The sequence below is a fragment of the Panthera pardus genome, unplaced genomic scaffold (genome assembly GCF_024362965.1).
Source record: "Panthera pardus isolate Hobbes unplaced genomic scaffold, ASM2436296v1 HiC_scaffold_13, whole genome shotgun sequence".
NCBI lineage: Eukaryota > Metazoa > Chordata > Mammalia > Carnivora > Felidae > Panthera > Panthera pardus.
Window position 1 is genome coordinate 189,841,065 of NW_026526688.1, and position 72,089 is coordinate 189,913,153.

Below are 72,089 nucleotides of genomic sequence, written 5' to 3' on the forward strand. Positions count from 1 at the left end.
ATTAACCAACACAAACCAATGGCTTGAGATCTTTAGTAATGCATGAATTATATCTCTGGCTATCACAAAGAAGATAATTGAATGGACAAATAAATCCTTCTGCAATATCGGTAAGTCTCTCTCTCCCTCCCTCCCATTCTCTCTTCTTTCTCTCTCTTTTCAGCTGAGCACTTAGAAAAGGAAGTGGAGGAAGAAACTGAAGAATGGGATGATATGTATACTTCAGAAAATCACTTGACAACATGGATAGCATTTGAGATGACTTACTTTTCCCTTAATAAATGAACTTCAGAGATAATCTAATGATGACAGTAAGGTTAAATGCAGTGATACTAAAAGTTTCTACTTGTCACTATTCCTACAATATTATTAGAAAATGTTTCTTCAAGAAAAAAAGAAACACCAGGCATAATTTCCTAACCCTTATTATGGATCATACACCGACAAAAATATGCTCATTTGCCCAACAGATAACAACCATTCAAACCAAATTAATTTAACTATTCAACGATTAAACATATGAAAATGTAGATTATTTAAGTGATTTAAGGGAATGTGGGTTATTTAAGAGAAAACGTTAAGTAATGAAGACTGAGAATAGCAGCACAACAAAATGGCATTGATGTTAAAACGTTCTTGCATAGGGACACTTGTACCCCAATGTTTATAGCAGCACTTTCAACAATAGACAAATTATGGAAAGAGCCTAAACATCCATCAACTGACAAATGGATAAAGAAGATGTGGTTTATATATACAATGAAATACTACTTGGCAATGAGAAAGAATGAAATCTTGCCATTTGCAGCAATGTGGATGGAACTGGAGGGTATTATGCTAAGTGACATAAGTCAGGCAAAGACAGATACCATATGTTTTCACTCATATGTGGATCCTAAGAAACTTAACAGAAGACCATGGGGGAGGGGGAGGGGGGAAAAGTTACAGAGAGGGAAGGAGGCAAACCATAAAATACTCTTAAATACTGAGAACAAACTGAAGGTTGATGGGGGGGGGGGTGGGGGAGAGGGGAAAGTAGGTGATGGGCATTGAGGAGGGCACCTGTTGGGATGAGCACTGGGTGTTGTATGGAAACCAATTTGACAATAAATTATATTTAATATAGAAAAAACGTTCTTAGCCAAATGTAGGCCCTGAAAACATTGTTTTAATAACTTGAAAGATATTGAGAGAAACCAAATTATGTCTCACTTAAGCAGGAATTGATCTATTCAAGTCAGAGCTAATAGCTTTAATATTTTGAATAGTGTTGTCACCTGCTCATATAGATTTAATTGTCATCTCTGTGTGCACAAGACACAGATTTAATAATCTGACCCTTGAGATGGCAAAAAGCAGTTCACTTCCATTCCATGGTGTATCTCCTTTTCTTTTTCCTTGAGAAAACAGTCTTCAGTCTTAAAGGATCTTTTGAACATTTCAATTTAAATCAAATCAAATCAAACCTCTACAGAGTTTTGCCTTCTACATCAAGTATTCCAGAATCAGCTAGGAGATTTTACCCAAATCCCAAGGTGATACAAGACCATGATTGTGGAAATTTTCAGTTACTTCAGCTTTCATATTTCATCTTAGAAGGAAATAAAAGTTCCTTGTTACATGGTTTTAAAAAAATCACTCCCAATTATCCACTGTTCAAAATAAAAGTAAAAGACTCCTTTCCTTTTTTAGAGATACGCATACACTTTTTTACTAAGAAGAGATTCCATGAGCAACCTGTGATAAACATATATGTACGTACATGATATACATATATTTACACATTATATTGATATTACACATGCATATATACACATATATATATTTAAAGAGTAAGGATAGAAGGAGTTTGATTTCACTACTTGTATGAGTGTGCCTATATCTCTATTATATATAAAACACACAGTAGCCAATTTTAGAAAGCCACAAATGTCCATTGCCAGGCCAGATGTGTGCATTCCTATTTTTTTAAAGTTCTAGCTTTCTGCTACCCAAATGGAAAATACTGATCAAATCTGCAAATATATATTTATTTATTTATCTCCACACCAAGTAATAACCATGCCATTAGAAATGGATACATAGACAGTGCATTACACTAGGCAGTAATTTTTGATAGAGACAAATCAACTCAAAAAATTCGAAAGTACATGAATTAAAAAGAGAAGGGGATTTGGAGAAAGCATCAAGACTAGATAAGTACTAAAAATACCAAGGTTAACTGAATAAACATTATGAAAACAAAATTTAGCCAAGGGAATAGAAGGGAAGTAGCAAAAATACTTCAAAGCACTCCTTATTTTCATGAAAAACAATGATGTGATTAGCATCAGTTTTCTACCCTAGAGATTTTTTTTTCAGAATTCTTTTGTACATTATTCATATTCTAAACAAAAAGAGCTAAACTGGCTTCAAGCTGATTGGTAATTGTGCGGCAACCACGTTGTTTTGACTCTGCTTTCATGTTCATTTCAATAAAGTTGCCTAAAAGGAACATGAATAGCCAATGCACAAAAGAAATACAAATAAAAAATGCAGACATGAACAACTGTTCATTCTTACTAGAAATCAGATGTGGGAATTAAAACAATGGAATACTATTTTTTTACACACCAAATTGACTAAGATTTTAAGAACAAAAAATGCTAAAAATTGCTGAGTGTGTACTAGGACAGGCAGTTTAGTAAGCTCTCAGTAGAAATAAAAATAGTGCATTTTTTGGAAAGTGATTTGGCATATATACATCAACAATCTTAAAACAAAGACTATAACAAAAGATAAAGAAGGAGAGTATATAGTAATAAAATATTCACACCCTGTGACTCAGTATCCTCATCTTTAAGAATCTACCTGAATGAAATAATCATAAAATTACCTAAAATGTATGTATAAGGTTGTTACTGCTATTATTTATTACAAAATATAATAGAAAGAAACCCAAGTATTCATCAATACGGGAATGTTTAAATAAGTTTTGTTACATGAATGCAATAGCACGTTATGTAGTTTTTCAATGAATATCTATAGCCAAGGGTACATGAATACAAAATAATGCTGTTATAACAAGATGAAAAACCTTAAGTTTTATATTCAATATTATTTCAATTTTGAGACACATGGGTGTGCACGTATATATCTGTTTGTGTTTATGTGCCTATGCATCTGTGTTTTTTCACATTCATAGTTAATGCATCAGGAAAACATTGGAAAAAATGTACTAAATATGAGTAATGCTATCTGTGGATTGGAAGCAGCATGTGGATTTTAATAACATTTCGTTTTCCATATTTTTCAAAATTTTCTATGTTGAGTATGTAACAATTCATGATTTTTAAATGGGTTTGACTAACAGATTGATGTTATAATTTCATGTGAAGTAAATCTATTTTAATCTGCCAAATTAATCTGCCAACACTTTGATATATGTAAATGATAAATCAGCTGGGAAATGGAAAATGTTTAATTACAAAGCTGAATGGCATTGCTTTCTTCCCTATCTTCTCCTACAAAAAAGAAATGTGTACGATTAGCAATTTTTTCATAATTTTATGAGGATTTAAGTTTAGTATTAGTTTCCCTGATTTAAAAACTATTAACATGATTACATAAAAGTATGTAATTGAGTTACGACATTGCCTCATGTTAAAATGAAAGTATCACCTTTTTGGAGTTAAGGCTCAAAACAACGCATTTTGTAAAGTTTAGATGTTATAATTTATAACATGAGTCTTAAACACTGGAAATATTAAAGCTATACATTTTTCTATAATTTACATAGAATCTAAATCATGCATTATAAACTATTTTTCTACATTAAAAAGAATAAATTGATTTTTTCCTTTCTCCTTTTTCATGAATCTCATCAATTTTTGATCTTTTGGAATAATAAAAAATGAAATCTGTTTCCTCTGTAGTATGTTTCATTTACACAAATAACTAATTGAGTCAATCCAAAACAGTAATTAAGACAACTGTAAAACAAAATGATTAATTTTAATTGACTTTCCTAATATAACAAAGTAGAAAGAGTCAAATATTTTCTCTGAATATTGAGAGCCCAACATTTTCAAATTTTGTTTGTTGAGTAATTTGGTTACCATCTGTAGGTCAAACCATATCTAAGTCACTTTCAATCTTGCTTGATGCTATCACTGTCTCGAAATTGTGTATTTTATAGGAATCAAGAAGTTAAAATCTGTTATTTAAATGCATGTACAACAAAATGGCTAAAATCTCAGTCAATATTCAGGATGATACAGATTTGAACTTTGAAACTCAACTCTCTCACTGATTAAGTGTAACTTTTCCAAAGTTCTCAAAAGTTTTAACTCTCCATTTCCTCACCTACAGAATTGGACCAAAAATCTACCTACCTCATTAGGCTATAAAAAGATATAATGAGGTGATACCTGAAAAGTTTGTAACCCCCTTACTTGGGGCTTCCCTAAACCCTCAGTTAATTCTATCCATTAATATGTACTTATAAAAAAAATAGCACAACCACTTCTGGAATCATTAGTACCTAAATGCCAGGAATTGCATTTAGAATGAGTTTTCTTCAGAATTATTTTTTCTCACTGCGACACCTGTACATTGGCCCTTTTGTACTACATGTCAATCTTTAATCACTCTGCTAGTAATAGATCAACAACTCACTCATCTAGCACTCAAGAGTGGGGTGTTTACAGAATCCTGTGTGTAAAACAAGAGAGAGACATTTAGTATCTTCCTGCTTATCTTTTTCCTCGTGACTTTTTAAACTTTATCTCTGAAGTGGTAAAAACAAACAAACAAGCATAAAATGAACAAACAACCAAATGAAAAAACCAAGTCATTGTTGTGAAAAAGAGGCCTGTGGTATGTTAAGGTGGCACAGGAGTTTATTCCAATTTAATTTTTCATAAATGCCGCCATCTAGTGTTCACTAACCCAACTTTTATTACTGACCTTAAAAATGCACTGTCAATGTGGAAAATGTTCCCCAGTTTCACGGAGGCAAAGAGCATCAAGTCAATGTATTTCATGTGTCCAAGTCTTTTAAAAAGACTTCTGGTTTCTGAAATAAACAAAACAATCATGGCAGCTGAAGTCCAACATTGTAGATATGGTATGTAACTCTGAGAAATACAAGTGCACTAAAATTATAGTTGTTTCCCTCTCTCTCTCTCCATCTCTCTCCCCCTTCAAGCATCCTTTAGAAATGTTTTGCTCTCCACTGTATCTCTGGATCCTGACATAGTTCTTGGTACATAGGTGGTGTTCAGTGAAATGTGTCATGCGTATTATAAAATACCTAATGTCTGTAACCAAGGGACTGTCTTGAGCAGTTCTTACATATTATCTCATTTAATTCCTACAACCTTTGAAGAAGGTTCTAAAATTGTTTTCTTTTACAGATGAGGAAACAGAAGCCTGGGGCAATTGAGTGACTCTCCAGGAACATGTAGCTGGCAAGTGGCAGATCAGGATTTGATTTCAACCATTAGTGGCCAGTGAATCATCAAACTTAAAAACATTGGTTGGATATCAGAATGCCTACAGCCATGTGCACATTAATTGATAAATGACAACTGAGAGAAAAACATTTGGTTCATCTATCAATTCTTAGAAGATATCACAGGATTTAACACATATGAAACAGAACTGAAACTATGAGGGTAACTGAAACACAAAATGGCAACACTTATCTTGTTCTATCTCAAATAATAAATGCACATTAATAGGTTAGATGTTTGATATCATGCTTTTTTGTGTGAGTTGATGCCTCTCCAATAAAAATTTCATGAAAAAATGTGCCAGCTTAACTACAGAAGTATCTAGCTTATTTAAGTTAGTGATTTATTAGTGTGATTTTAATTATATTATGCAGTTTGTTCTATTAGATTTGCATGTGATGTGGCAAACATTCCTTATTTTTTGTTTTAATCAGTATCTCTTTCTATTTTTTTGCTCTACACAGACAAACTGACTTCTTCTAAGCTTAGGTGACTTTTTCAGTTCAGAAATCTGACATGAGATTATTGATGCCTGCTAAGAGGTCACCCTCTCAGTGGGCAATAAATACAAAAATCTATACTTTTTTTGTCCTCGAATTCAAACAAATATACATTGTTAGTTAGCTTAACTAATTTCCAGAGTAAAAGAATACTCAAAAAAAGATAAAATGATGCCAATGCCTTCTCATCAGGATGTTGTGAACAACTGCCTCAGTTCCCCACGGAAATAGGAGTATCCATGATGTGACTACCTAATATAAATTTAAGAGACTGGTATGATTGAGGATAGATCAAGGTTAAGTCTATTTTTCTTTTAAAGGAGAGTAACTTCTCTTGAAATTCACTTGTGAAAATATTTGTAAAATCTATAATAAAAATGAATGTAAATAATAGGACTAAAAATTACATTAATCATTAAGAATACTCGAAAGCATCCTAAAGGTAATCTTGTATGTTGTTGAATTTATCGAAGCACCAAGTGCTAAAGTCTTACAGAGAATATCCATACAAACCTTATTTGTCAAATAAGAAAACTGGAGCTGTAAAATGTTAAGAGCTTTATCCAAGTGCAAGTGCTATTTATAATCCAAGACTAAAACCTGGAAATCTGTTTCTCAATACAATGCATTCAATACATGCACTGCATGGAAAAGGAAAATTTTTCTAATTCCTCAAAACAAAATCTTGCTGAAAAGGAGTATTAAAGGGACAGTAGTGATGGAGTTATAGACCCAATAATCATAAGACAAGTACATAAGTAATCATAACTCATCTAAGCATTCTTTTATACAATTAATCATTCAACAACCACCTACTAAACAAGACTCACAATCTTACAAAAATAGACCAAACTTCAAATAGTGATCCCATTTTTACCTTTTCAAACATGATGGGAGACTTTCTGTAGCTAAACATATCAGATATTAAAGCAGTATCTATATGGCAAAGTTTTGAGATGTCAGAGCTCTTGTCTTTCTCTTTTTTTCTTTCATTTTTAAAAAATATTTTTCCTGCATTTATTTCTAGATCCTTTATAGCAATTTGTTACTCTATTATTGGTTCCGTGTATACTTGGCTCACTTAATGGAGCACAGTTTGGCCAGGGAAGGCCCTTCATGGGTGTTTATTTAAAACGAATACCTAATTCTCTGGGGTAAGCCCAATTTTCTTTGCTTCCATGTCCTCCCTCCCCTTCCATTCCAATAGGAAGACATTTACTGCCTCCAATTTTTTCTATATTGCTTACAAGGAAGAAAATACATACAAATATTAAAATTGCATAAAAAAAATCAATGTAAATGTTTTTCTATTAAAGAAACAATGCACTTTTCAGCATGGAGTTACTCATGGCTTAAGCCAAGCCTACGTAGTTGCTACTACCTTGTTACTGTGCTTTGGAGGAGCTTGTTTTTACTTCACTCTCGCCAGCATAAGGATGGAGTTACCCCAGTCCATCATCTACCTCCCCAAATTGCCCATACAATTTTGTGTTTTTGTTGTTGACCAGATCTAAAACAATAAGATGAGAACTCACCACATTATATGCTGTGTATAATTTGTAGTGGAATGGATTGAGAGATTTTATTTTGTAGTGTTACAAATCAAATATTGAAAATTAAATGGAAATTCATAATTTAACTTTTTCTCCCAGGCAAACCCCAAGACCAAAGCAAAGATTATGTATAGTAGTATTCTCAGGTCAATCTGCCAATTAAAACCTACTAAGATAGCTAACATTTTTTTCTATGTCTATAATTCTAGTCTTTCATTTTATAATTTGAGGGGCATAATACTAATAAGAGTTGCTGAGCAGATTTTAACCTTATCTTTAGATGTGAAGAGATAAAAAGATACATGAAATTACACTTATATCTCTTGTTCCATCCACATTCTGAGAGCAAGGTATTTTCAGTATCTAAGTTGGATTCAATGTCAGTGCGATTTATAGGCATATGAAGTGAATTGCTGAGGCATAGCTGGACTAAGGTAATCTAGCTAGGGAGAGAACCAAATACAATAGAAGTAGGACCCCCTATGGAATTTCAGGTATGGCACTATTTAGGTTCGGTTTTACCAGCCAAAAGACATTCAACTTTATTTTTTTTTATACTTTATTTTTTTAATTTACGTCCAAGTTAGTTAGCATACAGTGCAACAGTGATTTTAGGAGTAGATTCCTTAACGTCTTTTATCCATTTAGCCTATCACCCCTCCCACAACCCCTCCAGTACCCCTCTGTTTGTTCTCCATATTTAAGTCTCTTATGTTTTGTCCCTCTTCCCATTTTTATAATATTTTTGCTTCCCTTCCCTTGGGTTCATCTGTTCTGTGTCTTAAAGTCCTCATATGAGTGAAGTCATATGATATTTGTCTTTCTCTGACTAATTTCGCTTAGTGTAATATCCTCTAGTTCCATCCACATAGTTGCAAATGGCAAGATTTCATTATTTTTGATTGCCGAGTAATACTCCATTGTGTGTGTGTGTGTGTGTGTGTGTGTGTGTGTGACATTTTCTTTATCCAATCATCCATCGATGGGCATTTGGGCTTTTTCTATACTTTAGCTATTGTCAATAGCGCTGCTATAAACACTGGAGGGCATGTGCCCCTTTGAAACAGCACACCTGTATCACTTGGATGAATACCTAGCAGTGCAATTGCTGGGTTGTAGGGTAGTTCTCTTTTCAATTTTTTGAGGACCCTCCATACTGTTTTCCAGAGTGGCTGCACCAGCTTGCATTCCCACCAACAATGCAAAAGAGATCCTCTCTCTCCGCATCCTCGCCAACATCTTTTATTGCCTGAGTTGTTGATTTTAGCCATTCTGACAGGTGTGAGGTGGTATCTCATTGTGGTTTTGATTTGTATTTCCCAGACGATGAGTGAAGTTGAGCATTTTTTCATGTGTCAGTTGGCCATCTGGATGTCTTCTTTGGAGAAGTGTCTATTCGTGTCTTTTGCCCACTTCTTCAGTGGATTCTTTGTTTTTTGGGTGTTGAATTTGATAAGGACATTCAACTTTACATTATGACAGAACAAATATACCCATACTTAATATCTCGCATTTCATGTGAGTTTTAGAAAATAATATGCTTGTATTACTTCCATAAAATTATATATATGCACACACATCTACACATATAGATACATCCATGCATACATGTGTGTGCATACTTACATTAGTTTCTGATTCCATTGTATCATGTCATGGCATATTACAGTTTCTACAATAACTCCCTACTCCCACACCTATAATATTCAGATAATATCAAATAGACACACTGAGATTCTAGAGGGAGTAACTTCTATGCCAGTTCCCTCTGGGATTGAGGAATAAAGGGTAATGCTGCAGCGGGTGGGAGATGGCCCCTCCTAACCATGCTACATTCACACTTTACTTGGGCACTCATTAAGTTAATTAGTGACTTATATTTTCTCTAGTACAAGTTGTAGATTACAAATTCATGGTAAAACTGTTTTGGCTTTCACCCTCAGTGACAAGAGATGCCTTTGGAGGATTTTGAACAAAAGATTGACATAATTTGATTTGTATTTTGAAAGGGTCACTGACTGTGTGCAGAAAACAGAATGTAAACTCACAAGGGTGGATTTAAGGACACTGGTTAGGAGGCTACTAAAATAATACAAGCAAAATGTGATAGTGGCTTGGAATAAGATGGTAAGAAGTATAACTGGTTGCTTTCTTTCAAAGAAAGACTAATTTTAACTAACCCACAGATTATTAACTTAATTGAAAGAGAAGAGAGAGTCTAAAGATTTCCTAATCATAAGGCTGATCCAATCAACCGCGAAGTCACAACATGACAAAGAAGTCTCAATAAATCAAGTGAACAAATATTTATGACTATAGATACAAATATTTGTCCTTCATTTCCTTGAAAGCGTAAGAAAGTCATAAAAATGTAGAAAATTATTTCGATATGCCAAGTGTTTCAATATTAGTGAATCAATTCATGTCACTTTTTAAAAAATTACATCTAGTTGAATGTACAAAACATTTGATGGAATGCATCATCTATGCCAAAATAAAAAAGTTTTGTGAATTAAGAATCGAATTATATTTCTTGGGATGCCTGGGTGGCTCATTCGGTTAAGCGTCCAACTTCAGCTCAGGTCGTGATCTCATGGTTTGTGGATTGGAGTCCCGCATTGGGCTCTGTGCTGACAGCTCAGAGCCTGGACCCTCCTTCAGATTCTGTGTCTCCCTCTCTCTCTGCCCCTCCTCGGCTCGTGCTGTCTCTCTCAAAAAACGAATGAACATTAAAAACAATTTTTTTAAAGAATCAAATGATATTTCCTTATAAGAAAGAAGACAATCCATCTCAGATCTAGAAAGCTAATATAAATTGTGAATAACACTGTAAAGACATTCGCCTTAGAGTCAAATTCCAGGAAACAAACTCAAAGATATCTAATGTCATTCCTAAAACAGGTTTCCCCCACTATCTGAAGATAGAACATTCCTGTGAAACCTCTTGCATAACCCTAAATGGCTTAAAGCAAAGAAGCAATTACCATTAATTTATATGGAAAAATTTTTAAGCGGTCCCAGACCTCAAAAAAAAAAAAACTCTCTTAGGCTTTTCTGATATCTTATAACACATCTTGCTAATGGATGCACAAAATAAACAGAGATAAAGCCCAGATGCTCACACAGTTCAAAGCTCTAGCAGCTTGATGCTGAGATAGCTTAGTGTAGTTCCCAGGGAAGGAGCTTGGCGAAGCTACTCTGGCTGCTTGGGATGCTCTACCCCTGAAAGGCTTTCTGCAAACCCACCGCTGAACACTATTTTCCCTTTGCCTTTTTCTGGTAAAACTGAAAATCCTCTTCAGGTTTCTTTCAGTTAGTGAAACAGGTATTAATGTAGGTCTTTAGTGAAAGCAAAGTGGTGTAAGGCAAACTTTCAAGAGGTAGGGATACCTGTCTTCAGCTGTGGTTCCTGACCTGTGGCCATTCCACCAGCATTAAAATGCATACAGAGAAAATCTATGCAAAACGTTTCAAAGGTATTTAAGAAAGAGAAATCCACAACAAACAATTGACAGCAATTCAACTGACAGTATTGTAAATCTGCAAATTAATATTTGTGTGATTATAACATACAATTGTATGGAATAAGACTACTATGAAAATACCCAAATACCCAAACTTCTGTCATTAGAAAAATGCAAATTTAACTATGATATGTCTACTTCACCAAATTGATCATTTTTAATGAAAAGAATATAAAGTTGTTTAAAAAGTTCATGTTTACAGGAGTATAAATTACTTAACATTTTCAGTTGGCAATTTAAAACACATAGGAAAATCTGCTCTGGCACTCCTTCTAACCTAAAGATGTCATTTCTACATAAACTTCATAAAAATTCAGTCATAGGTGAAATCCAAAAATCTTCTTCACAACGTTAATTATTATAATGAGAAGTTCTTTAAAAGCAAAATGAAACATTGATGTCCTAAAAAAGGAAAATGGCTCATCAATGATAACAAATCCATGTGATGGAATACCATGCAGTGATTAAAAGTTGAGTGAGAAAGGATTTTAATAAACTAGACATGTTTCATGATATATTAAGTTTAATTAAACTGGTTTCCAAGTACTATGTGCAGTACAAAACAAAACAAAATCAATTTTTTCCATAATGAAACTTTAAAAGTTATATACACATATTCCAAAATGTGACTGTTGATTTTCTCTAAGTGGTAGGATTCTGGTATGTTTTTTTCTGCCCTTTGCTCTTTAGAATTTCTTAAACTTTTAAAAATATACATGCATTATTTAATAACCATATGAAAACAGGGAGCACAAGTTATTTAAAATAATCCAATTGAAGACTTTTTGATGCCAACGGAGAAGAAGGTAAAAGAGTATTGATTAGGGGACCAATTTTGCTTTAGAAAGTCTTACAGTTCATTCTTTCAATAAGCATTGATTGACTCTCTGTTCCATTTTATTCCATCGCTAGACACAAGACATTCGAAGATGAGTTAGTTACAATTACTTTCTCATAAATCTCATAGATCAGTGGAGGAACCTGACAGATGCAATGTCAGTACAATTGCAATGAATTAGGTATTAATGTGGCATTAAAGGTCAAAAAGGAGGGGTGTAACTGCTGAGGGTAGGAAATAAGAAAAGTCTTCCTAGAATAGTAATCTTAGAATCAGTTTTAAAAGATGAATAAGAATTTTCCACATAGAAATAGTGGGCAAAATCATTCTAGGAAAAAGGCACAGCATGAGAAAAATGTGGAGAAGCATGATTCAAGTCCTATCATTGTTAATTATTATCACCATATCACAATTGTTTATGAAAAGTCTGATAATGACCAAAATCCTAAATACGGAGCTGATTTAAATACCTTCCTACTTATTATTAGTCCTTTACAAAGATTTTGTTTTTTTAAAACAAGATAACAAGTTTTATTTCTATAATCAGAATATTCTATTGAAAACATTGTTATAGTATTAGTTACCTTTATTTTCTGGACATTGACTCTGTACCAGGAAGTGACACAAAGCACTTACCAGTGTCAGTCAACCTCCTAAGACATCTCACTTATCTGAGGTAGGTCGGAAGGAATACCTCTAACTGCCCGCAACCTTCCCCTTGCCCTCCCCAAATCCCTTCCACCTGTCTCCTCTGCTTGGCTGTCCCCCATCTCTCTCCCTCCTCCTGCAAGACGGAGGCCTCTTCCTAACACTCTTCCCTATCATGATTTCGACATTCCCAGTCCTGATGTGTCATGGTAGCTCATTTTTAATACCTCCTGTTACCTTTCCTCTTCAAACAACAGTTCCAGAATACCATAGTATCAGGGACACTAGAGTGCCCAACTTTGGCTCAGGTCATGATCTCTTGGTTTGTGAGCTCAAGGCAGCCCCACATCCAGCTTGCTGCCATCAGCTCAGAGCCCACTTTGGATCCTCTGTCCCCCTCTCCTTCTTCCCTTCCCCCACTCACACTCTCTCTCAGAAATGAATAAACATTTAAAGAAATTGAATACCCATATTTTATGCTTTCTTGGCATCATATGCATACCCATTCAAAATATCTTATCCTGTGTCATCTTGAGCGATCGCCTCTTTTTCAACTAGCCTGGCATCTAACCCAGAATCTGATACAATATGGATGTACAATGCTTATCAGATGAATGAATAATGAATCTTATCCAAAAACATGCTACTACACAATTCAGTAGAAAATTTCTCAGTCTTTAGTATTATTTCTTAATACAAATCAGGATAAAGTGACCACCATGTTTTATCTAAGAAGTGAATAACTGGAAATCAGATTGAAACACAATATCTTAAGACCCCCAAATATCTTAAGTCTTACCAAATTGAACCAAGCTTCAAAAGCAAAACAAACAAAAAATAAAAAACCTGTTCAAATTGAACTCAGGTATATTAATTTCAAAAATGATTTCACTGAACAGACACAAAACAGCTTAGCAGCCTGAACAAATTAGTTTATTTCAACCAGAATACTAGTGAATAAATCATGAAGGTTTTATTTGTAAGTAGAAAAGTCAGTGTTTTGTTTGATACTCTATCTGGCCTTAAAAATAAAAAAACTATATTTTATTGAACAGTGGACTCCATAGGCCCAACAAATAGCCGCAGAGAATGAGGATACATCTCTTCTCTCAAAGGATAGGTATTTGCTGCTGAGTGGTCCAAGAACTTCTCCAACTCCCAAATTCTCTTATGCAAACACCCATGATGTAATCCAAGTCCTCAAATAAAAGGCATGTGAAAGAAGGAATTCACTCTTGCGACATTTCTTATTTGCATGGTTGCAAAATATCCTTGAAAGAGCACAAGAAGCATATGGGCCACACAGCAGAAGTTGACAATTTTTTGGTATTTTGCCTTGGTCCATGAGAACTTCTATCCTATTCTGGAGAGTTATAAGTCTTGTCAGCAAATGAGTTACATAGACTGTATAGGCACTACCGGGAGGCTTTGGATAAAAGATAAAACTGGCTTGTAAGCCTAGAAACTGCTTTATAAGCTAACTATTTGAGACGTGGGAGTGTGCACTTTGCATATGTAGATTTCCAGCAATGCTGACCACAGAGGTCTGGATAGAGCAGTGAGTCAATAAATGTTTAATGAATAAGTAAATTAATTAATGGATACAGTATCTTTAATGAAACACAGTTTGATATGAGGCTGGAACCGAGGTATGATTTCTAACCAGTAGCCATGTAAGAACCCTTTTGCTAAAACTTGCTGTGCTAGGCAAAAGTCACATATGAGCATCTGTCTATATCATAAGCTATGAGTATATGAATATATGTGTGCAAGTTTGTACATATACTTATGCATACAAGTATTCTCCTTCAATATATGGGCCTAAAGATATGCAAAAAACCAAAATGTGTGACTTTAAACAACTAAGTAATTTAAGAATATTTTCTGGTGAAAATGTAGATATTTTTAATTTCTTAACTTTGCTGTCTATATTTTCTAAATGTTCCAGAAAGATATATGCTATTTCCATAGTCATTAACAGATATATGTTATGTCCATATTCATAATAGTAGTTTATTGACAGAAGATATTCATAGAATTATAGAAAGGAGAGAGACTGGAGTCTCTTTACTGTGAAGAGATTAAATACTATTCGCTAGATTGAATATATGAAAATAGAAATCCAGTTCAATAGTTTTTGTTTTGTTTTGTTTTGTTTTGAGGACCCATTCCGGGTGAAACTTTCTAGGTGCTGTTTCTGAGAAGTCAGTTACAGACATGACTAGAAATTATTCTCTGCCCATGATTTTATTTCTTTTCATTTTTTAAGTTTATTTATTTATTTTGAGAGAGACAGTAAGAGTGTGAGGTGGGGAGGGGTAGAGAGAGGGAGAGAGAGAGAATCCCAAGCAGGCTCTGCATTGTCAGTGCAGAGACTGATGTGGGGCTCAATCTCATGAACTGTGAGATCATAACCCGAGCTGAAACCAAGAGTCAGACACTTTAACGACTGGGCCACCCAGGAGCCCCTCTGTCCCATGATTTTAAACATGGGTTGAATCAAAAGGAGTATATATGATCAACCCTTCATTAATGAGAAAATTCAGTTACCTAGAAGCCTCTACTATAGCAGCATTCTGATTAACTGAGGCTTTAGTGTATTTGTGGCGATTTAATATGTATCCTCTTGAGTTGTCCACCTCACTCTCCCTCAGATTTTCTCAGGGAACAGGGCAAACAACTAGAAAAGGGTCCATGTCCCTTCAAGAGGAGAAAGGATTTGCAATGAGCCCAGTGGAACCTTTGGCAGGAACAGTAAGACCTTGGTCTTTCTGACTGCCAGATTAAACAAAGTAAGTCAGCTTAGTTGATTCATCATACTAATACTGAAAGTATCTTAGAGGAACAGGTCAGGGATCACTAATCCTTTCTTAGTGGCTTTATTATCTTATTAGATTTAAGCTAAAGGAAAAACAATCCGATAGGCAGCCAAAATGCTTACAGAGAATTAAAATGCTTTCTGAGATTATTTGGGACTGAATACAGTTTCAATCCTAGCTTAAAATAACAGGCAACTTTCCTTCCATTCAGTTGAATAAAAGAACAGTATATATGTATTAAAAATGTGAAATATTTGGAATGTAAAACCACTTTCCCATCTACTGAAGTAATTTCCTAATTGGTCTTCCAGGTTCTTAGCCCTCATTTGCCAGTATATGTGACTCCTGCTCACCAATCTCTCCTGCCTGTGCGTTGCTTTCTGCCATAGTTCTCAGTGGTTGACATCTGGAAGCCTAGCCTTAGAATTTTCTGGGGTGTAAGGTCATTAACTCTAGGGACAAGTCTCAAGTCCTCCACGTGTTTCCCTTGCACAACAAATGATTAGAACCACTGGCCTAAAAACTACTATATAAAACCCGTAATGAGGCATTCCATGTCCTCTGAAATCTGTCCCTGAGCTGGTTTACTGAAGTCATGTCACACCATCTCTCTCTGTGCATATTAATGAGCCAGACTCTTCCTTGCTTCCTGATCTCATCATGCTTTCCCAGGCCTTTGGTGCTCTTCATTCCATCCTTTCTGCTTGTATTATTGAATTCTTTGCTAACCCTCAGAGCTTTTTTGATTCATCTTTTTTATTATTTTTTTAATGTTTATTTATTTTTGAGACAGAGAGACACATCGTGAGCAGGAGAGAGGCAGAGGAAGAGGGAGACACAGAATCTGAAGCAGGCTCCAGGCTCCGAGCTGTCAGCACAGAGCCCGATGAGAGGTTCGAACTCACGAACCATGAAATCATGATTTGCGCCAAAGTCAGACGCTTAACCGACTGAGCCACCCAGGCACCCCTTGATTCATCTTCTAATGTTCTGGCAACTAAACTTCACCAGAGGCTCCTCTTGCCCAGCATTCACCCTTCTGGGACCAGAGAATAAAGACTTTTGAACCACTGGACTGCACAATTTAGAAATGCTTGGAGGTACAGTGGTTCATGGGCATGAGTATTAAGATCCTACCCTAAAGCTTACACTTGAAACTAACCCCTTTGTAGATATCTCTTCTTTGTCCTTAACAATAGTTCATTACTACAGAATCTTATGTATCCTATAGAGTCAGAATAGTAGAGCAAAAATAAAAAATAAAATAAAGAATTATGGGCTTTGAAGTTCAATTGTTCTGGGATTCATAATCAGGACTCCTACCTACCATCTATATGATTTTAGACAAGTAACATTTACCTCAGTTTACTGTTTTCTAAAATAGACATAATGTCTCAGGGTGTTTATGAAGATAATTAAAAGTTTCAGAATTCTGGTTTTTATTTTACATGTTTTTCCACATTGTGATTTCTCAGAGGATAATGTAGATTCTTGTTCTAAATCAATATCTAGTCAATGTTTGCTAAACTTTAGTTCTTTAAATAACTGATTGAGATGTTTTAAAATACTTCATCAAATTCCCTTAGACGTGTTTGCTTCAGTTGAAGTTTGGGGCTGTTGTGTCCTCCAAAAATTAACTCCCCAACCTCAGAATATGAACTGCACTTGGGTCTTTTAGGAACTCATGACTTAAAATCAGGATATTAGGATGGGCCTTAATCTAATGTGACTGGTATCCTTATAAGAAAAGGAGGTTAGGACACAAACACACAGAGGGAAAACCATGAGGCAACACAAGAAAAGATGTGTCTCTTGCCTAGGAGACAGGACTGGGAGTAAAACAACTCTCTGACACCTTCAGCTTAGACTTCTAGTCTCCAGGACTATGAGACAACCCATCTCTGTTGTTGAAGTCACCCACTCTGAGGCACTTTGTTATGGCAGTCCCAGCAAACTAATAAACCAAATCTTGACTTTAGTGCTATAATTGGTACACTTGAAATAAAGATGACCTTATTAAGGTGTATGTGCTAATTTGGTATGAACGTAAGATAGCATTATAAAATTAGAATTTTCACCTAGAAACAGGAGAGCAACAAATTTTTCTTGCTAAAAAAAAAAAATCAGAGCCTGAAATATCATATGTGTCCCTAATGGATGATTCTGTGTCATGTAGAAGATATGCAATAAGCTTGGTAAATAAGCTGTGAATGGGTTGGGCTGTATTTCGGGGATTTGTTAGCAGTGAAGCTTGAGCAGAGTGAATCATGAATGAACCTCACAATACTTGGAGACAGATTAATAGTTCCTGTTTTAATTTGAGTGTGCCAAATAAATGCCCAGCCACATTCCCTGGCAGTGTGTTGGATTCCAAATGAATGGAGGTCCCCTAATTGTGTCCCTGAGCAAATATAACCCAATCAATTACATTTGTATAACATGTTATGGATTTTAATGTATTTTCTCTTACATTTTCTCATTTAGTCTTTATTAGGATTAAACATAATAAATATTGTAAATTTAGCATAGCTACCCAATGGCTTAGAAATATGGTCCTTTTCTCAAGTACTAATGCATGAACATGTGCAGGAACTAGGATTTTGACTCAAGATCTGTATGCTTCTTTCAGTGATGTGGCTGCTACACCATACTGCTAGTTTCTACTGTTCGAAAGCCATTACCCTGGGACCAAAGAGAGCAGATGTTAAACCCACTAGACCATGCAATTTTAGGTTGTTTTGGGAGAGCAGTAGTTGGTAAGGAAGAGTATGAAAATCAAAGAAGAGATACCAAATCCTCTGGCAGAAATTACAACTTTGCCAAGATTCTGCATGTTATAATCTTGAAAAGCAGTGCTAAAAAATCCCATTTTATTGGGGTGCCTGGATGGCTCAGTTAGTTGAGTGTCAGACTCTTGATTTCAGCTCAGGTCATGATCCCAGGTTCAGGATATCAAGCCCCGCATCAGGCTTCACGCTAAGCGTGGAGCCTGCTTAAGATTCTCTTTCTTCCTCTGCCCCTCTCCCCCACTTGTGTGTGCTCTCTCTCTTTCTCTAAAAAAAAAATCCCATTTCACAGTTGAAGAAACAAAAGTTCAAAACATTACCTATCTAAGATCACACTTATAACCAGAATTTGAAAGTAAGTCTGTTGTACTGCAGTATTTATATTTTTCCCTCTCCGACACCTGATTCCCACTTTTCTTTGATTTCAAGAGAATTATCTAAATCTGCTTAATTATAAAAAGCAACAACTACTAAGGAAACATGGCTGCCCTCTTGGAAAACTCCCGTTGCCAGAAAGTCTTGATTAAAGGACTACAGATTAGCCCTTACATAGCATCATCTGTATCAGCCCCACCCTCTCAGTGTGGCCGGAGATCAGGGTGCAGAACAAAAAGCCTGGTCTTTAATCAAAAACAAAGATAAGATCTATCATTTATGTACTTTTTCCTAGATACTGTTCTCAATTTTTGAAATCCCCATAAGACTGCTATGAGGTAGATAATATTAAAGTAGGAAACTGTGCACCAGAAATTAAATAACTTGCCCAAGGTCCTATAACTAGCACACACCAAAATTAGGTTTGGAACGCTATTTTATATTGCACTTTAAAATAGGTTAAAATTATGTTTTAAGATAATGTGATATTTTACATTAGTTGTCATCTATTAGAGCAGTTGTGAGTAAATCTAAATATATTCATTCACTAATTTATGCAAAAACATACTCACTGAACACCTACTATGTGCTTGGGACTGAAGAGACACCATAAGCTTTGTTCTTCCTGGAAAAAAAAAGTTTTATTCCTGGAAACAAACAACAAGCAGATAAATGCATGCTTATTTAATGTATAAATATAATCAGTGCTTTGTTGGAAAGATACGACATACTGTGAAATAACAGGAGAAGTAAACATTTACTTAGTGAAAAAATTCCCCTTCTTAGTCAGTTACTATACTTAATCTGATAAAAATTAATATTCTTTCCTACATACGTATAATTCATCATTTTTGTTCTCCCATTTTACACTCATCAGGTACTTAAGTTACATCATGAACTCTATTTAAATTACTGTATAAAGAATCTATATTTTTGTTAACTTGGTAATAATGCCCTTATTCATCTTTATAATAGAGCTTTGGGTAGAACTTTGCTAAATGCCATAAATTACATCAAAGACTATTTCAGGCAGGTTTCTCAAATGTTCATTTGGTTAATAAGAGGAAGACTGAAATGTTTTCTGCCTTCCCAGCTCATTTATATCAAAAGAACATCAGGAGAAAATTACCCCCTGGCCTTTTAGGATATGTCTGGTATACTATAATTGCATATCAAGACCTTGCCAAGTTTGGGGAATGGGGGCCAAAGTCAGTGTGTGTGTGTGTGTGTGTGTGTATGTGTGTGTGCGCACATGTATGTATGTGTATGCCTGTGTGTGTGTGTGTGTGTGTGTGTGTGTGTATGGCTACAACTGTTTTGGTTATGAAATACTTTATCACATACTTTAACTGAATAACTAAGTTCCTCTTTTTAAGTGCGAAATAGAAAGTGCCATGTGGTAAAAGATTAAGGGATCTGAAATCTTTCAGAACTGAATTCAATGCAGGTTTTGATGCTTATTAAATATGTGTCTGTAGGCAAATTAATTTACCTGAGGCTTCATGTCTACTTATCTATCTACCTGTCCATCCTTCCATCTATGTGGAAGATAAAGAAAGACATTTCTTAGTATCAACTTAGAATTCAATGAGTAATTTGTCTGAAGTCCACACAATGCCTGGCACATGGTAAGTTCCCAATCTGAGATGATTGCTATTTTTATTTTATTTTATTTTATTTTATTTTATTTTATTTTAATAATGTATTATCAAGGTAGCCAACATACAGTGTACTCAGTGTAGTCTTGGCTTCAAGAGTAGATTCCTGTGATTCATCACTTATATACCACACCCCGTGCACGTCCCAACAAGTGCTCTCCTCAATGCCCATCACCCATTTTCCCTGTCCTCCCACCCCACCACCCCACCAACCCTCAGTTTGTTCTCTGTATTTAAGATTATCTTATTGTTTGCCCCCCTCTCTTTTTGTAACTTATTTTTCCTTCCCTTCCTCTATGGTCTTCTGTTTAAGTTTCTCAAATCCCACATACAAGTGAAAACATAGCATATCTGTCTTTTTATGACTTTTCTCACTTAGGATAATACCCTCCAGTTCCATCCACATTGTTGCTAATGACATGATTTCATTCTTTTTCATTGCCGAGTAGTATTCCATTATGCATATATATATATATATATATATATATATATATATATATATATATATTATATACCACATCTTCTTTATCCATTTATCAGTTGATGGACACTTAGCCTCTTTCCATACTTTGGCCATTGTTGATAGTGTTGCTATAAACATTGGGGTATATGTGCCCCTATGAATCAGCACTCCTGTATCCTTTGGATAAATTCCTAATAGTGCTATTGCTGGTTTGTATGGTAGTTCTATTTTTAATTTTTGAGGAACCTCCACACTGTTTTCCAGAGTGGCTGCACCAGTTTGCATTCCCACCAATAGTGCAATAGGGCTCCCCTTTCTCCACATCCCCACCATCTGTTGTTTATTGAGTTGTTAATTTTAGCCATTCTGACTAGTGTGAAGTGGTATGAGATGATTATTAACAAAACTCTACACATACATTTAAACTGCAGACATGGGTGATCTCAAGGATAATGTGGAGAGACACCTGATGCTGGAGGGTTTTCTGACTTTCTTCTGGAGTTGAATTTCTTATCTAGTGAAGATGGAAAGAATAGCAGATGTTCATTTCTAAGTTTTGTAAGCTTTAAACCATTGACAAAAATGCCTCATTGAACACTAAAAATCAAGATGTTGGAGGTGGTCTATCATAGTTAAATTAGTATTAAAATTATTTGAGACTTTGTAAAGACGTCCAACTGTGTGCCCCAAATGTGGACAGGGACTATCCAATTTAGAGAGTAGAACAAGAACAGCAAAATTCACAGAAATTCTTAAAATGCTGAATATTTACCTGAGATGTCAAATATGACAGATTGATAGAGCCATTTTGAATAAAATGACAAGATATAACATATTAAGACTATGTAACTGTGAGTAACATTAACTTTTATTCATTTTGGCTGGAAATGCAAATGTGTAAGGAGTCTGCCCAGGCTAACACTGTTTCACAAAAAGTGAAAATTGTTCTCATTCACTTTGCATGCATGCATTCATTTGTTAATTTAATAAATATATATTGAGCATGTCATAGGCATTAGTGTTATGAGGACAAATAAAAATGATCCTAAACATTCCTGCTACTGATTGATGGATATTTCCCCTACAGACATAATTACAGTGCAAAAAATTGTAGGAAAAATGAAGAGGAAATGACTAATGCATTATAGATGAATCACAGAGGGCTTCATGGAGGAGGTGAGGTAACAATGAGGAGAATCTTAAAGAAGTTTGGTTGCTCAAAAAAAAAGAAAACAACAGGGGCACCTGGGTGACTCAGTCAATTAAACATCTGACTTTGGCTCAGGTCATGATCTAGCATTTTGTGAGTTTGAGCCCCACATCAGGCTCTGTGCTGACAGCTCAGAGCCTGAAGCCTGCTTTATGCCCTTCTCTATGCCCTTCCCCCACTCTGTCTCTCTCTCAAAAATAAATAAATATTTTTAAAATTGTTTTTAAAAAGAAAAGAACAAAGATCTATATTTTTATAGACAGAATAAAAAGCATATATTAAAGTGAGGGGGAATGTCATGAATGACGTTTAGTGTATAGGATCGTATGATGTATCTGGTAGTGTAGATATCAAGGCAGGTTTGGGCCAAATTACGATGGTCCTTGTCTGCTAAACCTGAGTGTAGGTAGTCTCTTGCCTTACCATCCTTCTTTTCCAGTCTCCCACACTGCCCACTGAGCACTTATTATGTGCCAACCACTATGCTAAAAAATGTATTGACTTACAGAACACTTGCAACAACTGTAAAAGCAAGTACTAATATTAACTTATAAAAGAACAGGCATTTAAAGTTTCATAAGATTAAGTAACTGTGATTTAATTCAAACAATCCAATTACAGAGCCCATGTTCACATGCTATATGTTATATATGTTTCCAAGATGATTTTTAGGATAAAAGGGAGGAGTTAATATAAACAGAATAAAATACAAAAGCAATTCTATCAGTAAAATTTTACTCAATTGGACACTTGGAATTGACTTAGAGAATATGAACTGTTTAAGGAATAAAGACACAGATTAAAAGATAAAGGGACTGAGAGTCTACCACATGGGTGCTGACTGAAATTTACAGGACTAAAATAACAAAGAGTTTCATGAATAACTAATACGCCAAATCAAATATAAACACACTGTCAAGTTCTGAATCAGTGTCTCCGAGAGTGATGATATTGGTATGAACTGGAGTTCCCGGTCTAATTTGGCAGGGGGTAATAGCAAATAGCATTCTCAATGTGTGGCTACCTATTTTTCTAGAAGGGACATATTCTGGGTGTTAATATTTTTAAAAATATATGCTTTTCAGGGGCGCCTGGGTGGCTCAGTCGGTTAAGCGTCCGACTTCAGCTCAGGTCACGATCTCGCGGTCCGTGAGTTCGAGCCCTGCATCGGGCTCTGGGCTGATGGCTCAGAGCCTGGAGCCTGCTTCCGATTCTGTGTCTCCCTCTCACTCTGCCCCTCCCCCGTTCATGCTCTGTCTCTCTCTGTCTCAAAAATAAATAAAAACGTTAAAAAAAAATATATATATATGCTTTTCAGCATGCCACTTACTACCACTTGATATCTGTATTAACTTCGTTGCTTAACTTTTCACATATGTGTGAAGTCTGTGGGTCAGACTTAGGATCAACTAGTCTTGGCTCTGAACTGTAGGTTGGGTTGAACTCTGTTGCATGTGTTTTTGAATCATAATTGTTTAATCATAAATTATCCATGCCATGTTCTTATAACAGGTCATAGGAATTCATAAGGTCAAGGCAAAATATACCCACACGTTTAAGCCCATATCATGTTTACTAGCATTATACTAAGCCAAGAGAGTCACAGAGCTAAGTCCAACATCATGGCTCTGGAAAATACAGTCCACCCATAGTGAAAGCCAGGCAGAGTTACATGGAAAAGGGTATAGGTGTAATTAATCTCCACAATGCACAAAAAGATAAGCAATGAAGTACCTGTGCTTTTTAGATTAAATAAATTACTTAAGTTATCTTGAAGGTTGATAATTCTCAAATTCTTCACCATGAGAAGACATTTTTAAGTTTCTAAATATTATTTTATAGCCATTTCCTATGTCATGACAAACTAGATTATTAAAAAATAAAAGTATTTCAAATAACACACTCTGTAAATTGATTTAACTATCGGTAATTTAACTACAATGTATCTTAATGTGCTGAGAACAAATGCCAAAGCTGGTGATCCAACTACTGCACTGTGAGGTGAAATCTCCATTTCCTTGCTGAAGTCTGAATATGTCTGTTTTCTTAAAATTCAGGCACTGAAATCCTAACCTCCAAAGATGGTTGTATCAGGAGGCGGGGCTTTGGGGAAGTAGGGAGGCTTAGGTCAGGAGGGTAAAGCTCTCATGAATGGGATTAGTGCTGTTATAAAAGAGGTTCTAGAGAGACCCTTTGCCCTTCAACAGTGTGAGGACAGAGAGACAAGGTGCCAGCTGTGACCTAAGAGGGCCTTCACCAGAATGTGGTCAGGCTGGCCACTTGATCTTAGACCTCCAGCGTCCAGAACTGTTGCTTGCAAGTTACCCAGTCTGTGGGAAATTAGTATAGTAGACAGAGAAGACTAAGACGCCATCTTTACCTCAGAAGTCATCTACACCACATGCACAATTTTGGTTTCTGATATACAAACCTGATACAAGAGCTAAAGTCAATTCAAAAATAGGTATTTCAAGAAATCAAAGATGGTGGTAATTTCCCCATGAATCAGTTTTGAATACCGTCTTGGGAACCTCTTTATAGAGCAATAGTTCAAAGTACACACTCTGTAAGTCAGTTATTTGATATTCTTGAGTTTCGTTTTCTTCTATAAAATAGAGACAATAATACCTAGCTCTTCAGACTATTTTATGGATTAAGTGAGATCATTTTGCAGCAGACATATCCCAGAGCCCTAAAGATGGACACAGGTAAATTATTATAATTATTTTTATTACCATTATTTCTTCGTACCTCAATGTCCTCATCTGTGTAAGTACAGTAATACTTAATCATGAGCATTCCAAGAGCTGTGTACACATGTTCTGAGTGTGTCCAGGAGCCCATGACTTGGACTCTTTGATTCTTTTTAACCAAGGAATTTCAAAGAGAAACAAGTATCATGTCACCAAAACACAAGAGAAGAAACCATTGTAAACCCAGAAGATAGAATTAAAATAAAAAATAAGACTTGGGACATTCAGGTAGGAAATTGTAGAACTGAAGGAAGTTTTAGAAGAGGCAATGAAATGAGAAGGAGTTTCAGAAAGAGAAGAAAGCTGTATATACACCTGAAGATGGAAATCAGTTTCATTCCTTTGCAAAGACAAGCAGGATGTTGGCAGCATTTTTTTGAATAGTTGGGATAAAAGATAAAAGTATGGCTTTTGAAGAAAACTATAAATATATTACCAAAACTTCCACTCTTCAGTATTATCTCCCAAAGGAAAATAGATATAAAACTACAACTCTTTTCTCATGAATCTACAGCCTTTGAAAACCTTTCTAATGTTAGAGTTGAAACTTGTTAGGATTCAATTAAAAAATATATCAAATCTGCTATCATTTCTTCCACAGATAAACTCTCTCAAATAGAATATGTACCTTCTAATGACTCTTCTAAAATTAAGCAGCAAATTGGATTTCCCAAGTCCCGAGTTTGCTTTAGCACTGGTCACTTTTGAATTGCGAACAAGATACTAACTTTCCAAGTTAAAATTCCATTTAACAATAGCAAAACGCAATTTTCTGTTATCTAAGAAAAATACTTTATCTGTGCATTTATTTTTATCCTTTCTTTTTAATAAAAGGCTTGCAGTATATTGGGACATCAAAAACTCATAAAGGTCATTTCATAAATAAATCAAAATCACAGCATCTAGTGTTGCTTTGAAAATGACAGAGAACAAACAAGTAGGGGGAAACATTTCCTGAGAAAAAAACCAAACCCTCTTGAAATATTTCAGCCCATACTTACAAATTTATAAAAATAATGATATTAGTATGTGACCATGGGCACAAGATAATTTTTTTAATAGCAGTGAAATAGTTTAGGCTTTTTAAAAGTATCAGATCATTATATGTCTGTAATATATGTGTATACTTATGAAAAATATAGATATTGGTGAATTATACTGACACATCTCTTGGAGCACCTGGGTGGCTCAGTCAGTTAAGCATCCCACTCCTGATTTTGGCTTGGGTCATGATCTCACGGTTCATGAGATCAAGCCCTGTATTGATGTGTGTGCATTCTCTCTCTTTTTCTCTTAAAATAATTTAAAATGTAAAAAAGAGGGGCGCCTGGGTGACTCAGTTAAGCCTCTGATTTCAGCTCAGGTCATGATCTCACAGTTTGTGAATTCAAGCCCCATGCTGGGTTCTGTGCTGACAGCTCAGAGCCTGGAGCCTGCTCCAGATTCTGTGTCTCCCTCTCTCTCTGCTCCTCTCCTCTCATGCTCTGTCTCACTCTCCTTCAAAAATAAACATTATATTTTTTAATTGTTTGAAATAACATAAGCATTTCCTGAATAAATGCTTTTATTTCAAGTGTTGCCTTCTCTGTAGAATATTCTCAGAGTTATACATTTAGATTTAACCCTCTGTTCATCATTTGGGTTGCTAACAGAGATTTCAGTTCTCCAAATCTAAACACATTTTGCTTCCCTACTTCCTCTGACAGTTAAGTGTAGTCATGTGACTTGTTTGGACCAATGAAACATAGGAGGAAGTGAAATGTGTCACTTCCAGCTAGAAGCTCTAAGACACAGAGTGTGATCTGTCATGTATGCCCTGTTATGGTGATTATTAAAGCATGCATCAAGGTCAAACCTTTGTTAGCTTGATCTCTGGGTGTCTATAGTAGCTAGAACAACCTACTTGTCTGCATTCAACATACAGAATGAGAGACAGAAATAAAATGTAGTTATGTTAAATCACATAGATTATGGAGATTGTTACTACAGCATCCCTTAACCTATCCTAATATAATTGCTCTTAATTTCATGATCTAATTTAGATGTATTTTTTCCCCGCTGACAGCTCTTCTTACTATATTATCTAGCTATGTCTGTTTCTTCATTAAACTGCAAATATTTTTAGAATCTGGTTCCTGTATTTCCTTTTAGGCATTACAGGCATGTAGTAAGAACTAAAATCTATGTTCTAAATAAATACTAACAAAAAATAGTTATGTAATAATTTACTTCATCGACTTTTATGTTCTGAAAAATTATAGAATTTGCATATTTTCTGAACATTTAATGGCAGGCAAATAAACAAATGTATCATTTCTACCTGAAATAGTAAGTAATTGGGAAATACAATAATGTAAATTGATCAATTACCACTTAATGTTGATATTTATAGCCTGAAAATGCAATCACTCCAAATCCCATATATACATTCAATAGAATACAATTTTAGATTTTACATTCTCAAAATCGGGGCACATGAAATATATGAAACTTAGAAATAGAAATAGTATCAATAACAATAAACTTAGCTTAGGTAACTTGATGAAGGTCAAGTTCCTCTGACGTAAAAGTGAACTCACAGTCCATTTCATTACCAATGAAGTGTTTCCTCTATTTCTTTAAAAAATAACAACTAAATATGTCTTAAAGGCAGATAATATGTATTCCCATATAATGTATAATTTCCTTTCCTATTATTTAAAATTTTCACTCACACTTAAAAAAAATCCTCCACCCATTTCTTCGTTTTTAATTTTATTTATTTATTTTGAGAAAGAGCAAACCAGTGAGCAGAAGGGGCAGAGAGAAAGGGAGAGAGAGAGAGAATCTCAATCAGGCACTGTATTGTTGGTACAGAGCCCAGTGCGGGGCTCGAACTCACAAACCACAAGATCATGACCTGAGCCAAAATCAAGAGTTGGATGCTTAACTGACTGAGCCACCCAGGAGCCCATCTCCACCCATTTTAACCAAACAACAACAACAACAACAACAAAAACACCAAAAAACAAAAAACAAAAAACAAAACCCACTTGCTTTTCTAATGAAAAGTTCCACAAGTTTATAAAGCAGTTCTCAATTGGACTCTTCAATTTATAATCATAATACACTGGTAAGTATCCAGAAAAGATATCTGAGGAAAAGAAAGAAAGAAAGAAAGAAAGAAAGAAAGAAAGAAAGAAAGAAAGAAAGAAAGAACACCTAAAAATGCCTCAGTCTTTGTTTACCCTGAGTTCATTGTGGAATTGGACATTGGGAAGAAAAAGTCTCTTAAAAATGTAAAGCTGGTTTTATGAATGTATGGTGTTGGTAACAGCGGTGTTAATTTCTACCACCCTTTACTTTATCCATTTCCTATTATTGATATTTTTGGTTATAATCATATAACCACACCTCATTTTTTGCCCAATGTAGTGAAAAATCAAATCATGTCAGTGCAGAACAAGGACAAAAAAAAGGAAGTTATTATTTGGGGTCATGTAGAAAAAGTCGTAAGTTACAGACCTGAATTTTTCAAATCAGCTTTCACTTATTTAAAAAAGCCTTTGTTTTTTTATATTTTCATGTTACTCTGCCAAACGGGGGCACTCTGCAAATAATTGTCAAGGGTTACATGTGATATATTCAATATCTTCTTTGTCAGCAAGAAACATCATTCCTGAGAGAGATAATTGAGAGGTTTAATAAGGGAACTATATTCAAGGTTGAGGATGGGTTTATCAAATAGAACATGGATTGGTACAATACTCTTGGGGCTAGTGACAGCAGATTTTCCTACCTTTGGGTCTGAAGAATTAAGTGGAGGGCGTGGTTATGGAACCCAGCTAAGGAAAGGTATGGAGAGGGTCAGAGGCTGATGAGAATTAGGGGAAAGGGACACATCCAATGGTGGGACCCAGGAGGAAGGAAGCCAGGGTAATAGATTCCCTGTCCCTGACCTCATTCCCCTCCCTCTTTCCAATGTCTGCCTGCACTTCACATTGACCACACCCCACACTCAGTTGAAAGCCAGAGAGCAGGAAGGGAACTCCAAGATGCAGTTCATAAATATAGACCCCTGGTGTGTAGACTGGATTCAGAGGCCAAGTAGAATATATCGAACACCTCCTGCCCCTTCCCTTCTGTAAACTATAGTACTTTCAACAAGGTACCCACCAAGTCACTCAGTACTTTTCCAACAGAAAATGTGCCTTACCCAATTAAGTAATTATCAATAGTGCATTGATAACGTATTTTGGACAGAGCTAAAAACTTAAAAATGCTAGAGTCCCTTCCTTTAGAAATTCATAACAGCATAGGGAACAAAGACATGTTAAAAATCTAAGATTATACATATTGGTAATTACTATTGGTATGGATATGGATGAACAGAGAAAAGATAAATGAATCTTCCTGTAAATAACTCCTTTAAAATACTGGATTGGATTTGCCCACTAAAGCATAAAACAAGGAAAGATGTTCAACGTCACTAATCATAGGGCAATGCAAATCAAAACCACAATGAGCCAGCACCCCACACCAGTCAGAGTGGCTAGTGTCAAAAGACAAGAGATAAAGCAAGTGTTGGCAAGGATGTGGAGAAAGGGAACCCTCATGCATTGTTGGTAGGAATGTAAACTGGTATAGCCACTGTGGAAAACAGTATGGAAATTCCTCAAAAATACTAAAAATAGAAGTACCACATGATCCAGCAATTCCATTCCTGGGTATTTACCTGAAGAAAATGAAAGCACTAATTTGAAAAGATATATGCAACGCTATGTTCACTGTGGCATTATTTGCAATAGTGAAGATATAGAAGCACCTGAATGTCCATTGGTAGATGAGCAGTAAAGAAGATGGAGTATATTACAAGGTGTAGTATCATTCAGTCATAAAAAAGAATGAAATCTAGCCATCTGCGGCAACATGGATGGACCTAAAAAGTATTACGCTAACTGAGGTAAGTCAGACAGAGAAAGACAAATACCATATGATGTCACTTACATGTGGAATCTAAAACTCAAAACAACAAATAATAATCAAACAAACAACAGCAACGAAGAGAGACAGATTCATAAATACAAAGGATAACTGGTGGTTGTGAAAGGAGAGGGGGTGGGGAGATGGGCAAAATAAGCAAAGGGGATTAAGAGGTATGGAGTTCCCGTTATAAAATAAGTAAGTCACAGGAGTGAAGAACACAGCATAGGGAATAAAATCAATAACATTGCAATAACATTGTATGGTGACAAATGGTGACGACACTTATTGTGGTGAGCATTTCATAATATATAGAATTGTCAAATCTATAGGTGTTGTACACCTGACACTAATATAATATTATGCCAACGATACTTCAATTAAAAATTTTTTTAAGTTAAAAAATTTAAAAAGCCAAATTTAACTAATTTGGATTGATAAAATAAGTAAAATAAAATAAAATAAAATAAAATAAAATAAAATAAAATAGAAATACTATCAGGATGGTGAAGGCAGTGTCCAATTCCAGTCATATACAAGTCAACTGTATGATAGGAAATAAGAATTCAAAAGGGGTACAATAAAACAAAACAGGCCTTATTAACCATATATCAAATGCCCTAATAACATGCTATGTTAACCTGAGAACCTGGCTTTTAGCAGATTTTCCTGATTACTCAGTAGGTGCCCTAAATCCCCCTTCTCCCCTTCAGTCTCTCACTGGCGTTGTTCCAGGCAGTGTTATTTCCTTTCCGTAGTTATATGCTGAGGTCTCTCATATTGGTGATCAGAAAGCCAGTATCAGAGTAACGATTTAAAATACAAGGATCTGGTCCTATTAAATATCTTTGCCCACTTGACCCCTTAAGTCTAAACTTCTTTAGATGACCAGTAAAATGAAGAATTCTTTTATTCTTATTTCCTTAATGAAATAGGCTGTTATTTGTCAGATTTTCCATTCATTTTTTGGTTGCATATGTGCCTATATCTGTGCTAAGGGCTCAAATAACTAAGGGCCCTCTAGAAATATGACCACCTCAGGTTAGACAGAACTCTTACAAATCGATAAAATCCAGAAAAACTTTCACCCAGAATATTCTATGAGAATGAGGCTGTTTGGTTCTCTTCTATCTAGGCTACTTTGGGAGCCAATAGGCTGTGTGGGAAGGTGAGAGTGTTTCGGAGCTAGACATATTTGTACTTGAACCCTTTCCATCATCTTACTGGCTCTCTACATTGGTAGCAACTCTAAATTTTGAAGATCCAATTTTATTGCTTGCAGTTTTTCTGAAGGATACCACAGTTCCTTTGAAGGGAGAATATATGCACATATACGCATATAAGAATAAACAGTAAACTTTCCAAACCTCAGAGTCTTCACCTAAAAGTAGGGCACAGTGCCTATTTTTGGTTTACCACGAAGTTGAATAAACTTGCGGATATGGGTAGGAGAGGTCCACAGATGTAAGGAGTATAATCTAAGCCCCTGTCATTGCTAACTAGGTGACTTACCTTTGCACAGTTTACTCTTTGGTAAAATAAGAAAATACTAGTCAACCCATCAAACTAATGGGTTGCCCACTTCTAATGAGTTGGTGCAGTTTAAATATTTGCTACAATATCAAGGTAATAGTAAGCATTCAGTAGGATTCCCTCTTTATATAAAGTCTTGGTAAGTGCAAGTTTCCTTCTTCCTACAACCCTGTGAGCACCCTGTAGTAGTTTTATAGAAGCTTGCTAAATCAGGGCACTTGAAGAGAGGGGAAGTTGTTGTTCACTCTTCTTCCTGTTCCTCCCCTGGATTCCTTTGTGATTCCCCACACCCTGCCCCCCTTTACTGTCTTTTTTTTTTCTCTCTTAAGGATTTGTTTTGTCTAGCAAGGAGCCATAAAGGATGTGTAGCAAAAGGAAGACTTAAAAGTGCCTTTTGGTGACAGCGCATACATGCCAGAGGGAGGCAAGCTGCCACAGAGATCTCAGCCAGCTGCCATGGGAAACTCATACCTGCATAATCAGGCTAGATGAAAGTGGAGAGCTTCCCTCCATGATGCAATGGGGGGCTGGGGCTGTGGGGAAGCCCGCATTCAGACGCAGCTGGAGAAAAGGAACACACACACAGGGAGGCCAAAGCCTTATTAACCCTAATTGTGATTGAAAGCCATGGAAGAGTTCAGTGGTGTTGAGGGGCACGTGAAATGACCAGACCTGGAGCCTACAAAGGATGGTCCAGAGAAATCCTGTGTGATACAGCGTTTCTTTATCAAGGATGTAGTTTAAAAACAAACAAACTGGTAATAAGGCTGATGGCCATGATCTCCCCCATGCTAAAGATTGTGTGACTGACGTGCAGATCACAGAAAGCTTGCTCAGCAGATTTTCTTGTTGGGTACCTTGTGGGTCAGGATGTGTGTGTTTGCACACCATGCTCGCCCTCTAGCACACTTGCTCTGTGCTTATTTTTAAATCTCTATGTATTACATAAACTTGTACCTGTTTAAGATTCTCTTTCTCAAGAAAATACATAAAAGAAATGGAAGAAAAGCCCATGAGAGTATTCAAAAAAGGAAAAGGGGAAGGAACAACAAAAAGTGTGAGTTAAAATGAAAACATAGCAAAGCAACATAAACAAGGAAATTTGTGTGTGTGTGTGTGTGTGTGTGTGTGTGTGTATCTTTTGGACAAAAGGTAAAGACAGAGTTTTCATTTCTTTTTAATGAGTAATAGCATGAATGCATGAAAGCATAACATGAAGGCTAAAATATAAATACAGTTTTGATAACTCTTGCCCTCCCAGGAATAAATGAATTTATCATACTTTTTTTCCTTCTGAGAAAGATCTTTGATGACAGTTTGTTCACAGGATTTTAAGTTGACCTAGGAAAAAGATATGAACACAATAGGCAGTTATACCCAACAAGTTTATGGGCAACCTTTGGGACAGGGTTGCATGACAGGGGAAGTCCCCCAGGGGACCACCATCTAGAGAGAGCAAGGTCAAGGGAGCTCCAGGGATGAGGGAAATCCAGAAGGAACTCGCTCACCTAGAGTTCTAGCCCAGCAGCAGGCTGGGAGTCTCTGGGTCAATAAACTGAGAAGCATAGCTTGGGACTTTTATAACCACAAGGATCTCTCTACCAATGGCCAACAGATGTGAGGTGAGGGTTCAGAAGGTATGCAAAAGAGGCAGGCTCTAAATGTCTGAAAATCCACTTGTTGGGTTACTTTTAAAATAAATGAACGTGTATAAATTTGAGTTTGTTGACAGCAGGCTTTCGAGCTAATGAGTCTCATCCTGCAGTGAAGAAATAAACACCTAGGTCCCAATACATGAAGGCCATCTTTGGCTCATTTATGTGACATAGTCCCACCATCTGGTTTACCTGTTACAGTTACCATAGTTACTGAGGGTGTGGCCTGGAATATGCCCTAACTGGTATTGTCAGTCTATACTCTGCCTTGGACCCAGAAATTGAGCATATGGAGGCATTGAGGAGTGAGGGGTGATTGAGGAGCTGAACTACAAAGTCAAGATCCGATGTGTCACTCTAGCCCCTTCTTTCCAACTGTGGCCACCAAAAGCTGAGATAAAGCCACAATGAGGATGAGAGAGCGTTTCGATAAAATGAATACATATATGTAAACATCCTAGGAATACAGAGCTTCCCCTATAAGTCTGAGTATAGGCCCTAAGGGGAAGCTGAGCGTTCCATCTCAATTCCATATAGCTGAATGTTTGCATGCAATATATGGATGTCATTTGTGTTCAAGGCACCCTACTGGGAAGCAAAGACAGGAAAGGAGCCCTGGTTCTCAAGTTTCTTGTAAGCTCATAAGGGGAATAAGACCTACACACACGACGGTACTGAAGTGGGTAGAGTCAGGTGTGTCAAATAGGAGTGCTGTCCACAGAGTGTCACTGGGTTCAAAGAAGGTACAAACACATTTCATAAACACAAGCTTCTCAGAGAAGGCAGAAACTGCTTCCTAGAATTAGAGTCTAATTTTGCTCTAAGTCAACTTCATAAAGTGTCCAAGGCATGCTATTTTCTCTACAGAGAATATGTGATACTTTGTCTTTCCCCCAATATGTTAAAGTGATATCTCAGCTTAATTACATGCATTGGATACATTGCATTAAAAGAGTATGCTGAATACTGTTTTTAAAATTCTATTTAGCTCAGGATTTTAATACAGTAATGAACAAGTCAGACTTCCCTCTGTGCTATGGTTACTTTAGGTTTAAATGAGAACGATTTATTCAAGCATTATGCATGCATTTGCCCTGCAAATATATATATATATTCCTAGAAGATTCACAATATGGTGGTTCAGAGTTAAGCATGATGGAGACAGGAAGATATATATATTGGACAAAGACTTTCTCAAGGACTTCAGAGTAATGTTATGAAATAAGCATAGAATCACTTATTCATTCATTTATTCATTCAGTGAGTATATTCTGAGAATACTCTGTGCTAGGTGCTGTTCTAGTTTCTGGGCCACCAAGTCATGGTGCATTCTGTAAAGAAAATTAAGGCAGGAGAAAGAGACGATCAGAGATTTTAACAACGGACATGGGAGCAGACAGAGTTAGAGAAGACAACAATACAGGGGCACCCAAATTAATAAGACAGCATATCCTAGGTCTTAAACAGATTACTGACTAAACTGGGATAAGAATCTGTGTCTTCCGAATCTTATTCAATGCTTACTTAATATTCATAGGACAGTGAGGAGAGGAGAGGATACAGAGTAAAGTGGGAGTTATGGCAAATCCAAGCCAGGTTAGGGTAGACTCTAGTTTGGATGGTTCATAAGGTTGCTATGTGCAGTCAGTGGTATAGGGCTGAAAATGTGGATTAAGAAGAGATTGTGGAACTATGGAGTGCTGGGCTAAGCAGTTTGTCTGCAATTTCCTAGGCAACGGGGAACATTCGCTTGAATATGTATTCAACTCTCACTGCAAAATGAAACAATTGAAAATCTCCATATTCTTCTCATTCATTATGTAACTCATTCAACCTTTATGGAACACCTGCCATGTCTGCCCTGTGACAGGCACATTGATAAGAGCCCTCCACAAGGAACCCACAGCCTAGTGGGGCAACATATACAAATAGAGATTATGCCAATTGAACTTGACAAGTTCTGTGGTAGCAGCTTCTCCTCCTTTCTCTCTTCCCCCTCCGCCCTTTCTCCTGTGACTGAAGTGATCACACAATGCTTACCAGAACTCAGAGAAATAGTACCTAGCCAGTTTGGTGGGCAGGACCAGGGACCCTATCCAACTGAAGGTAATATAAACTAATTCTTAAATGATAGGAGCTTTCCAAAGAAAAAATATAATGGTAAATAGAAAACAAGCTGATATTAGGCATTCATCATCACCACACTAATTTTGGTATATGGTATAGGGTCAGTGCAAGTTTTTTCTGCAATTCCCATGATCCTGAATGCTAGTAATGGTAGTCCTAAAATATTTCAGTAAGTTTCTCTTTGCCTGAAGTAAAATCTCCCCACTCCCAAATAAAATCTGATTAACTCTATTCCTCAAAACCAGATTCAAACATCCTCTCTCCTTTAAAGCTAATCTCAAAAGAATTACTTACTCTTCCTGGGCCCACATAGCCCACTGGACTTCCTTCCATCACAGAGCAACCCTCACACTGTTCTGTAAATTTTGTACCTGTTTCTGTCAGTTCGAAACTTTGGACCACCTGAAGCACAAGACCGTTTTGGTTAACACTGTGTTCCCTCTGAATAGCATCTCAAACAGGGTAGATAAATGGATGGAAGCATTCTGAAATGCCTCCAGAGAAACTGTTCAATCATTTCCGGACGTTTTTGTCAGTTATGCTTGATTGTACATGGATTCTTTGACAACCCACAAGACCTGGGCCATATTATACTACAGGTCTCCATTACTAATGGAGTAATAAACAATTTTGGACACCTGGAACAGAAAAATGAACCACAAATATTTTTATTAATGAATATCGATTCAGTAAACCAGATGTTTTATTTGGCCAATTATTTTAAGATAAAATGAATTTGTAAACTACCTAACGACTCTCTATGAAATGTGTATGTTCAGAAGTGAATATTTACAAAATCCTGTCACTTGAGTTAAAAATACTTCTACTTCATGTATTTCTTTTTTCCCCACTGAGGTTGCCTTTATTTCTTCCTGTTTTCTTTTGTAACTTCATTGATTTGACTCAGGCTACTCTGATGCTTTCACACTGTCCATTCTCTTGTTGGGCTTCTTTGCTTGCTCGTGATCCCAAACTAATCACAAATCCAGTGAGCAGGGGTGCCAACTGACATTGCTGTCAGGGTATTTTAGACATGGGATAAATGTAATTGATGATGAGTTCAAGAAATTATGAGTAGGGGCACCTGGGTGGCTCAGTCAGTTGAGTGTCCGACTTCGGCTCAGGTCATGATCTCATGGTTCATGGGTTTGAGCCCTGAGTTGGGCTCTGTGCTGACAGCTCAGAGCCTGCAGCCCGCTTAAGATTCTGTATCTCCCCCTCTCTCTGCCCCTCCCCTGCTCGTGCTCACTCTCTCTCTCTCTGTCTCAAAAATAAATAGTTAAAAAACTTTTTAAAAGAAATTATGGGTAAAAAGAACCACTGAAGATCTATAGTTGCAAATATAGCAACCGAGGCTGAACTCCAGATATAACAATTATTTACAAGTATAGTTACTTCACTAGACTCTTGCTGATGAACCATTCTGAAGAAATTTCAGTACAGATTCTTTATCTAAACCAGTTCAGGAAAAAGGATGTATAGCTAAGGAGAATCTGAAACTACCATGTGCTAGGCTTTAAAACTTAGTATCGTTCTCTCCATTCTAGACATACAAATACTAGGGCTAATAGAAGTTAAGCAATTTCCCCAAGACTACTGGTGGGCAAGGCAAAATAGGACCCTGTACTTACACTCATATCATCTTACCTATACTGTACTCTTTCTAATGCTCTGTGTTGGGAGCAGATACCACTGGGAACATTTCAATTTTTATCTGAACTAGAATGTAAAAAAAAAAAAAAAACAAAATAAATTAACAAAACTACTTGAATGAGTTTTTCACATTTTTGTTTTTGTTCCAAGTCTGATGAACATCTGCAAGGACTCAACTAAAGTCTAAAGATACAAGATCTTATTTCGGACTAGTATTAATACTTTTATGATTTGGACAAACTACCTTATCCCTCTGAACATTGACCTTTTCATTTTAAGATAATGTTGATAATATCTCCCAAGACTGCTTGCCAGGATCATGGTCATTAAATGAAAATAATGGTTCACAAACTATAAATCAAAATCTCATGTTTCTTTGTTAAATCTCCACTACGCACAGTAAACTACACGTAGTTCTTACGGAATACAAAGATTGGGTTTCCCACTCGTATAGCCTGGATGTTAACAGGTAGACTATAATAAAAAGGGATTAGGGATTATCAGCAGATGTACGGTCCACATTTCAGGTTTTGCACTTACTGGCTACATAACCTTAGTATATCTGAAATGTTATGGTCCCTTTGTTTTCTGAGTAGCTGTATAGACATATTTCCCTTATTCTGAAATTCTAGACACAGAGATGTTGCTCAAGAAAATTTACTTTGACTCGGCAGCTTGACTTTACTTTGACTTACAGTTTACTTTGACTCAGTATTTGATGGACCATTCATAGTCCATCACTGATGGACCATTTGGGGGTAAGTTTGCCAGATTTTTCCACTGTACTGAGAATATTCTCATTTTCTCTATTTTCATACTCAAATCACTGCTGGTTCAAAAACCAAAATTTTATCTTGTTATTTAAGATGGAGTAATGAGTCTCTCCTCGGAACTAAAATATCCTTTATACTGTCATAGAAATAAAAAGATTCTTTTTTTTTAAGTATTTTATTTATTTTTGAGAGAGAGACAGAGACAGAGACAGAGACAGAGACAGAGACAGAGCATGAGTGGGGAAGGGGCAGAGAGTCAGAGGGAGACACAGAATCCGAAGCAGGCTCTGGGGTGCAAGCTGTCAGTACAGAGCCCAAAACGGGGCCCGAAACCACAAACCGAGAGATTATGACCTAAACTGAAGTCGGACGTTTAACCAATTGAGCCACCCAAGAGCCCCAGAAATAAAAAGATTCTTAAATACAGCTAAGGGCAGCTTAGTTTTTCTTTTTTTTTGTGGGTCTTATTTCAAAATGTGAAAATATATTCAAAGTTATACTATCATACCACTATTAACTAAAAGGAGGTTGTACAAGTATGCATTTTTCTATCCGTGTTATATTGAATATATATTGAGTTGCAATCAAATGAGACTTAGGCTATTTTTGTTTGAATTGCCATTGAGCAATTTTCCCCATATCCTACATTTTAAGAATTAATTTATTTAACCTAACTGCTTTTATATCAATTAATCTCTGCCTCTCAAATTAGCAAGTACCTATTATTTCAATTTGGCGAGATATTTTCATATTTTATTATCCAGCTACTTTAGCATTTTATCCTAGCTATATTATCCACAGTATTGTTCATCCTATAACTACATATTTTAGTAAGTGGTTGATACATTTTTAATGGGACAAAAAAAAAATCCTATAAACTTTTTCCAGGAACTAACAAGAAACAGAAAATTAAAATTAATCACTGAAGTCTTTCCTATTGGTGTTGGAAAAACAATTAAATTAAAGTTGCAAACTGTTGGGGCGCCTGGGTGGCTCAGTCGGTTAAGTGTCCGACTTCGGCTCAGGTCATGATCTCGCGGTCCGTGAGTTCGAGCCCCGCATCGGGCTCTGTGCTGACAGCTCAGAGCCTGGAGCCTGTTTCGGATTCTGTGTCTCCCTCTCTCTCTGACCCTCCCCCGTTCATGCTCTGTCTCTGTCTCAAAAATAAATAAACGTTAAAAAAAAATAAATAAATAAAGTTGCAAACTGTAGATTCAATAGCCAAGAAGAAGGTGTGGAACTCAGAATCTATGGTGAGCTGGTCAATTGAATATTACAATAGGAAGCGCAAATGGTTTCACACTCAATATTTGACATGTGGTTGGTTTGAATCATATAACTGGTGAGAGTTCAGATAGCCAGTTGATGAGGCAGTTCTGGCTGGAGTTATCAAATCCCATTTAGGCAATTTGCCATATATTCCACTTTATGTCTTCTAAAGAGACAAGAACACCACCACATGTCCTTGTGAGAGGCACGTGGACCTCTGGACCTCAGTTCACCTTTCTCTTAATTAAGTTGAAAAAATTTTAAAGCGAGAAGTTCTTATTCTAAAATGCTAATGCTCTGCAATGATAATCATATTTATTTATCACCTACTTAGTGTGAAATTATATAATCTTATTTGAAGCTAGAACTGGAAAATTGATGTGTGTGGAAATTATATCTAGATAAACCATATTTCATTATTTTTATAAATCAAATTTTATTTGTTTTAAACTCCAATCTCTGGCTAGCAAGTTGTCCAGTTGAATCCTTGGGGGTTGGAGCAACTTCCTCCTTTTTCCCATGATATTTTACCTTGTGATATCTGGAACTTACAAAGTCTGAAGATATTGAGAAAGAGTCTCTGGTTTTCACTACATTTTATTCCTGAAGCCCTTGTAGATTATTCAGTAGTGAGGAGAAGAGCCTCAGATATATCAACCCGTTGCAGACCAAGCTAGAGCCACTGCACACTGGACCTGTGGTCTGGCCTCAAAGCAACCACGCCATCACCCCCAGATAATTTCCTGTCACTTTTGAGTGTTTATACCTGTGGGTAGTGCATGACTCCCACATGAGAATCCCAACCCTCCTCACTCTTCCTAGTCTCAAGGAATGTAAATCTTTCCCACTGGGATTAAGATATTAAGATATTTTCTTTTCTCCCAGCTCTTCAGCCTCCAGGCTTATCCATCCCCCATTATGTCTGACTAGTGCATCTGAGTGTCTTATTTTCTATAATCTAAGATTCCTATCACACTCATAAAACCATCCACTTTATTTTTTTTCTCTTTAAAGTCATTTTTATTATTGCTTCGTCGGCAGAGCCCTCTCTGTGCCCAGTAGCCCTTCCAGCAATGACCTACTGGGCTATTTCCATTCTTCCACTTGTATATCTACCCCGGCAAGGAAGTTGCTCTTTACAATCCCTACATTCTTCTTGCCCCACTTTTTCTCAGTGATAAACTCTTCACATCCGTAAACACAACCACTGCACTGTGTAGCTGAGGATGTCTCAGAGGAGTTTGGGGAGAGACAGATTTTTGCCGTAAGTCGAACCTCAGGTCATATTTGAATTGAGAGTTTCCAGCAGCTGTGCTTTAAACAGAACAGCTAACCCTAGTAGGAGGTGGTAGGTTTGAATTGTGCTTTTAGTTTCTCTTGTTTACTTATGGATTAAGTAAAAATAAAACAAAATAAAGCAACAAACATTCAGATTCTCTGTCAACTGGTCTTATAACTCCAGCCTGAGTGCTCAGAATTTCAACATTAAGCCTGATTAAACATTAATCATGAAAACCATCCACTTTAAACAAAAGCAAGAAAAAAAAAAAAAGTGAAGAATCCAGAGTATGGTACATCATGAAAGCCTGGATAATTGCTATTGCTATTTAAAAAAACAAAGGGGGGTGCCTGGGTGGCTCCATCAGTAAAACATCTGACTCTTGTCTTCAGCTCAGGTCATGATCTCATGGTTCATGGGTTCAAGTCCCACATCAGGGCTCTGTGGAGCCTCCTTGGGATTCTCTCTCTCCTCTCTCTGTTCTCTCGCTCTCTCTCTCAAAATAAGTAAATAAATAAACTTAAAAAAAAAAAAGAAAAATGAGAAAGATGCATTTTAATACTTCTGTTATTTAATCTATAGCAGTAGAAAGAAGAGAAAGAAATTTGTGTCTTAACACTCCATACACTTTTGTAAAATAATTCAATTTAGATTTCTGGAAAGATACCCATTTAAACCATATTTTGGGTGCAATTGCTCCTGTTCTAAGTTTTCATCAAGGTTAGACAACTTTGTTTCTATTAGCTATTTATGCAAGTTGACTCAAAAACATTTAATAAATAATTGCAGAAATAACAATAACTATTTGACACAGCTTTTGCACCAGAAATATTACTGACTAGCTTATAAAATAATCTAATTAATGTAACTTTAACATAATAATATGAAACCTAATACACTTCTTGAAATACATATCTATGAATATAAACAGAAAATCATAGTACATATATTGTTTTTTCCCATTTTTTCCCTATGAAACAGTATCTCAGAAGCCTCTTTCCATGTCATTGTACACCCATCGACTTTGTTTTCGACTGCATAGTATACTTGTCCCTTCAACCACTCATGGGATATTTAAGATGGTCCAATTGTTTTACTATTGCAAATAGTGCAACAATAGATATCCTTTTATATAAATGGCTATAGACCTGATAGTATCTCAGCAGAGTTGATTCCTAATCATGAAATAAATATATGAAAGAGTAGATGCATCTTAAAATGTCTCAGGTGCTTCCTAAATACTGTCCCCAAACGTTCCAATTGTACATCCAGCAACAGTGCACAAGAATTATCCTTCCCTTCTGCTCTCTCACCACTAGAGTATTCTAAATCTTTTGCAATTTTTTTTTACAATTTAGCCTGTGAAATATGGCAAATGTGTTTTTATGTAGTCACCAGTGAAGTTGAGTGTTTTTAACATGGCTATAATGTATATTCCTTTTCCTCCGAATTGCTTTTTCACATCCTTCACTCAAAATTTATTGATGTGTCTTTGCATTATTTTATGTACCTAGTATATTAGGCAAAATGAATAACATTTACTCAATTTATTGATGAATAAATTGAGAGTTAAAAAAATTAGGTAATGTGTCCAAGTGGCATATATATAATTTTAATCTAATCTCTTTGCTTGACTTTGTAGCTATGCTATTAACGACTACACTAAATTATTTCCATAGCATCTTTTCCAGTATTTACACTCTTCACCTAAAAATATATTTCCCTAAATCTTATTTAAACAGATATCATATCAAAATAGCAGAAATTTGCAGACATATAAATAGACATTGTTTTTCTTATGAATATTTATATAGAAAAATGAATTAACAGTCAGGTCTTCTCTTCATTACCATTAACTGCTCTATTGATAATCATAACTTAGTGAATATTTATTTATTTATTTATTTTGAGAGAGCACGGGGGAAGGGCAGAGAGAGAGGGAGAGAGAGAATCCCAAGCAGGCTCCATGCTGTCAGCACAGAGCCTGATGTGGGGCTCAAACCCATGAACAGTGATATCATGACCTGAGCTAAAACCAAAAGAGTAGGGTCCTTAAGCAACTGAGCCACCCAGGCACCCATAGGTGAATAATTTTCTTTTTTTTTTTTTAATTTTTTTTTAATTTTTTTTAACCCTTATTTATTTTTGAGACAGAGAGAGACAGAGCATGAACAGGGAGGGGCAGAGAGAGAGGGAGACACAGAATCTGAAACAGGCTCCAGGCTCTGAGCTGTCAGCACAGAGCCCGACGCGGGGCTCGAACTCACGGACCGTGAGATCATGACCTGAGCCGAAGTCAGACGCTTAACCGACCAAGCCACCCAGGCGCCCCATTGGTGAATAATTTTCAAAGTAAGTGTACTTAGCCATAAATATTCTATTTCTCTCCTTTGACCTATGATGTAGTTGCCATGGAAATGAGATTCTGTTTCTTTGGTATACATATACATATATATACGTACATACACATATACATATATACATATATATATGTTGAAAAAATAGGTTTTTTTTCCTTAGATGTTCATCAGTTATGTATTAAAAATGCACACTTTATTTGTGGAAATCTGAAAATACATTAAACTGAGAAAAGGATGTGTGGGTTACTGATTTCCTGTATTCAACTGACTACAAAATATATTGACCAAGGAGTAAAAGAGATAATTATTTTTTTTTATACTTTCAAAGAAGTAAATTGATAGGAATTGATGATTATCTTCATGTTTAGAGTGTATTTGCTTTCATCCTTTGGGTTCTGTGAAGCAATACCTAATTTAAAGTTTAATATCTTTCTTCTGTACCCATATGCAGCAGATGGCCCAGGCAACTACCTCCTACTATCTAATTCCTTAGTGACATTCATTATTCATCAGAAAGGAAGTTAGGAAACATTATCTTTCCAATTTCTGGCTTGCTTAATCAAACAGATTAAAGAAAATATCCTGTAGTTAGCAAAGGAATTATATTTAAAACCACAAAATCATTAAAAAGTAAAACCTAGTGGCCACCCATTGGGGACACTTGACTATTACTCCTCCACATAGATAATTTAGTTGGAAAGTGTAACTAATAAGAAACAAATGATAACTGCCTTTGCAACCGGACTCAGTTTCCAGAGATATTTTATTTTGAACCACAAAAGTCTGCCCTAGATTGGCTAAATTCACCTCCTGCCCATCTCATTGGCAGCCAGTCCCTCCATGCATCTAACTAGAAGCTTGCAGACCACTTGTAGGTCAGGGAAAGTAAACTGAATACTGATTCCATTGGCATTTTGAATCCATTATTATCCTATGTGTTTTTCAAAGTCGACACCAGGGAATAAGGCTATTTCTATATTGGTTGGTAGGGAAAGACACACAGAAGTGGTTTGATGCATATAGTACTTCAGACTTCAGATGCGAAGGTAAAAAACCCAATTAATTCTGACTTAAACAATAGGGAATTTTGTTGACTCCTGTAACTGCAAAACTCAAACTAGTTCTGGGTTCAGATTATGCTGAATTTAGTTAGTAACTCAAGCGATATCATCAGTACTAACTCATTTTCTGTTTCTTGGCCTTCATTTCCTGAGGGTCTCTATTTTCAAAGTAGCTTTCTTCTCAAGATAACATGAGGGCAACAGCAATGTGAACCCTGGGTCCTATTTTCTTTGCAACTGCAAAAGCGAGGAACCACCTTTCTGCTTATTACTCATACCAGTAAAGTAGCCATGATTGTCTCAGGTAAAGTTCTCTCATGTAGTCTCTGAATCAGTGACTGAGGCCAGGAGGACTGTGTGATCAGATTAGTTTAGGGTCAAGTTGAGTGCTCATCTTTGAAACTAGGGAGAGATTTACCACCTCAGCAATCTACTTTCCTTTGACATAACTTTTTTTTTTTTTAATTCATGAGCTATTTTGCAGTCTGCTGTTAAATTCCAAATATTTGGGAATTCTACAGATATACTTATGCTATTGATTTCTAACGATTCCATGGTGCACAGAGAACACACTTCTCATGATTCATCCTTTAACTGTATTCAGACTTGTTTTATGGACCAGAATAGAATCTATGTCATTGAATGTTTCATGCATGCTTCAGGAGAATATTTTGTTGTTGAGTGAAGTGTATTACAAATGTTTATTAGGTCAAGTTACTTAATAGTTTTGTTCAAGTCTATGATATTTTTACTGACTTTCTCTGTATTTCTTATGTGAACTACTATCCAGGTGGATTTCATCTATTTCTCCCTTTTTCCACTCAAGTTCTTTCATGTCATTTGAGGAAAACACATTTAGAGTTGTTGTATCCTTTTACTAAAATGACCCATTTATCATTATATACGTTTCTCTTTATCCCTGGCAATATTCCTTGTTCTGAAATTTAATTTGCTTCTTATTAGTACAGTGTATAGTCACATCAGTCAGTCATATGTAATTTTTTTAATTTTTTAAAGTTTTTATTTATTTATTTTGAGAGAGGGAGAGAGTGGGAAAACCAGAGAGAGGGAGAGAGAGAATCACAAACAGGCTCCACACTGTCAGTGCAGTTAGAGCTCACAAACTCTGAGATCATGACCTGAGCTGAGATCAAGAGTGGGAGGTTTAACTGACTGAGCTACCCAGGCACCCCTCAGTCATATGTTATTATTGTTTAAATGGTATTTTGTCTGTACTTTTGCTTTTAAACTATGTCTGTCTTTATATTTAAAGTGAGTTTCTTATAAACAGCACATTGGTCTGCCTTCTTATTCACTCTGAGAATATCTCACTTCTCATTTGAATCCTATACCAGTTGCATTAAAATGTTTATATGGTTCATCTTAAACCTACCATTGTGTTATTGTTTTCTATTTGTTCCTTCTAGTCTTCCTTTTTTATTTTTTCGCAATTTCTTTTGCATTGCTTTGTTTTATATTTTTATGATTACATTGTATATCCTACTATTGAATTATTTGTATACCTTTGTTTTATTTTTTAACAGTTACTATAACTCTTATTTTCAATCCTCCCTGCCTAACGTTCCCTTTTCCCTCTGGGTGTTTTTAAGAGTGTCTCTATAACTCTTATTTTCAGTAATTTGCTTATGATGTGACTTGGCATTTAAAAATTGTTTATTCTGGGGCGCCTGGGTGATTCAGTTGGTTAAGTGTCCGACTTCGGCTCACGTCATGGTCTCCCGGTCAGTGAGTTCGAGCCCTGCATCAGGCTCTGTGCTGACAGCTCAGAGCCTGGAGCCTGCTATGGATTCTGTGTCTCCCTCTCTCCTGCCCCTCGCCCATTCATGCTCTGTCTCTCTCTGTCTCAAAAATAAACGTTAAAAAATATTTTTAAAATTATTTATTCTGTATGCCATTCCCCCACTTTTTTTTAAATGTTTATTTATTTTTGAGAGACAGAGAGACAGAGCATGAGTGGGGGGGGGGGGGCGGCGCAGAGAGAGAGGGAGACACAGAATCAGAAGCAGGCTCCAGGTTCTGAGCAGTCAGTACAGAGCCCGACACAGGGCTCAAACTCACAAACCGTGAAATTATGACCTGAGCCGAAGTCGGTCGCTCAACTGCCTGAGCCACCCAGGCGCCCCGTCATTCCCCCATTTCTTAAACTTCAAATTTTCCTGCTATTATCCCAGAGCTTACTGAAACTCAGGTTAAAAATTTTGTTTTCCTATCTGCATTATTTGGGTTGGTTTCTATTGCTATAACTTCAAGTTAAGTTAACAATATTTTCCTGATATACCTCATATGTGGTAAATCACATGTGTATTTTTCATTTCTGATATTTTATTTTTCATCTCTAGATTTTCTGATTGGATTTTTTGCATCTGCTACTTCTCTCCCTCTCATGGTGATGTTTTCCTTTACCTTATTAAACAACCACAACATTTTGATTGTTGTCATAATGTCTGTATCTTCTAGTCCCCTTACTTATTTCTTTTCAGGGTTTATTTCTATTAAGTATTTCTTTTCCTGCTAATGGGTAATATTTTCCTGCTTCTTTGTATATCTGGTAATTTTTATTGAATACTGGGGTTATAACTTTTATATTGTTGGTTAGTGGATATTTCCGTATTCCTTGAAATAGTATTTTATTGTGTCTTTCTACCCTGGTAAGTTTCTTGACTCATTTAGATTATTTCGAGGCTTTCAAATGGGGTCCAGAGCAGCATGTATCCTAGAACTAAGTTAGTCTCATGACTAAGGCAATACCATTCTGAGAATTCTACCTCGAATCTCATTTATTATTGTATCTTTTGACTAGAATTGATGGAAACACAAATTTTCCCACATCACATCATGAGCACTAGAATTTTCTTTGTCTACTTCTTGTAGATGTCTCTTTCTTAGTTCGCACAAAGTTTCCTTCATACATCCACTGATCAGTATCGGTCAGCCTGTTGAGAAGACCCCTCTGTAAGTCTTTGGAGTTCTCTCTCCCCCTCAAAGATAGGGCTTAATTTGTTTATTTCCCTTTTTGGAGACCATAGCCCCATGCTTCCAGTTTTCTAAGTCTAAAAATGGCTCTCATAGACTATCCAGTTTTTGTAATTGTTTAAAGTAGAGAGGTAAATCCATTCCGTGTACTCTATCTTGGCTCCATCGGGAATTTTAAAATCTTATTGGATCATTCAAGGCAAAGTATATACTGTAAAAACAATATAATAACTTCAGTGGCTTAATATAATAAAAGTTTATTTCTTACTCATGATATAGGTCAAAGCAAGGATATTGGGTCAGGTCATTCTCCAGGCCAGCTGGCCCCTACACCATCTCTCAGGACTCAAGCTTCCTCCATTTTTCTGTGTAGCAGGCTCTAATGCCTCCTAGTTTTCCACATTCACTGGGCAGAGGCTGAAAAGAGAAAGCATGGAAATATTGATGAACTAAGCTTAGAAGTATCCTATTTCACTACTGCCCACATTCCTTCAACCTGAACTCAGTCATATAGTCCCACCAAATTGCAAGAGACGCCAGGAAATGTAACCTAGCTGTATGTCTAGAGCAGTTCAGTCCAATAGAAATAAAACGTGAGCCACATATGTAATTGTAAATTTTCTAGTAGCTGCATTATAATGTAAAAAGAAACAGATAAAAGCACTTTTAATAATATATTTTATTTAGACAAATTTATTCAATTATAGCAATTGAATTAGACCAATATATTCAAAATTTTATTATTTCAACATGTATTCAATATAAAATTATTAATGACATTTTACATTCTTTTCCATACCAAGTCTTCAAAATCTGGTATGTATTTTATACACATTCAGGACATTTAAATTCAGATGTTAAATTTTAATCAGAAATATTTATTGCTATTTATATTTCATAAAACTTGTAGTTAGAAAGTAGATTTGCAAACCCAAGTTCTTCCAAATGCTCCAAATTTTATAATAACTAAACTAATGACTTTCTTTTTTGAAATTTAAAGTAAAAACTAAGTAAATAAGTAGTCTAGTTCTTCGGTCACACTAGCTACATTTCAAGTGATCAACAACCATATGTGGCTAGTAGATACTATAGGACAATATATAGGTCAAACTCAGGGGTTGGCAAACTCTGGCTCATTGACCAGATCCAGAATGTGGCCTGTTTTTGTATCTCAGAGAGCTGAGAATCTTTACTTTTCTAAATGGTTGAAAAATCAAAAGTAGAATAACATTTTGTGATAAATGAATGTTATATGAAACTTGAATTTCACTCTCAGTTAAAAAAAATTTGCTTGAAACACATCCACTCCCATTCATTTATGCATTGTCATTGGCTGCTTTTACACTGCAAAAGCAAAATTGAGTGGTTGCAAGATAATGTATGGCCCCATAAACCTAAAATATTTACCTTCTGGCCTTTTGCCAAGTATTGGTCTAAAACATAAAGAATCAAAGTTTGTGAACACATTGACATCTCTTCCATCCTTGTAATTATGAACTATATCATGACCCATGGAATCATTAGGGAACACATTATGGACATTATTTTGTATTTATGACAAATGCCACTTATTATATGCTGAATGCTGAAGACCAGAATTTGGAGATCTAGGGAAACGAATGCAATATGTCAATGGAAAATAGGTTAAAGAATGAATTGAGTTAAAAAAGAAAAACACTAAACTAATGGAAAACCAAAGGGAAAGTTTTATAACACTGACACCACACACTTATAGAATGGCTAAGGAGTGTCTTATGAAAAAGGATATCTACGGTTGTACCACTGCATCCAATAAAATTATCTGAGTGTTCCTGTGTACATCCTTAATTCTCCTGATAATTTCTCTTTACCTGGGAAGTCCTTTATTCCTGTCCATATCAAATAAACTTCACCCTTCTGTTCCTTCTTTTGTAATTCTCACTTTACATGCTCTCCATGAATCTGTCTGACTTCCGCCCTGTGCCAGCTAGTTCATTCTTGCTCTTGATAACCATTAGTAAGTCTATGCTTGTATTTTTGGCATTGTCCCTCTTCTAGCCACCTGACATCCCAGTGTTCTACTTAGGCTCTCCTGTGGTTAATGTTGCTGAAATTATGGATTTCCGAAGCTAGATCCTACAGTGGCTTCCCCATCCTACATATACCTTCAACATAGTTATATCTCTGAAACTGCATTCTATCTTGAACATATCTTTTATAGTCTTTCTGCTGAAGCACGAATGTAATTAAGGAAGAAAAATAAATTGGAACAGATGGTGCAGTTATACTATGCTTCAAGGAGCAAAAATAAAAGTGAAAATATACAGAATTTGGAAATCCTGCCTAGTGTGCCAGATTGACTACTGACATCTCAGTACCACTGCCTCCCCTCTGTATTCTCATAGTATCACAGGGGTTTGAAATCTGAAAACCACATTTCCCTGACTTCCTGGCTAGTTGGGTAATAGCTTACGGTCTGACTGTAAGAGACACTGATATGAGATTTAAAACATGGAGGAAAAGAAGAAGCCATTGCTGTTATACAATGGCCAAAGTTGGTAGAAATGGGGACAGAGGGCAGTGGATAGGTTTTCAAGACATTCCACGTAAAACTTTTTCACATCATTGGGAGGGCCTATAGTCAATTTCTACACCGCTTGATTTCCTGGAAGTTAATAGGCTTTCACTGACTCTTGGCCATACAACTCTTGTAATTGAATTTTAAGTTACTATTTCTGTTTTAAATTTCTTCCTGTTAAAAATACTTCTAGCGGTTGGTCTTTTATAATATTTTGGAATTTAGTTTTTTAGCCAAGACATTGGCTTCTTTCTTTTTCTTGAATTTGCTATTCATGAATTTGAACTTCATGGCAGTGTTATCCCCATTCAAGTCATTAAATGAGTTCACAAATAAATATTTAACATGTATGTATGTGTGTGTGGGGGGGTGCATGCACTCAGAAAGAGAGAGAGAGAGAACAGAAAAAGAAAGAAAGAAGAAAAGGATGAGAGAGAGAGAGAGAGAGAGAGAGAGAGAGAGAGAGACAGGACCCAAGGAAAAAGACTCCATAGACATTACAGAGATTATCTATGTTGTTATTGACCCCATACTTATATGTTGTAGTCTATTGTGCTCAGCATTTGGGGTAAGCTCCTTTTGTAAAGAACCATCTTATAAAATACAAGAAATATATCATCCCTGATCCCCCACCTACTAAATGCCTACAACACCTTTAAATAATTGTGACAACTTAAACTAGATTTTCAAAATCTCCCCAGTTATTGGCAGAACCACATCTGAATCACTATTTTAATCTATTACAAACTCACCTATTTCTAATATTCTTAAGTATATGTCTTTTCAACTTTATTCACAAAGAGCCTTTGTAAAATAATTTTTTGAAATGCCAATGTATTATGTCTCCAGAACTCCTTTGCATACCATTTCTGTGATGCTGTCCTCCAAAGTAAACAATGTCAGTGTGGCATAAATTAATGTCACATAACTTATTCACTATAATTGCAGCCTGACTCCTGATGAGCAGTCCTTTCTCTTTAATGCTTATAATTCAATATTTTAAAATTAAATTCTAACCTGAATTGAAACAAGATGCAATTTCTGCCTATACAATTAGGAAATGTTTAGAAGTTTCCATTCCTAATAGCAATGAGAGTACAACAAAATTGAAATTTTGTGTATTGGGGAGTGATGGGTAAATGGTCCAAAATTGCTGGATGACAAAAACAATGTGCATCAGCAAACTTAAAATATGTACTTGTTTTGACAAATTAATTCCATTCTAAGAGTCTCTCCTATCCTTATTATCTGTAATATAAATACAAGTTTAAGATCAGAGATGCTTATTCTAGTGCCATTTAAAACTGGAAACAACCTAATGTTCTAACAATGTGGGAATGATTAAATGAATTGGGGTCTTCATATGATGAAATAATATGCACCCATTACAAATGTGCTTTATGAAACTGTCCTGTCATGGACAATATTAAATTATATATGAGCCTAGAAAATTGCATTTTAAGATATCACCTGAAACCATAAAAGATATAAGCAATACAAGTTTTTTTATAAAAATACTTTAAAATATTTAACAATGATTCTTCCCTACCCATCCCACTCGGTGAAGGGGCAAAGAGATGGTGTATTACATGTATTAGTCAATATTCAGTAGCATATGTGCAAGAAAAACAAAATCTCAGTAACTTACAACAAGTATGTGTTTCTTGCTCACACTACATAAAGGTTGAGTGTTGTACCTTAAAATACCCTCAGGTTCCATGGTCTCGTTGGTCTTAGATGGTTTCCCTTGAGCTTGGCTTCAGTCTACAGATCAGGTTTAAATGTCCTCTGAAAGAGAGCGTTCTTTGTGGGGTTTCCTTTGGTGGAAGGCAATGACACAAGAGGGCAAAATGATTCCAATGATGTACCCCAAATGTGCATTACAAGAATCCAAAAAGTGTGGAAAAAATCTTCACTGCCTCTAAAGCTTCTGCTGGAGCATCATACCCAAGCCACCCATATTTCATTGACCAAAAGAAGTCACATACACCAGTCCAAAGTCAGTGGTCTGGAAAAGTCTACTCTGCAAGGTAACATTAGCAAAGAGAGCAGTGGACAATTCTGAATAAACCTAACATACTGAGGTGGGGTTTGTATGTTTGCTTTGTTTTCCTTTATATTTATTTACTTTTTGCTTTGCACTTCATTGTATTTTTCAAATTTGGTATAATTTACTTTTATACATGATTTAAAATTTTTAATACATTTAAAAATTTTAAATGTAACACTTAGGCATAAAACAAAACTTTACCTATGAAATGTACATATATAATAAAATCCATAATTCTGTTATCATTTTTACCTAGGTTTAGTAATAAACTTTTCATCTTTTTTGTAATATATCCTAATGTCCTTTTTGAAAAAAAAAACATTTATCTTATTTGTCTATTCCAGTATTCTGGACAATTGCTACTTCTCATAATTTATAGAGTGTATTTTCTTTGGTTCAACAAGATTATTTAAAATCATTTTAGAATTCTGAAATAAAACTCATTTGTTGAAATTTCTAGATAGAATATGAGTAGTTAGGTGGTCCCTTACCATTTATTTGTACTTGTTGTACTTGTATGGACAATAAACAGGGGCAAGATTAACTGATACTTTTTTTTTTTTAAGATTTATTTATTTTTGAGAGATAGAGAGCAAGCAAGGAAGCAGCAGACAGAGGGGTGGACAAAAGATCTGAAGCAGGCTTTGTGCTACAGCAGCGAGCCTGACCTGGAGCTGGAACTCACAAGCCAAGAGATCATGACCTGATCCCAAGTCAGACAGTCCACTGAACCACCCAGGACCCCGAAGATTATCTGTTAAACAGGAGAGGGTAAGAGTGGAGATATGGGGGCTCAACAAGAATGAGAGATTTGAAATAAAGTTCATGTGGAATAAAAAAATTATTCAGTAAGAGACAGTTGAGAAAATCACTGAGAGAGAAAGAAGGTCCAATTCATACCATTCTTGTAATGAAGGATTGGAAACAATCCTATCCACCATTCCCTGAAGTTGCTTTGCATTTGGGACTTTCAGCAGAAAGCTGAAAGAAGCAACCAGTGGCACTTCCACTGTGAATTTCTTATTTAGTATTTAGTTACTTTTCTTAGTAAAGAGAGATTCATTTAATTCTTGGCATATTTACTACTTACTATCATTACCTTTATATATAACTCTAGGTTTAATGGCAATTTTGTTTACTTCTGTTTATTTAATAATTAGTTCATAGACCTTTGGGCTATACAAACATGATTTCAGATCCTGGCTCCATCAGTACCGGAGTTGTTGTGACATTTGAGTTACTAGTAATTAGGCAGTAGCTCTTAATTATCATCAGCAGCATTATTAAACAGAACAAAGAGACGCACAATTAGAGAACAGAGTAAATGAGTGCTTTGCCGAGGATAAGAAATATGAGGATCTTGGGAGAGGTACCTTATAATAAATAAGCAAATAAGTAAGTAAACAAACAAATAAAGGGGTTCTCTGAGACTTTGAATATCATCACCAGGCAAATCTGGCAGTAAACAGAGATTGCAACTGTGTACCTAAAACCATCGGGAACATCCAAAACGCTACTAAAAGTGATGCAGAGATCATTTGAGTGACATAACTGGATTGTGACTCAAATCTGAAAGTGGAAAACTAATGGTTTGTATTGGAGAAAGACACCCATTGTCCGGAAGAGCCAGAGAAAGACATTCCAAAGAACCTCACAGTGAACAAGTGCATCCAGCCACAGAATATCCAAAAAAAAAGATACCTGTTTACCAGCTGCCTTAGAGTGGTACCTCCTCATCTGGCCCAACCCACCGCTTGCCTGTACTTTGTTTCCATGCTTTCCAAGCAACATTTGAAACGGTAATCCAGTTTCCCATGAACCACAAACTGGGATGGGAATTTTCTGGATGAGAGAGACAATAACTCTGGTCATTTGGAAGGAACGCCCCTTCTGAAATGAATGTACTGGTGGTTGGTTTGTATGGTTCTTTCTCTTATGTGTTTAATTACTGTGAGTCAGGGATTCCAATATTTGTGAATGCTGCAACACTGACATGAATGTTTGAGGGCACCAAGATAATATCATCCTAGGAGTTGCTTTCTGAAAAATTAATTAGCTTTCACTTGTCACCCCTTATTTACTGCCCTTCTCGGTCTCCACCTACAAAATCAGTCGTCTGCAACTGCCCTACAACCAGCAAATTATGTATATCTATAATCCTAAACTGAGTTGAGTAAAAATAATATTGAAAATCTGTCTTAATTGTCAGATTTCCAAACAAATGTGAAATCCCAGATAATTATTATTCTCTTGATTGTCTGTATGTGAGAACATAAAAATGTGTTGGGTGGTTAATAGTCTTCATGTACACTGTATATAGGCCCATAAAAGTAGTATTTTTGGTATTTATTTTTCCTGTTATGTCACCTATTATTTTAATGTTTATTATTTTTTTTAAATTTATTTATTTTTGAGACAGAGCATGAATGGGGGAGGGGCAGAGAGAGAGGGAGACACAGAAAGGAAGCAGGCTCCAGGCTCTGAGCCATCAGCCCAGAGCCCGACGCGGGGCTCAAACTCACGGACCGCGAGATCGTGACCTGAGCCGAAGGTGACCTGCGCCCCGGTCACCTATTATTTTAACTGCAGTTCAATTTGAGTATTGCAAAGCCAGCATTTGTTCTGGGATCTCAAAATGTCATGGCATATCCTGAGTTACAAAGAGCTGCAATATGAGTTTACAATCTCAAACATATGCTACCCACCAAGAAATACAAGAGCCTCCCAGTGAATGCCATGGTCACGATGCTAGTGGTTTAATTGTTTGGTTTTGCTACTTTAATTTTTCCAACGTGTTTTTAAACATCTGGGAGTTACGTAAATCATTAGCAGTTTTGAGTGGGTTGTGTGGTTTACACAGGCACGTTGCATGAAAAAAAAGTTTTAAAGATAAAATTGGAAATGGGAAATTTCACCCATAAAAGGAAAACCTTATAGTCGTTCAATGGAATGAACACATTCATAATTTGTAACTTTCCCACCACATCACTAAATCTTGGCACTGAACAGAAATGCCAAATGTAATGTTTCACAACCTATTTTTTTTCCATAAACATTCATTCTTTTTACACTTGGAGAAAAGTGTTGTCATTTATGTGGAACAAAAAAAAAGTCACTAAAATAAAAACATCTGGGAAAAATAGGCCAATATGTTGAGATCTAGGGGGAAGCCTTCCTGCTTATTGTATTCTGCTTTTTTTTCATTAAAGGTCAAATTCTTCGTAGAGCTTTATATATCTATTGTAAGTAGCATTTTAAGATAATATCTCTACTAAATTATGATTTCCCGTGCATTGCCCTGTGGTGGAGTTTTCTTATACTATTAGAAGTTTCTAAAAAGTATAAAGGGAACATACAACGTGAGTTAATGGTTGGCATGCAGGTCGCTGCTTCTGAAACACTGCTAGAACTTACTAAATCGATATTTGACCATTCAATGATGTCATATCTCTTTGGGGGTAATTCAAAATGTCTATTTCATCTCTGGTTAAATGCAATTTCATGGAATAGAAAACTACTTCATAAAAATTAAATATATGTACGGTAAAGAACGTATGAAAAATACATGCCACTCAAGAGTCAGGGGATTTTTTGTAAAAGAAATTTGAAAAAAAAGGTGTAGTTCATTTGCTGTAATTAGAATTATTTACAAGATTCAATATGATGTTTTTATCTTTGTGTGCTTACCTGAAGTTTACAAAGCTAAGATTGTTTTTCCTTGTTGAATAAGTACACTTGACTATTTTTGCTGAATAGAAAGAAATAGTCAGTGAGCTTCACATGAGATTGAAAACTATTTCATTAGAAAATTTTCCTCTTTTTGGACTACTTAAAAAAATTCAAGAGTGGCTACTAGGTTTTTGAAATAAAATAAAAATCCAAGCTAGAAAATCATACTTTATGGTAGTGACATTTTTTGACTCCTCAAAATCTACTCCATCCCAAATGAATTGTCCATACTAATAAAAATAATCCCATCCTGGTAGGAAATAACTTATAGGCATGAATATGTCTCATTTCTGGCCAAAGAGACAGGAAACATAGCTACGAGTTTTATTCTAGAAAATATTTATGAAAAGAATGAGATACTGGGAAAAACAGTCCCTTTACGTCTTTGACCACTGCTATGTTTACATGTGATGTCTGGAACCGATGCAGCTATGTTGGGCCATGAGGGTAACCACAGCTAACTTGACAGCACATAAAACCAATTCATTAAAGTCAGTGTGGAAAGAAAGAATTGATTTCCTGCATGACCCAAGTTGAAATACATTTCTCTGGGCTTTTATTATATGTACCAAGAAATTTCTTTATTCTTTAAGTTAATCTGAGCTAGATATGTCTATTACTTGGAAACCAAGGCCTTTTAACTGATACAAAAAAAGGTGATTTTTTTTTTTAAGCATCAAGGGTCTAAATTTTCCTAAGTACTTTATGAACCTTAATCCTACTTAATTAGCAAACAGCCACTGAGGTAGAGGTCATTACTGTTACTTTAGTAATACTAAAATGGAGGTTAAATGAGGGCAGATATCCTACTCAACTTACATAGCTAGAAAGTGATGGTTCTCAATATGAAACCAAATTTTCCAACTCCAAACACTTTAACCTTATGCTTGTGAAGGTTTTCTCGATTACATGGAAAGTTTGAGATAGTTTCCATTTGAGCACTAAGCAATACCACATAAAATATAATTTTTCTTTGTGTAATTTCTCTTTAACTGTAAAACCCACAATAAATAACAACAGCAATGAATGTTACTAGATAGGCCCATCTTTTTCATAGAAGCTGATTAATCTTATCAATCAATCCAGTCTATGTTATATACAAACTATACAGTATTTACTATTTACCACATGTCTGGGATTATTCATGCCTGCATAGTGTGGGAAGGATACATATAGGATAGGCATGGTCGTTTCTCTCACGGACAACACAGCGATGTATCTGATGCATCTGAATTGTACAGGTATACCTCAAAGAATCGTTTCCTCAATCACATGTTTACTCTGTTCTCCAGTATTTCCTTTTGCATGGTCTTCTGGTTCTCATTTACCAACCAGTTGTCATCTCCTTTCCACCATCTAGTTCCTATTACTACTTTGTGTCCCTTCATATATAACCAGACACATGGAATTATTCTGTCTTAATTAGCCCTCTGCTACAGACTGAATATTTGTTTCCCCCTCCCGCCTCTAAATTCACATGTTGAAATCTAATGCTCATTGTGATGATATAGGAGGCGGGCCTTTGGGAGGTGCTCAGTTCATGAGAGTGGACCCCTCTTATGTGGGATTAGTGTTCTTATACGAGAGACCCCACAGAGCTCCCTGGACCCTTCTGCCATGGGAGGACACACTAAGAAGCCTGCTCTGTGAGGAATCAGGCTTTCACTAGACACCAAATCTTCCAGCACCATAACCTTAGACTTCCCTGTCTCGAACACTATCAGAAATGAATGTTAGATGTTTATAAGCCACCCAGTTTATAGTATTTTTGTTATAGCAGCCCAAACCAACTAAGACACCTTCATAATCATTTTTAGAAATTTAGAATAAGGATACCATCCTATTCATACTGGTATCCTTCAGAGCCCCTAGCATTTATTCATTAAAAAATATTTATTGAGTGCCTGATGTGTACTGGGTAGCACGGTAGGGCTCGAGGATAAAAAGAAGAACATATGAAATACATGGGCCCATCATGATAGGTCCTTGGGAAGTTTGGTTAAATTTAATTTAATATATCCCACAATAATGCAGAAATGAGCCTCTACTGATCATCCTAAGAATGGGGGGTCACATGAAACATAAGGTTAATGGCTAAATAATGCAGTTAAAATTTAAGGTTAAATGCCAAGCTGGTACACTGCATTATGTAATTTCCTCACATAATGAAGATGGGTCATTAAGGATTCAACACTTTCAAGCCTGCTTAACCCAAACAACAATGAAAAAGAATCTAAACACAATTTTCCAGCTTTCAGATGGATGACGTTAAATTGGGCAAGACAGCAAATAATGAGGGATAATAAGGAAGAACTCAAATCATCCAGTACATTAACGAAGCTGATGTGCAGTTAATACTGAAAAAAATGCATCACTCTGCTGCTGTGCGAGAAGCAAGAAGATATTCCTTCCTAAAGGGGCAATAGAAGATACACCCACACGTCTCTCCACGTTCAGATAAGACCCTTTTATCAACACTCAGTTCATAGGTCATCTTTTCCATGCTTCCTTTTCTGCACAAACCACCCCCCCAACTGTTCTATCCATACCTCCTTTGTGTGATAGACTATGTTGTCAACTCTTTAAGAACAGAACACATATCCAGAGCTGCCTCCGGTCTAGAAACTGAGCTAGGCATTTTATATACACTATCTCACCTTATCCTGGAATCAAATCTGTAGCGTCCATTAGGAGAAGATGAAAGCTGGAGTGTGGATGCCTTACCTAAATTCCCTGAGGTCACAGAAGAAGCATAGAGCCAAGCTGGACTTCAGACTCAGGAATGTCTGACTTCAAAACCATTATACCTCCTGCAACCCTAAACTCTCTCTTTAGAGCAAGGTTGTTATTTAGAGAGAATGTTCATATAGTGAGTGTTTGGTAGTATTAGTTAATTCGGTGAATAAAATGGTAATAAACAGGCTAGGTAATTAACAAATTAATTAATTAATTAATAAAGCATTTCTATAATAAATTAATCTTATGTCCAAAAGAAAAGTGTTACTACAACTAATTTTCTGACTCAACTAACATTGATTCAGAAGTGCAATCTTAATTGTTTAAAGCTTTGTGTTAGCTTCAGTGACCATTTCCACCAGTGAGAAAACATACAAAAAAATTCCCAAGCTCTTTTGAATTCATGATAGATTATTCTACATAATCTTTCCAGTTTCACTTGCCTGGCATGGGAAAATATCACTGTTTTTCATTTAACTGAATTCAAATGAAAAAAAGATCAACTAACTGAAATTTTTCCCATTTTTATTTATTTATTTTTTAATTTTTATTTTCCCCAAGAGAAAGAGGCTAGTGACATCTCAATAAACTGATACTGGGATTAAAAAAGAAAATTAAAGTAACTTTCTGAATATACACTTATGACATTTAAATTTCTATCCCAGTCTTAATCCATCTGATTTCTGACAAAGGAACAGGGCTACATGTAGTGTTTACATTAGCGATGTTAAGCACACGCTTTATTGTGCTTGGCCAATATTTCGGTTCTCACAGAAAGAGGACGACTATGTAAACAAAATTTCTATCACAGCCAAGGAAATGGCAGAACATTTTTTAGAATGAACTAAGTCATAAAATGCCAGGTTTTTTTTAAATTTACTTTCAAGTACCTTACGATTGTCATATAGAAACATAGCAAGCATTTTGATGAAAAAGCTAAATTTCCACAAAAGCAACAAAGCTTTTATAAGTGCTCCTCCTGTTTGAATAAACCTGATTTTGCTTCGCTCACACAAAGGAGCTAAATTCTGCTTGACATGACCAAGAACTGTCATTCAGAACCCCACATCTGAGACTGACTTTTACTTTTCAGTTAGCCTCACTAATGGTGTTATCAGCTGGGAAAGCTCTTGGTTCCAAGCAAAGGAAAAATGCAGGTAATAGTAGCTTAAACAAATAGGAGTATATTCCTCTCATACAGAAAGATGTCTGGAGGTAGGTGACTTTTGGCTTTGCTCCAGGTTGTTTAGTGACAGCACCAAGGATTCCATCTCTTACAGGCTCCTGGTGGGTGGGGCAAACAGAAAAATAAGTAAATTAGTAAAATGTATACTGTATTAAAATAAAACCAGCTGTTTTAATACACCTTAAAATTTCAGTAATTTAACATTATACAGGTTTACTTCTTTCACAAGTAATAGAAGTGGGTAGGTGAGCAGTTAGGCACACGTGGTCTTCTCTATAAACGTGTTTAGAGACCTCGGCCAATGAAGGCTTTGCCGTCTTCAGCAAATACCTTCTGCTGTCACCCTGTGACTCTTCTGCATTCCAGCCTACAGACACAGAGGGAAGAATGAGAGTTCTAATGCTCTGCACACAGATATTGATGACTGGATTGTAAGTACTGGGGGTGGGGGTGGGGTCTTTCCAGAAGCATATCTAATTTGAGACCCCCTTGCCCACTTTGGTGACAAGCATGGTCTTGTGTTGAGTTAGTTAACACATAGGATTTCTCAAATTTTTCCTTCTTATGAGAAGTATGTTTAGTTATAATTTGCCTAATTCTCTCACAAAAGAGCTATAAATTAAAATTACTTCTGGGGAACCTGGGTGGCTCAGTCAGTTAAGCATCATCAGACTCTTGATTTTGGCTCGGGTCATGATCTCATGGTTCATGAGTTCGAGCCCCACATCAGGTTCCATGCTGACAGTGGGGAGCCTGGTGGGAATTCTCCCTCTCTCTCTCTCTGCCCCTCCTCTGTTCTCTCTCTCTCTCAAAATAAATAAGTAGACTTGAAAAAAATTAAAATTACTTCTGACTATTACTGTTCTGGCTGTTTAAATTCCAGAAAAGAGGGGTGCCTGGCCGGCTCAGTCCATTAAGTGTCCGACTCTTGATTTTGGCTCAGGTCATGATCTCACAGTTCATGGGATTGAGTGTTGTGTCGGTGTCCACACTGTGAGCGTGGGGCCTGCTTGGAATCCTCCCTCTCTTCCTCTCTCTGCCCCTCCCCTGCTCATGCTCTGTTTCTCTCTCTCAAAATAAATCAATTAAAAAATTGTTTTAAGATTCCAGAAAAGAATCCTGTCCCGGTGCATTTTGTTCATCTTGTCACCTGTTTTGTCAAGGCTTCTTACACATTTTGCAAGTCTATGGTAAAATAATAATTTGCCAATGGCTCTTAAATAATAATATTTTCAATGAGCATTACCTCCTTCTGCCTCTGTTCTGGTGCTTTTGCTCTTTCCCTGGAATGCTCCAATGTGCTCACCAGGTAGGCATGTCTCCTTCACATATGAAGAAGCTGAAGCTAAAGGTGGGAAGTAATTTGTCCATGATCCTCCTAACTCTGAAGTTAGATATGTAGGTATTACTTTAACAACTTCCTCTCTCTCTCTCACCCCCCGCCCCCATCACAAGCCATTGTACCATTTCAGCAAAATCATCTCTTTAATATTTCTCCAGTTCAGTCAACAACGTTTTTTCCCATTTCTCTAACCATTGTATCAATTTGGTCACTATCATTTGTCACATGGGTTACTGCTACATTCCCCGACTTGGTTCTTCCTAATAAGTATTGTTCCCCTACGATGCATTATACCACTGCTAAAGTAAACTTTCCAAAATGGAAATAAATACTTCAACTCTGGATTGTATATGGATTAAAAAATTCCATCTTATTATCATTCTTATTATTGGTGTCATCATTCAAGTTGTTCCTTCCTCTGATGAGGGAAGTAAGCGGTTAACATTTTCTTACTCTGCCTCTAGTCTCAAACGTCACAAAACCACTTTGCAAAATCCACAAGAATTAAAATACTGCAGGAAACCTCAGGAAGGCCTTCCAGAGGAGACACATGAGAGAAAAGGACATATTGTTCAGGAAATTAGAGTACAGCAAATATCAGAGAGACCATTTCCCATGACTACAATGAATTAGCTGCAACAAACCAAAACACACAGATAATTCTCCACCAACATGTGGCTCTGTCATTAGGAGCAACTTATTTCTTTGTAAAGAAGGTATAATGATGAGACAGGACTCCTGGGATTATGCTTTGAAGGCAAGCTATCGCTATAGAGGTTCTGTTCATGGCCAGAGGTAGTCTTTCAGGTATCTCTGAACAATGTAAGAACTTACCACATTTATAAAGATCCTGGACTATCACATTTCAGTGAGAAAACTGACATTATAGCTGAGAGTTTAAGAGCATAAGCTATGTAGCCAAACTGCCTGTGTGTTTCAAGTTGGATTCTGACACTAATTGGCTGTGAGACTTTGGCCAAACTATTCTGTTTGATTCTCTGTGATTCGTTTTCCTCATCTGTAAAATACAAATAATGTTACCTAACAAAAACAACAATAACAACAACAAAATAATTAGGAAGGTTGTACCAGCTACCTGTGTGTGTGTGTGTGTGTGGGGGGGGGGGTGTTGCCAAAAAGGTTGTGTGTGTTCCTAAAAGCACTGGCATATTTTTTCTGTTACACAGTATCATAATTTTTATCTTTTATCCTATACATGCATTTTCTTATCTCAAGTTTACTTTGGCCTGCTTCTCATAGAAGGAGAAGAGAAGAAAACACCAAAAGCTCTTTATTTTATTATAATTTGGAAGAAACTTAGACTTCCACTACTCAAAATCCCTTATTTTATACTTTAGGAAACAGAGACCCAGAGATGTGACTATTTATTGAAAAACTTATCCCCCAGAAGAGGATAACTTTAAATAATTTGGCCCGGACAATTTTATTCTTGGTTTGATGTTCTTTCAAATAAACTGTATTATCTTTGCAAATGTCCATGATGTTCAACATTTTCCTTGAGAGTAAGTGGGAAGAAAGGACTATTTTCTCTGAGAGAAAGCCAAAGAAGCTAATAAATCAAATGACTTACACAATAAGATGTAGCAAAGAAATAGAGATTAGAATTGCAATCCATGACTCCTTTTCTGAAAGTTATTTCCCTGCTTACAAAGTGATGAGCTATGACTTTGGGGGATATTATACAAAAATATGTATCTTTACAAGTTCAAGATGAGTCATAATCTTACTTTAAAATTTATGGTCAACAAACACAAATTTGCACCACATTCTGATCAAAATTCTAATACTTTTCTCTATTAAACTGGTCTAAATATAAAAGACTAAAGACATCTCGCATACGTTTTTCATTATTCTTGGAACGTTATACTTCTAATTCAGCATATCAATATGTAACTGGGGCAAAACCGTTATTTTGGAGAGGAAGGGGAAAATCATCTGTATTATCTACTATTAGGTTATTACATCAAGCAGAGCCATTTCCCTAGCAAAATCTATGAATCCACAAAAATATATCAAACATTTGAAAGTATAAACAAAGAGAAAATTATATATAAGTCTGCAAAACTTCAAAGGAAGAGTGGGATTGTGAGAGAAAATAAAACATCTCACAAATTTGGCTCAAAGTCCTGACTCTCTCTTGGAATCTGAAGCATCTGAAATCTTTCGGAAAAGCTTGGTTTCTAGAAGGTTAAAAAATATATAAGCTGAGGGTATTTTCCTGTCTTTTTAGCTTTTTGTCAGTGAATCCTATGGGTGGATGTAAGGAGTTCCAAAGCACTGGTGTTTCAAAGAGTTTAATGTCTAGATAGTTTGGGGCTTCAGAATTGAGGAAAATTTATCTTCTAAAACCAGAGGTTGCTGGAGACTATTTTTTTTTCACTACAACCCACAAATCACTGCAAGATGCCCCTCACATGTAGTAGTGCGTGTATCTTGTGTCCTTTGGAATGTAAACTCCAATGTATAGAGACACCGGCATTGTTTCCTTGTCTGATTGCCTGTCACTGTCGATCTTGGGGGCAGGAGAGAAATCATTGCTAATGACTTCAGAGTTTGCATGTCCTACGCTTACTTATTACTGGAAAGAATAAAATATAATGAACTGATATGGACAAGGAATGCAAGGAATAAAATATTTCTTTCAGACTGTCGGCAAGCAATGGAACAAATGAGATTTATGGCAGAACTGGATACGTGATTTATACTTTTGCTTGTTCTTCATTTAAAAGAGGAAATTAAAACCACACTTGCATATGATTCAATCTTTGATCACTAGAGAATAGCTGCTGTGAATTAATTATTATAAACTCCATTACCCCTGGTCACCCAGGTGCTGCATCCATACTACCTTCCAACTAGTGTCCCAGGAGAAAGAGTTGATTTTTTCTCTTTTCTTTTGTTGTTGTTGTTGTTTTTGAAAATTGTGCAGGAAAATTATCTGGTATTTTGGTGTTTCACTGAGAAGTCATTTATTATTCAAGGGACTGATTGAAAAATCTCATGGAAAAAGCATAGTGAAAAGAAAAACCCAGATTAAGTTCTTAGCAGCATCTCACTGGCTCAGAGAAGAGGGTGTTTATTCTCCTTTCATCATCTATAAGCCTAGAATCAAGTACTTAGTTTTACTAATAAAGATTCTCAGATCTTCAGCTCTGATAATTACCATTTAATTCTATAAGTAAATGTGGAAAATATTTATTTTATTAAAAAAAAGATATTTTGTTCACTTAACCTCCAGTTAAGATAATAAAAACATTTTGTATATAAACATTTCAAGACAACAAATTATAACAACATTGGGAGAGCTCTACGATATGGCAGACAAAGAATCTGTTTAAGAGATGCTAAAGTAAATATCTCAATAAAAATTCAATAAAATATATACTATAATTATGTAATTAATCGTAAGAAATCAAAACTCCTTGAAGATGATATTTTTGAAAACTACCGATGGTACAAAATATAAATTGTGAAAGAAGAAAAATACAAACAGCTAAGAATTCAATCAACTATTATAGCTGAGAAATCTAAAAATCTAAGGTGTTCCATGTATTTGAACTTGTGAGCTGAAAGCAGGTGACTGTGGAGCAGTCAAGTATGATCAAGGACCTCAATGAAAAAATGGCACAGGACACATTACCTTAACAAGGTGGGCTGGCTCTTTAGATGTTTCCGCAACTGAAACATTTACACTTGCCTTTTCCTTTGATTCTCTCTGTAGATGCTATGTTTATGGGTAGAAGAAAAGGAACAAATCTGTGAGGCACTTGAATAAGAATGAAGAATTAGGATTCTTCAGATTGCACAGGATAGAAATGTAACTCAAGAGAGTTTAAACATAAATAGAAAATGCAGTGTCTCAAGTTATTTCAGACACAAATGGATCCAAGAAATTAAATAAAATAACTGGAATTCTCTTCCCTCTCACTTTGACTCTCTCTGTCTATTAATCTTTCTTTAACCATCCATTTCTCCATCTCTCAGCACTGTTCTCTGGGACTGCATCATTCTCCAGCAGGTTGTTTCTAATGTTGGCAAAGGCAGGACCCTGCAGCTCTAATCTTACAGCTCCTGGTATTGGTGATTGTAAGAAAATGTGTACCTCTCTCCTAGAAGTTTCAACAAAACCCTAAGAATTCCTGACATGAACCTGATTTGGCTCTTATCCCATTTCTGGATCAATTCCTGTTGCTGGGAATAAAATAAAATGACTGACTGACCTGAGTCTTGTGCCCATCCCCATGAAAACCCCAGAGGTTACAAATATAGCACAAGTGGTCCCCAAGAGAAAATCAGGATGCCAAAGAACACAGAAAGAATCCCGGGCAGGAAAACAACAACAACAACAACAACATATGTCCACTACAAGCAAATTAAGAAATTGTCCTGAGTATGAGAATGTTAAATCTATTGCCAGTTGAACTGCAAAAGAAATATTCAAGTCCTTCCAGGAAAGAAGAAAACTCATTAATTTTTACACTTTTAATGAATTTATGCCTTTTTAAAATACAATTAGGTGTTACTGCTAGTTGGTTTTATACGGGTATGGGGATTTTTTCGTACATATTTTGTAGAAATTGTCAACATAGGGATTTTTATTATCAAGTACTAATATTTTAATGAACTTATTTTTATGCCAGTTTATCACATTTTAAAATATATTAAGGAATATAAAATAAAAGATCATTATCCATAGCTCTACTACCCCAATATTTTGGTATCTGTTTCTTGCAGATTATTTTCCACTGTTATCTCCTTACTCCAAGTTGTGGTTGTTTGGATTTTTTTTTTCGTAAATACATTTTTACTAGGTATTGTATGCAATTTTATAGCCTACTTTCTTTACGTAACATTACTGTAAAATTATTCTCTTTGTTATTATAAACTCTTATTGGAGGATTTTAATGGATGAATAAAATCTCTTTCACAATATAGCCTTGCTTCTATATTTGACAATTTATATTGTTTTCAATTTTTTATGCTTTTAAACAATGCTACCATGAATATCATCTTCCCAAAATTATTTCTGAATTTCGGATTATTTCCTTAAGAAAATTTCCTAGAAATGAGATTCCAGAATAAAGGGCTACGGATGTGTTAGATGAGGTTCGTCTTTGCTTTTTATTTTGTTTTTCTTTGCTTGATGATTCTTTTTAAGTGTATCTCAAATATTAACTTTAAAAAATGTTGGAACATTTAACTTAGTATTCATTTAACAAATATTTTTGGAACACATATTAGGTGTCATAGAGCACAGTGTAGGGATATCTGTCATTCAGTCTTAGGGAGAAAGAGAAGGACTCTAAACAGAAATGACCTATAAACTGAAGAATGAATAGGAATCAAGAGAATTAGGTATAAGAGAGAAATGCATTTCACAGAGAGGAAATAAAATGAGAAAATGTATGGCATACTCAGAAAATCGCATGTATTTCAGTATAACTAAAGACACACGAATAGAGGGATACCTGAGCTGGATTGCAAAAAACTCACCTACACGAACTGAGGGAAATGAAGAAGGGAGGTTAACAGAGTGAGATCCTATACAGCCTCTGCTCTCTACTGTTTCATCCATAATCTCTCAGAGTTTTGCCCTCAGTTTGGTGAATTTCTTTGCCTGACACAAAATCTGAAAAGTGCTATTATCTTACAGTGCAAAGGATGAATTTGAAAGGAAAGAGCACACTATAGAGTTTTTGATCAATGTGATTCAGTCAGTGCCTGGTTTAGGAATATGAATGGGGAAACATCACTGACAGAGGCCTTTGTTCTTCTCCCATCACAGAATGATCTCCAAGAATTTCCTTTAGAAAAGGTTGTTAAAGGGGAGCCTGTTAAAGGGTGGCTCAGTCAGTTAAGATCTGTCCTCATCTATGACCAACCCGGTCATGATCTCACAGTTCCTGAGTTTGAGCCAGCATCAGGCTCTGTGCTGACAGCTCAGCGCCTGGAGCCTGCTTCGGATTCTGTGTCTCCCTCTCTCTCTGCCCCTCCCCTGCTTGTGCTCTGTGTCTCTTATTCTCAAATATAAATATTTTAAAAAATTCAAAAAAAAAAAAGAAAAGGTTTTTGAAGCCTGGCTCACCTTAGGCCCACAAAGCTTCATGCAAGTGCATGAAGTTGGTTCATTCTGGCCTCATCCACCTTGGGATGTATAGCTCTCAAGCCTCCCCTCCAAGGCAGTGACACTGGACACAGGCAGATATGCACAAGTGGATGTAGCCTGCACATCTGTTTCACTAACTCACCTGCCAGAAAGCCCAGACCACGCTTTTAAGAAATCCTTAGTCAGGAAGTTGTAAAAGTGAAACAGTTGTAGAGGAGATGAGGAATGGATGGGCTTTTCCGGAGATCTGGGTCGTTTCTGTGTCTTTCTCCACAACTCATTAGAGAACTTAATTGAATCACTTTCCTGTCACAATCTCCCCTGTCTGTGAAATAAGGATAATTATTGCTGCTCTTTCCTTTGCCCTTTGATAACTTCACAGGGGTGTTCAGAGATATTATGAAGATTAATAAGCCAAATGCTTGGAGAGTGCTTTAAGCTTCCCACAAGGGAGAGAGCTGCAAATTAAAATCCATTGCTCTAAGAGTAGGAGAAGCCAAATATCAGAGGTCAGTAACCAGAGCCCTGGCAATCCCAACTGCTGGCTTTTTTGTGAGAGGAATAGGGCATGTTCACCACGTTCACAGGCATCAACCCTGGCCCATACAGAATGGGACATCTACCTCATATCCCAACATCCCTTGCTAGGTCAATTCCAGAACTTAATTTAATTCATCAAAGTTTGATGTATTCAATGCACATTTGTTTTTGGTTGGGGTGGGGAGGGTGTAGGTGTGACAGACTAAATAATGGCCTCCCAAACATACCACACCCTAATCCCCAGAACCTGTGAATAGGTGACCCCAAATGACAAAAGGGACTTTGCATATATAATTAAGTTAGGGATGCTGAGGTGGGGAGATCACCCTGGATAATATGAATGGTCCTAACATAATCACAAGAGCACTTACAGTAAGGAGGTAGTTAGTTGGAGGAGATACATGATGGAAACGATGGTTGGCGATGATGTAGGAAAGGGCTTTGGGCCAGGGAAATGCAGACAGCCTGCAGAAGCAGAAAAAGGCAAAACAACACTTTCCCTCCTAAAGCCTCCAAAAGGGATGCACTAAGGACATCTAATTTTAGACTTCTGACCTCCAGAACTATAAGATGGTAAACACATTTTGTTTTTAGCCACTAAGTTTGTGGTCCTTTGTTACAGCAATAATGGGCAACCATTACTGGAGACACGGTGTAGCCAGTTGGATGGTAGCTCTCCCAAAGATATGTACACATTCTAACACCCAGAACCCGTACATGTGATTTTATTTGGTGAAGGTGTTTTTGCAGTATGTTAAGGATGTGGAGATGAAATCATCCTGGATCACCCAGGTGGGTCCTGATTCCAAAGACGGTAACTGCCTCTGTAAGACCTAACAGAAAATAAGACACAGGTGGGAGGAGAAGGCATGTGAAGTGGAGGCAGAGACTGAAGTTGTTCAGACAAACCAAGGAGAGCCTGGAGCCACAAGAAACTGAAAGAGTCAAGGAAGGACTGTCCCCTAGAGCTTTCAAAGGGTGCATGGTCCTGCCCCGGATTTTGTTTTTGGAATTGTGGCCTCCAGATCTATGGGAAAATAAATTTCTGTTGTTGTAAGCATCAACAGCCTTTGACCAATACAAGAAGAAAAGAGAAGGCAGAATCAGCTCTACCTGTCCCTTTTTAGAAAGGACTCCAACTTATTGCCCTGAGCTGCCATAAAACTACCATCTGCTGCAAATCTGAATGAAATGAGAATGGTTTTTATAAAGAAACTGGATGAATGAATATTGGTTGGTTAACTAGAAAGTGTCTGACATATATCCCCTTACAGAATTCTGTTTTCAGAGTACTTGTCAGCTACTTGATGAAGGGAGGACACCCCATTAGCCTTGCTGAGTGTCGATGGTTCATGTACTAAATGGGAAAAGAAATAGATCTTGACCATCCATAGGGTAATGGTGAAGCTAGAATAAGAAAATTGATGTGAAAATTATCTGCAAACTATAAAATGATCAACAAGTTGAGTTTTTCTGATAATGATAATTCAAGGGAGTTAGCATTAGAAAAGTTTGATTGCCAGAAAAATAGTGCTCATATTTCAATAAGGACTTGCAAAATGTTATGCCAAATGCATGATTGATAGACATCCACCATGGCCAGGATCCTATTCATCGGCTTAGCCCAGAGAGCAAACAAAGCATGGGCACAGGGTGTAACAAGAGGTACTTTGCATTCGCCAAAACCCAATGATCTCCCTCCCTATCCCCAAGGGTACAGAGGTAGTCCGTATATCCCAGCTTCCTTTGCAGTGATGTGTGCCATCTTCCTGAGCAGAACTGATGGATGCCACTCACAAGCCTGACCAGTCAAATCTCCTACATGATGCTTTTCATGCTCTCTCTTTCCTCAGGCTGAATAGGGAGAACAGGACCTATATGGTACAGAGGTACAGGATAAAGAGCCTAGATTTCTAAAAGACTGCATGAAACTGAGCCTTTAAAGAACTATACTGCACTGTTCTGTAACATAAACTATTATTGTGCAAAAAGAATCATTCGATATTTAGGGGTATTTGCCATAGCAGTTGGCTTTGCCTGACTAACACATACAGGTGTACTGATGACTGGGCAGCGATTGCCCCTCGGGATGCAGGAAAAGAGGGGTGATGCATTATAGGTCCAGAATTTAAAAAACAACAATAAAAACAATCAGTCTGTTTTTTATTATCACCATACACTGACAAATCGAAACAATATCAATGATAAAATGTTCCTTCTCGTGCGGTAGAAAGAGATTCTGCACGCATGAGGGAGTAGAGGATAGGAGACAGAAATTGCTCTGTTCCCGCTGCATCTCTGCTTGGTACGCGACTGCTATGGGGGAAGAAACAAAGCATATCAACACTGTGCTTGAGGACAGAATATATGGCTCTCAGTTTCCACTCTGCCACTTCGGAAATGAGGCTCTCTGATCATTCTGTCTGGGAAGTAGATTTCATACTTAATTCAATGAGTCTTCTGAGGATCACATGAGGCAATGGTTGTGAAAAAATAGTAAATTTTACAAATATCATAAGAATGAATACTGGTATTATTATTAATTTTTAAAATCATTTTTATATTCCCTAAGCACAAGATAGTCTCTCTCTCTCACTTATACATGTGAAATCAGTTTTACTTCATTGAACAAACTATTTTTCTTACCTACATTTCAGATGTACTTATATGAATAGAGATTAACAAGTATACATAAAAGATTGAAGTGCTTGTTCACAGACAAATATTGACTTCTTGAAGTACCATATTGTTTTAAGGGAGGAGCCTTTTACTCTTCTTAAAATGGTGCTTACAAGAAAAGAAAATTAAAAGAAAATGACTTCGAATGCCCAGCTTGCTTTTTTGTTGTGTTTCTTCCCTCTATTCTTTCTGCAGAGAATATTCCTTAAACGTGTGCTGTACTAGGTCCTGGTGTCCAGATGAATAAGGCATGATCCATACCGTCATAGGGCCAAGAATCTACAGAAGCATTTGTCTACATAAAAGAGCATTTGTAATAAAGTGTAGACAGGTGCTACCGCAGATATGTGAATTTTATAAAGCAGTATGTATTTATTTACTTTAGTAAATAAGTGCATAAATAAATGTATTTAATAAATAGTTATTTAATAAACAGTTGAAAACTCAAGTTTGATTGCTAACTTTTGATTTTGCCAAATACAGAAACTGAGAAAATCCCATTACTTTGCATTTTCATAAACTGTGAAACTACTGAACATCAGATATGCAAAAAGAACAGGCTCTCAGTATAGTCAGATTCCTGAATTTATACATGGGGATTTATTTTTAAAACATCAGTTTTTCTTGGATTGCCTGGGTGGCTCAGTTAAGCATCCAACTCTTGATTTTGGCTCAGGTCATGATCTCCCAGTTTGTGAGATCGAGGCCCATGTCAAGCTCTAGGCTGTCAGCTTGGGATTCTCTATGTCCTTCTATCTGTACTCCTCTCCACACTCTCAAAATACATAAACAAACTTCAAAAATAATCAAAGTTTTTCTTATTTTTTCTTGTTTCACCACATACAGGGTACAGGCCCTGGCCTTCAGACCTTCATGGTGAAATGCGACTCTTAGGGAACACATAAGAGAAGGCAGGCTGCCTCTAGAAGGATCCAACCAGTGGATTCCATATGACTTGATTTCTGGAGTTGTGGCCCTGGGGAAGAGGAGTGGGTTCTGTGAAGGTCAGGATAGAGTGTGAAGGTAGTCAGAAAACTATAGTTACTGGAAATTATCTAAAGGCTAAATATAAAAGCTGAAAAGAGGGGCACCTGGTGGCTCAGTCGGTTAAGGCCCGGACTTTGGCCTAGGTCATGATCTCACAATTCATGAGTTTGAGCCCCGCATCAGGCTCTGTGCTGACAGCTCCGAGCCTGGAGCCTGCTTCAGAGTCTGTGTCTCCCTCTCTCTCTCTGCCTCTCCCCTGCTCATGTTCTGTCTCTGTCTCTCAAAAATACATAAATGTTAAAAAAATTAAAAGCTGAAAAGGTATTTATAGGTAGGCAGAGGGTGGGAGAGCTGGAGATGGACTTCTAGGCATGGGAGGCAACTTGGGGAAAGACAGAGAGACATACAGTAGTACAGCACTGAAGCTGGCCATTGTGAAGGATGAATGGTAGATGGGAAACTGCAGACTTAGAGTCCCAGTAGAGCACAGAGATGGGAACATGGCACTTATCCCATTTTCTGGATTGTTTCTGTTCCAGACACTGCCTTCCACTGAATTGGAATTGATTGTTATGATGTGTGAGATCGTGGAATCACCCTTTATTATGATAGTAACACTTTTGGACTAATTACAATTTCAATACCAATTGTGATGTCAAACAGTAAAGAATAGCACATTTTAAACGTTCTCAATACTAATTGTGATGGGATGACCTTTTCCATCACATGTTGCAGTGAAGAAAAAGAAAAATCACTCCAGAAATAAAGATAGGGTCATGAAACCACCTCCATAATGCCATTCGTGTTTGTAAAAAAGACAGGTATACTTCTTCTTAAAAAAAAAAAATTTACATTGATTTATTTTTGATAGACAGAGAGAGACAGAGCACAAGTGGGGGAGGGGCAGAGAGCGAAGGAGACACAGAATCCAAAGCAGGCTCCAGGCTCCGAGCTGTCAGCACAGAGCCCGACGTGGGGCTCAAACTCACAAACCGCGAGATCATGACCTGAGCTGAAGCCAGACGCCCAACCAACTGAGCCACTCAGGCACCCCGACAGTTATACTTCTAATATTAACATGAAGCATTAACAATTATTCACAAGATGGTAGCCCTCCTCTGTAAGAGAGCTGTTTCTAGTGTTATTTTAAGATATCTGAGTTAACAAGCAAGAAAGGACAGGTCGGAACTCATGGTCCAGACCAGGTTTTGGCATCTGTCCATCCTCCATCCTCCTGAAGGGAAGCTCCTACTACACCTTCCTCAGCAACACAAGTCCTACAAGAGGTCAATATCTGTGTAGAAGGCTGGAGATTTTAGAGCGATAAAAATGAGGCAAGGTGAAGAACCCCACCTAAGGGACCAAAAAGAAGTAAAGGCCAAGGAAAATGGGTAATTTAAATGGAGGTTGGAGGTGAGGCCTTGCCAAAAGAATTATCTTTATGGGGTTATGAAAAGTTATGGCCGATACGTTCTGCTTACTGAGTACATACATAGGAATGAATTTGCTAGACTTGAGGTAGCACATAGGACTTTTTTTTTTAACATCCTCATAACCCTTTCTTTTGGGTGATGCCCACTCTTGAAATTGAGAGGAAAAAGCTAACTGAAAGTTCTTTGGGTTTCCATGTGTGAGTTTGTAAGCTGGAGGGAAAAAAAAATAAAACCTGCTTGCCAACCACCATCACCACTAAGAACAACAATGTATTTGACATATTTTGGTGATAAAAACGAGAGGGCCAAATCCCTTGGTATTTATCCAAATGAACTGAAAACTGACATCCACACAAAACCTGCAATCAGTTATTTATAGCAGTTTTATTCACAATTTTTAAAACTTGGAAGCAACTAAGATGTTTTTAGTAGATG